General features: G+C 45.5%; 1 long non-coding RNA gene across 1 annotated transcript; it reads left to right on the top strand.

The window, feature by feature from the left end:
* The first annotated feature begins 37,625 nt into the window (after positions 1-37,625).
* On the top strand, positions 37,626-38,024 carry LOC147718715 (uncharacterized). Its single transcript, XR_015310003.1, has 3 exons — positions 37,626-37,671; positions 37,812-37,878; positions 37,974-38,024. It is a non-coding gene; the product is annotated as an uncharacterized LOC147718715 (long non-coding RNA).
* Positions 38,025-72,089: the final 34,065 nt, after the last annotated feature.

Genomic DNA, 72,089 nt, shown 5'->3' with positions numbered 1-72,089 from the left:
AGTACAAGTATTCACCATTAGATATTTCTTACACCAAGGGCCCAGTCAGAATGACCATAATAGGCTCTTGCATCTCCATTACTCCCCCACCTCCAATTCCAGCCTCAGGTTTCAAACGAGTCATTGCATTTGTGGCTCGTTTGTTACAGCAATTATGATTTCTAGTTGTATAATCAATTCTGCTTCAGAATAGAGCCCACGCAAAATTGCATTGCCGTACCTAGTGATGCTGTGTCCTATATGAAACCTCAAAACACTGTCTTAGACACCCCTAGTGATGTATTCAATGATGTCAGTAGTGAGGCAATAGGTAATGTCATTTAGGATGTCATCAACAAGTTATTGGTGATGTCATCTGTAACAGCATGGAGATCTGAAGCAATGTATAGGGTAACGAGTTATGTTTAGGTTGTTCAGCGTCTTAAGTGTCAAGTCTTAAATATAACATCCCTTCAATTAAAGTATTTTAACAGAATTTCTTGGAAAAACTAAATTTGAAGATAAGTTAAAGTCAAAAGTGATGAATGAAGGTCACCACCCGCAACAGGCTCCTCGCAGAAACTGGAGCAAGATCACCGCCGAGCAGCTCACTACCTCCCTCAGCCAGAACCCCCCCGCCAGCACAACGGACCCCACCGAAGCAGCACGCAACTTCACGAAGTGGCTGACCGCCCGCGCCGACGACCTCGCGCCACTGAAGAACCCTCCCAGCAGACCCAGAAGCAAGAAAGCCTCCTGGTTCACCGACGAACTCAAGGACTCCAAGAAAATCTGCCGCACCCTCGAGAAAGCCTGGCTCCTTGACCAGACCACAGACAACATGACCGCCCTCAAACACGCCACCCGCAAGCACCACCAGCTCACCCGTACCACCAAGAAGAAATCTCTGAAGGAACGACTGGACAACAACGCCCACGACAGCAAGGAACTCTTCAGCATCGTCAAGGAGTTCTCCAACCCCAGCACCGGCAACAACGACATCACCCCTTCACAAGATCTCTGCGACTCTCTCGCCTCGTTCTTCCACCGCAAGATCGCCGACATCCACAACAGCTTCAGCGCACCATCCACGCACCCAACCATTGAACCAACGCCCCCCCACCACCACCCTCCGCACCTGGACCACGGTGACCACCGAAGACACAGCCCGCACGATGAACACCATCCACTCTGGATCTCCTACCGACCTCTGCCCCCGCCACGTCTTTAACAAGGCCGACTCCATCATCGCACCCCAACTCCGGGACGTCATCAACACCTCCTTCAACACCGCCACCTTCCCGGAGAGCTGGAAGCATGCCGAGCTCAACACCCTACTGAAGAAACCAACACTGACCCCACCGACCTCAAGAACTTCCGACCCATCTCGCTCCTCCCTTTTCCAGCCAAAGTCATCAAGAAGACCGTCAACCGACAGCTTGCAGCCTTCCTCGAGACGAACGGATCCCTCGACCCCTCGCAGTCCGGCTTCCGAGCCAACCACAGCACCGAGACCGCCCTCATCGCAGCCACCGACGACATCAGAACCCTGCTCGACAACGGAGAAACAGCAGCCCTCATCCTCCTGGACCTCTCTGCAGCGTTCGACACTGTCTGCCACCGTACCCTAGTTCAACGCCTCAGCAACATCGGCATCCAAGAGAAGGCTCTAGAGTGGATCACATCGTTCCTCACCGGAAGAACACAGAGAGTCCGCCTCCCCCCGTTTCGATCCGAGGCAACCGAAGTCATCTGCGGAGTTCCGCAAGGATCATCACTCAGCCCCACCCTCTTCAACGTCTACATGAGACCTCTTGCAGCCATCGCACGCCAGCACAACCTCAACATCATCTCCTACGCCGACGACACCCAACTGATCCTCTCCCTCACCAGAGACCCGCCACCGCCAGAACGAGTCTACACGAAGAGATGAAAGACGTCGCCGAGTGGATGAAGAACAGCCGCCTGAAACTGAACTCAGACAAGACGGATGTCCTCGTCCTGGGACCATCGCCCTCCGCCTGGGACGACTCCTGGTGGCCCACCGCCCTGGGCGCCACTCCCAAGCCAACGGACCACGCACGCAACCTGGGCTTCATCCTGGACTCCTCCCTCTCAATGACTAGACAAGTCAACGCCGTCTCCTCGTCATGCTTCAACACCCTACGCATGCTCCGCAAGATCTTCCGATGGATCCTGACCGAAACCAGGAAGACGGTCACCCAGGCACTCGTCACCAGCCGACTGGACTACGGAAACACCCTCTATGCCGGAACCACAGCCAATCTACAGAAAAGACTCCAACGCATCCAGAACGCCTCCGCCCGACTCATCCTGGACATCCCCTGATGCAGCCACATCTCCGGCCACCTGAAGGACCTGCACTGGCTCCCCATCAGCAAGAGGATCACGTTCAGGCTCCTCACCCACGTACACAAGTCTCTCCACGACCTGGGCCCCAAGTACCTCAACGACCGCCTGACCTTCTACACGCCCAGCCGCCAGCTACGTTCCACAAGCCTCGCCCTCGCCGCCGTACCACGCATCCGAAGAGCCACCGCCGGTGGTAGATCCTTCTCCTACCTGGCGGCCAAGACTTGGGACTCCCTCCCTATCCATCTTCGGCTTCAGGAGACAACTCAAGACCTGGCTGTTCGAGCAATAGCGGACCCCTTCCCCCAAGAGCCTTGAGACCCTACCGGGTGAGTAGTGCGCTATACAAATGTTATGATTGATTGATTGATTGATTGATTAATATAACATCAATGGAAAACGAGTTGAAGGTAGTAACTTAACTTGTGAATTTCTAGTCTTTTTTAAGTTTTGTGCTGTAGCAAGTGTAAATCCCTTGTCAACCTTAACTTGCCCTCAACATCAGTTTTTTTCACAAAATGTCTTTGTTTTCTTATGGATACAAGTCTTTCATAGTAGTTCAGTAGCTGAAACTTACCTCCACAACATGTTCGCTATTGTGAACAATGTGCATAGGCTTTTGTCAGATGTTTCAGCCCTTTTTCAGCAACCTTTTTTGGTAGTTGACGGTGGCTTGGGATAGAAGAGATCTTGGCTGTGTGCTGTTTACAATTGTGAACACATTTGTGGGACAAGTGCAATGTGTCCCAAATTTGGCTGCAAAAAAGTACTGGCCAACGAGACCCAGGGTAGCTTACTCCTGTCCTGGAACTCTCCTTTTTATTGTGAATGTTGTGCCAATAGCTCTCCCGGTTCCTCTTCAGTCTCCTATGTTGAAATAAAGAAAGAGGCCTGGGAAGCTGACAGCTGGTCCATTGCCCAGTTTGCTCTTGCAAAAAGGGTACCTGGGCATCAGTCACTATTCTGGTGTCTGTGATATACTTGAGATTCAACGTGCTGTCTCAAACCAATTTTGATGGTATATATTTGGCGACTTAACATTTATGTTGTCAAATGGAGTGAATCACACACCGTCAAAGATCGGTGTTGTGTCAAGAGTCAAACAGCGGGCCTTAGAAAGATTGCGCAGATACATTATTTTTCATCTAGACCAACTTCTCAAGGGTCCACATCTTAATTTCATTTGAAAGGTCTTCAGTTCATATAAGAATCTCTTTGTCCTCAAGATGCTCAACTGAATGAATTACGTAAAAAGACCGAAACGTCGACATATTTAACCCGTTTTCAACAGAAAATTGTTATATAGGAATTAATGATTCCAATTCGAATGGTAGTTTCTATTTGCAAATGGACTATAGCAATGGGTTACTTACATAAGTGACAAGGAGATAACTATTTGTAAGATCATTGATCTCTGTCACTTGTGTATTTGTTAATTGTGTTTTGTACCCTGTAAATTATATATTTATAACAATTCTAACCAATGAAGTATACAGCCGCTTTATGCTCTTTTTGATATATTCAGTTTCTGATTATTGTAATTGATTTATTTCATACATATACTTGAGGCTACTAACTAGGGCCCTCAAAATCGATTGTGCTTAATTGAGATCGATTAGTTATTTGAAACAAAGTCCCTTGTAGGCACTGTTACCTGATAGAAATCTTTCAGTGCCCAAGCCACCAAGGGTGTATTGGGTTGCCCAATTTACTTTATTGAACTTTTGGAAAGTGGCTATTTTCCAGCTTTACCATGCTGTGCCTCTTCCTGCTTGTAGAATCAATGTCTGGTTTAGACTGGCAGGAGGTGTTTGTATTATTCACTCTAGACAGTCACACAAAAGCATCTGAGGTTGGCACTGTATACCCTGATGGCCCATCAGAAGGTGGAGTGGTGGGAGGAGTTGTCATTGACTCCTCAATCGGGCTGTGCCTGTCCTCTCACCATGCTGTCTCCACCCCCTTGTAGTGTGTCTGAAGCCACGCCAGGGCAATGCAGGATCCTGTGGACAACAAAGACTTTCCTTTGAAGTGTGCCTACTTCAAAGGCCAAAAGGAGTGTAAATAATGGAACTGTAATCCCACATTTTTAGAGCACTTCAGGACTGGGGACTCTGCCAGAAAGAGGAGCAGAAGAGCTGTCAGAAGGAGTACTGCCCCTTTGCTCTGTTGCTTAGCTGGGTTGGCCTGAAGTTGCTTCTTCTGTCTGTGGGCAGTGAAAGAACTGGACTTTTCTTTCTGGAATCCTGCTTTCCAAAGCTCTCCAAGGGCTTGAGTGTGTTTGCCTCCTTTTGGAGGTCTCAGTGCCATCAAAGACTTCGGGGCAGATTTACAACCACCCTGCGCCACCAGTACACCACTTTTTGTGACTTCCTAGATGCGCATTTCACTTCTCCATATTTACAGGGAGAGGAAAAGCCACCCTGCGTGACTGTTCCTCTCCTTGTAAATATGGCCCCTTCACACGCAGCACTTTGCATGGAAGGGGCATTTCATGGGTGCTGCTGTGGGTGTTCACACGCAACACCAATGGAACGAAAACCCATTTCCAGATTTACGAGCCATCGCAAATCTGGAAATGCGTGTCAATGTTACGCCTCCCCAGGGGTGGCGTAGCGAGGTGCAACAAGGAGAAATGTTTTCATTTCTCTTCGTTTTTTCCTCTTTCAATACATGCTGCATTCTACAGCACGCATTGAAAGAGGAAATTGCCTGTAGTGATTGTTTTTGTGCAGGAAACTGCTCCTTCCTGCACAAAAACAATCTACCCATGACGCAGGTATCCTTGCACCATGGTGCGAGGGTGCCTGTGCCGGTGCATGTGGCAGTTTGTGCGCCATCGCAGGGGAGAGCACAGGAATGCAACATATTATTGTAAATATGTCACATTCCTGAGCTTTGAAAGTGCCACACTGTGGCACTTCTTTGTAGATCTGCTCCTTCATCTGCAGCTCCCCTGAACTCCTGTGCTGGTGGTTTGGACCTGCCAAGTGGTGCCAATTGCAGTTCTGGGCCCTTGGGGTGGTTTTGCTGCTTCCAGGACTGGAAATCAATGCATCCCCTGCAGCACAGTTGCTCCTGTAGCAAGCTTGCTGTGCCATTGAAAAACCAACACATCGCCATGGCCAAAACTTGACACAGCACCTGTTCATTGCAGGAAAAAATGCCCCAACCAGAGTCCAGAGCACTGTGTTTCTGATGTCTCAGACCCCCACTCGGACTTCGATGCATCACCTATCTGTGGCTGTGAAAACCAACGCTGCGCCTGTTTCGCTGCTGCATCACCGCAGTGCGCCTCGATTTTTCCACACACCGCACCTGTCCGTCAAGTTTTTATCAACGGAGACCTGCAGTAAGAAACAAAGGTTGCGTGACTGAAATTTGACAGATCGCTACCCCTCGCAGTAAGGATTTGACGGAACACTTCTCCTGGGCGGAGGAAGAACTGATGCTTCCACTCCACTGAAGCTACAGAATCAATGCATCGCTTGTGTTTTCGATGTTTCCTCCCTCTGTGGTGATTTTTCGTTCCCGATTTTGACGTATCCATGGTACTTTGTGGAAAAATAGACACAAAAAATAACACTTACTTTAGGGGAGGGTCTAAGGCTAAATTTAGAGAGCAGCATGGATACACAGCCCTATAAATATCAATATACAACAACAAAAGTATTCACAGGTCTGAAAAAAACGTTATCTGATCTCTCACAAAACATGAAACAACCCACTCAGAATACAGAAATAGATCTTATATCTTCCTTGGATACCCATCAGTCACCGGACTTGATGATCTTTTTCTTCATCTGGGTTTCCTTGTCCACATCACTCAAAGCTGTACAAGGGGCTGCAAGCTTGTTATCAGCCCACGATACGCCCGAGTATGTGATCTCTAGTGAAAGGTAGGGTCTTACCAGATGTAAACAGATGGTGATCAAATGGGATTTTTTAGTGCAGTGCTCAAGTGAACAAAGTGAAAAGTATTAAAATTGATCTATGAGAAACCTAACTTTATGGATGTAACTCATAGTTCAAACTAAATCCCACAACGCTTCTTATGCACGCGGGGACAGCCCTCGGACAATTACGTGGGTAAATAGCGGTATAAGAAACGTTGTGAGATTTACGTTATGGAGAAATGAGCAGAGAGTGTAGTCGAGATTAAGATTACCATTTCCACCATTAGACAACCTACTGGCAATATACAGTGTTTAACAACTATGGGAAAATGCCAGGAACAGTGACTCTATAAACCAATGGCACTACACTTCAGCTGTCTGGTCGGCTGTCAGCAGGTGTTATTCCTAGATCATTGGAAAGGAATGACCGCTTATAGACTTGACATACGGGTGAGCCTGGGGTTCCTTACTCTCATTGATACTAACAGGAAGAGTAATCCGTGAAGGGATGGATGGTCTCACTCTTATTAGGATGATTAACAGCACATAACCAACAGAGAACATACCGGGGAGCCTAAGATACATAATAGATCTTTCCCTTCAGTTTCTCGGGGCAAATGTAATAAGGCATAGTTGCCTTAAAAAATAACTAAATATTACGTAACATGGTGGCAGCGATGGTGCTACTCAGATGTGTCTGTGTGGTAAGCTCGTACTTTTAAAGATGTGATGTTAGGAGGATGAACCTCAAAATATTGTTTGGTTCCTGTCTCCTTTTTAGAGCGGTGCCTCCTGTTTATCCTGAGCCGTTGCCAGGTAAGGTGAGGCAGCTTCCTTTGAACAATAAGGTGAGAAATTTAAGCTGGGACCCAATGTTTGGGGATGGTAGTAGGTGTACACTGATTAGGAATGCCACTAATGTGAATATTGTTTAGATTTATTATGATTATTGTACACCCCACACTGAGATATGATGTTCTTTTTTCTCATAGACACCGTCTGTCAAAGGATGTTGTATGAGGAAGGAATTTTGTTCACACCGCGAATCGTGTGACTATGGTGGTATTTTTTAGATCCATTATATTGTATATGTTTTTTGTATACACTATTTATTTCATTGCAGTAGCATTTCAATAGTAGGTTCTGAAGAAAGCCCGGTTAGAGTTAGTTAACCATTGGTGCTGAAACATGTTGACCATGTTAAGATTCTAGATAGATATTTGTTACACTATCTTTGCACTGTTTTTTAGTTTGAACTATGAGTTACATCAATAAGGTTAGGTTTCTCATAGATCAATTTTAATACTTTTCACTTTGTTCACTTGAGCACTGCACTAAAAAATCCCATTTGATCACCATCTGTTTACATCTGGTAAGACTCTACCTTTTAGCAGAGATCACATACTCGGGCGTATCGTGGGCTGATAACAAGCTTGCAGCCCCTTGTACAGCTTTGAGTGATGTGGACAAGGAAACCCAGATGAAGAAAAAGATCATCAAGTTCGGTGGCTGATGGGTATCCAAGGAAGATATAAGATCTCTTTCTGTATTCAGAGTGGGTTGTTTCATGTTTTGTGAGAGATCAGATAACGTTTTTTTCAGACCTGTGGATACTTTTGTTGTTGTAAAATAGACACATCCTTAGAGTTCTGTGGACATTCTTGATTAAATCTTTAAAAAGTGATATCTTTACTTATATATGTTGGATTTTTGTCATTTTGGTCTTGTTTGGTTTAATTAAAGATTGGATATTTTTCTAAAATGGGGTGATGTCCATTTGCAGTGTTTTCACTGTGTTACTGTGTGTTATAGGTACAAATGATAGGTCCGATCCCAAGTTCTCTCTTCTGGAGTTCCGCAAGGCTCTGTGCTGAGTCAAATTCTATTTAACATTTACATTCATCCACTAGCGGATGTGGTAGGAAGCAGCAGGTAAAAGACAATTAATAAAAGATAGATATTAAAAAATATTGACTCATGTCTCTCTGCACTGTCTCAGGTGATGAAGGATATGCACTCTGCACTTGGATGATGACACCCCTCCGAGCCCCGAACACACAGGCCCAGAGGCAGTACAATATGGCCCACAAACGCACCAGGGGCATCGTGGAACCCACATTTCAGGTACCTGGACATCACAGGTGGAAGGCTCCTGTACAGCCCAGGCATCATGTGCAAGATGATCGTTGCATGTTGTGCGTTGAACAACATATGTGTACCCACCAATGCCCCATGGATACAAGTGCCAGATACACCAGAAGATGATGAGGAAGGTGAGGCAGGTGGACCACACCCCACAGCAGCCGCAGCAGGATTAGCCTGTAGAGACACCATCATTGACAATTTCTTCACATGAGCATGTCACATTGTCACAGTCCTTAGCAATGATTGTACAGTAGAAAATGACCACAGGAACAGCAAACAAATGCATTCCAAGACACCTTCCCTGAGTGCATGTCACTCATCTGTACAAGCACATCATTCAGACAAGTGTAAGTGCAACATGTAGTGCTAACAGTTTCATAAATTGATAATAGATGGTGGGTGTGTCACCTCTGTACAGAGAGGCTGTTTAGGGTGTCACGTATTCGAAATGCCATTTCTGTGTGACCCACAAGTGTCAAAAAGGCTTCTTTTGGGGTCAAATATGTACCACCATGATGCAGGGATGCACGCTGTAACTCAAGTTCCAAAATATGAGCAACATGTACGTAAGGTGGAGTCACTGCCCCTTTATTTGTCCATGCTTTCATACTTGATTGATCATAGACATGACACATCTGTATGTATTAGTATGTATTGTTCACGTTCAGTGGAGTGTTGAAGCTGTCTTAGTAATGGACCATGCAGACAACACTTTACAATGTTGGCCCTTGGAGGGCCAGCCAGAGTCCTTTAGGGATTGACAAGTTACTCAGAAGGAAAGAAATCCAGTCTGCAGGCTGATTGCTGTGTCATTGTTAAGCAAACAAAATATGGCAGTCCATGGTGAGGTCCAAGGTTAGTGTTGCAGAATGTATCGGGGGACGGTGGAACGTGTTTTTCCAGGGCATGATGCAGAGGGCAGAACCAGGCAGAAACAAGCAGAAACAAGCAATATGGTGGAGATGAGTGCTACTGCTTCCTTCTTACTACTAAGGCAGATTCATCCTCATCTTTGTCCTCTGACGTCTCATGTGCCTCACATGTGGATGGTGGTGTTTGGTCTGCAGCACTGTGTGACACTGACACATCAGGGGCCGGAGATGTGGATGTAGAAGTAGCAGCAGCATTCATCTGCGCAATGTCTTGTGGCATCACTCCCATGATGAGGATCTGCAGGGCATGGAAGATCCCATCTACAGCTTTCTCATGTGCAGCTGTGATAGCCACTTTTTGCACCTGCATCCACTCCATGTTCTCCACGAGCCTCCTTAGGTTTCCCAAATGACGGATGACATTGCTGTGGCCATTTTGAGTAGACAGTTATTGTTGTCTCCGAGTCATGACTCCAGTGACACCAGCCATAGATTGTTGGAGGGCATGGGGCAGACTGTGGGTGTCCGTTAGGGAGTGTAAGTGATCCCTGATGTGACTTAGACACCCACGTATGGCATCTAGTTTGACTGCCATGGGGTCGAACCCCACCAACACCTGTTCAGCCAGCTCCTTCTGGAGGTCTAACACATGGCGTTGGAATGGGGCAATTATCAATTCATACGATTACATATATGCAATATAGTCATTGATCTATATATACAGAGTCTTTTCAATCAACTATACATATTCACATTGCAAATTTCAGTAGATGTAAAAAAAAGGGGGGAAGAGGAAGAGGGATTTTATTCATATTCATATATCTCTCATGGCTAATGATATATTTTCTGTGCGGAGGTTGTACATGAACCATTGGAGTTCATCGTAGTTGTTGTCCTGGGGGGCGTCTCCATCATCACTGACGTGATGTAGGGTCTGCTCTGCAGGAGGTGTTGATGTTCACTCTGCAACTTGAAGGGGAGATGCGGTTTCACAGTCTCTTCTATGTATGTTTACGCATTGGCACAGTTTACATACAGACTGCCTGACAATGTGACTGTTTGTGAGGAGATGCCTATTTGATGCGGACAATGAACATTTGTTCTACATCACAGATGTGAGGTTGTACTCGTACATTGTCATCTCACAGTTTTTTTTTTCTCTGCTGTTACAATACACTTTTACCTATGATGCGTGGGAATTGCAGGCCTGTTGCTTGTTATCACTGACTTTTGTATCGCGGTTTGGGACATCGCCGCTTTTTTTCGCATTAGTGTTTCGCATTTTTGCGGTGTCGTGTTGATTTTAACACGGTAATTTGACGCGTTATCGTGAGACTATCGCATGGTACCGCCGTATTGAGAATACAATGTTAACACAGTGTTATTTTCCCGCGATAGACTTTGATGTGAAGAGTTGCGTAAATCCAATTTTGCGATAATTATAACACGTTCTTGAGAAAATCCCCCTTAGCTCTTCTGATTTGTTTAACTTGACTCTCTGCATCCCCTCTTCTTGCCATGTGCCGGGAAACCCCTTTTTGGTAGTTGTTGTGCACTATAAATTTATCATAATAATAATAAATGCTTTACACATTACCTCTGAGACAGGCCAGATTGCTCGTGCCAAGCTAAGCTACAAAGGGGGTGAGCAGGGGTTATCTTGGGTGCGTAACTCCCTTACTCTGACTAGAAGGAAGGGCACCTACTTGGACAGGGTGTAAGCCACTGCCAACTAGAGACCCCCATTTCTAACAGTGGTATGCTGGGTGATGGTATTGCCCTGCAGAGTCTGGGGAGCCTTATCCTTGCCCATCACACAGTTCTATAAATGTGGAGGAGTAAACAAACATCCGTCATAAAACTGACAGGTATTTATGCTTCAGTCTACCATATCCTTTCCCCTGAAAGTTCACTTCTCTGATAGGCTGTTATCTTCACAGAGTGCACCTTGAACCCAAGTGAAGGCCGAGGAGCCAGTTAATTCAATTAATGATCACTAATGAAATGACAGCAGGCCTACTGAATAGTTATATGTGCCTTTTGAAAATTTCCATGCTAAGCCTCGTCAAAACTAGAAGGTGCACGGTAGTATTGTAGGAGTCCTGCGGTTTCCATCCATCTCTCCCTGTAGACCGGGATCTGTCTCTTATGTGCTGGTTTCAAAGGGGCCACAAGGACCATGAAACATCGTCCTTCTGTACTGTGGTCAGCGCTGCAGTAAAAACCTGCCTAGATTCGTGCCACCTTCCACTTTTAAATGCCACCAGCACAACCATCAAGGCTGAGCAGGTCGAGCACATTGGCCGAAGTATCGTACTAGCAGTCCTGCTACAGCTGTGTTCAGTCACAGAGAGTCACTCACTCTCAGCAGTTTGGGCTCTCTGCTGCTCCCATCCCAACTCCCTTGCACTGGCTGCCCATGGATCGAGGAACTCTACCCAGTGTTCGCAGCAGAAGCTCAACCCACTGGAAGGGCCGTTGGCCCCTCATTCATGTAGGCCTCTGCCGCTCAGCCATTCCCAAAGACTCTCTTCTTCAAGGGGAGCTCCAATTCTTTCCGATCTCACACTGAGAGTGTGACCAACCTTTAAACCGTCCTGCTTTGTGTAGTTCTCTTAGTTTCTTGCCAGGAATTTGCAAGATTCTGGCATGGGGGATCCGGAGTGCTCTAGCTGTGTGTCCGATTGGCCATATTGATGGCCATGCTCCCCAATGCCAGATGCTGTTAGTACCATGTACAATAAGGCATTTCCAAGTGATGGGTGCATCACAATGCATTTGTTCTCCTAATCTTGGTCATGTTCATTATTCCTATGCTATAAAGTTTATCCCCGGTTTTTGCTCCTTGCAGTTAGAAAGTTCTTCTGGATTCTAAATCTTGCTAATCCCTTCAGTACTAATCTTTATCTTCAGCCAATACTTACTAAATTGCTAAAAATGTTTTTCACCTTTTGTATTTTTTTCCTCCTAACTGGGACCATTTTAAGAAGACACTTGTTAGTGTTCACATATGCTAATATGTGCAACTGGCACCCTGGCCACTGGCAGGAGTCACCTTTTCTTTGCACAATAAAAAAGGGACTTAACACACCTTTTTAAAGGCCAGTCTTTATCAGCTGTTTTGCTACACACAGTCTTGTGTAGAGAGATTGCAAATCTGTGGTGGGTTTTGTGTATGTCTCTTTGATAGTATGTGGACATTTGATGATATGTCTTTATGTGAGCCTTGGATTCGATTGTGTAGGAATCTGATTGTGAGTGTGGGATGTTTGATGGCGGAGTTGTGCGCATCTAATGGTGTGTTGGTAGGTGTCTGATGGTTTGTGATGGAGTTTCTGGGAGTCTGATTGTCCACAGGCCCCTGATGATCAACATGAGTTTATACTTGTCTGGATGTCTCATGCATGTGTGTGGGTATCCGATTGTGTGTATATCAACAGCTAAATAATGTGTGTGGTGTCTGATTATGGTGTGTGGATGATGGATGGTAGAGTTTGTCATATTGGACAGGGTTGGTAAGATGTGAAGGCAGGACATGGATAAAAAGTGGACAGATTGCTGGCTAGAAGAGAATTATAAGAACATGCCAGGAGACTACATCCTGCGAGAAGAACCTGTGACTTCCAAATGATGTCTGTTTTTATCTGTGCCAATTCCAGGGAATGGGCCACTGGTGTAGGGACCGAAGGGGTAACCTCCCTCACTGTGATACTGCCTTGGCACCTCGCCTTCGATATTGACTTACCCTGCTATGTACCTGATCATAAACTAAGCCTCCAGATTTTTGACTCTGCGGCTGTCATGCCATTTCTCTGCTACCTGGCTGTGCCCTGCCAAGACTATAATTGAGTAGTTCTATCAAAGCACTCATGTCTTGCAGTACCAGGAACTAACCACTGAGTGGTTCCCTGAAGACCCGAGTGAGGCTGGAAATGACTTTGTGAAATAAGTACTTACCTTGGCAGCACCCTAATGGTGAAAACCTTTTGTGGTATATTCACAAGAACGTGTGCTAAACATCACCCAAAAATGCTAACACACCTTTTCACATCGCAGCCTATGGTGGGAAAATAACCCTGTGTTAACGTGGAATTGACAAAAAGGCGGTACCATGCAATAGTCTGCCAAATCGCGGCCAATGTCCGCGATACAACCACCTCGACCGAAATAGACACACAAACCTCAACGTGAAGAAACATGCACAGAATCCATTCGCGATGAGGAAAGCAGGGATAAGCACCGACAGGCCCGCAACACACATGGCAGGCTGGAATAAACACAAAAAAAGCCTGAAAAAAAGACAAAGCAAACAGAAAACACCAGCCAAGCACAATGGAGGCAACCCGAGCCAGTATACAACCCCACAATCCCCATTGGCAACAAAACATTGTACATGGCAGGCCATCTTGGACAAGGTGAATGCAGCCTGAGAGTGGAGGAGGACCATGGAAGAAAACCAGAACATCCGGAATGATGCGAAACGCACAAACAATCATAAACACGCTGACAACAAGAAGGCAGCAATGAACACCAGAGGTGGGAGGCCAGCGCTACACCAGGAGCTGAATGACATGGAGGAAATGGTGTCCACCACATCAGTATGGAGACTGTGGCAGGACTCGGGGACCGGAAACAGCCCAAAACAACAGACACAACAGCAACAGGGAGAGGAACCAGCATGGAATGGGGGGACTGGGTGGAGATGGGCACAATGTAATGCAATGTAAATTTATTCAGCGCAACAGCTACCCGTAGGTTTCCCGGCGCTATAAAACGTCAATGGCACGCATGCACAATTAAGCAGACAAACCATGCCCAAGAGTAACAACACCAACCAAGAGCACAAGTCACACAACCCGGCAACATCACACCACTGAACAAGCACAGAAGTGACAACCACACTGCCTGAAGGGAGAAGGGTGAGCCAAATGAGAGCTGAAAGGACATATCACACACAATTAACCCTGGGTGTAGTTTGCGTAGTAGTGCTACACGTAGCTATGCGAAGTGCACTTCGCACTACTCGTAGCATACGTGAACTGCGTAGTGCAGTAGGGAAATGCTGTTCGCACTGATTGCACAGTGCCGGATGCTTGTCCGCACTGTGCAATCATTGCAAAAAGCATCTTGCACAGTGCAAGCAGTCGTTTTCTGCCGCTCGAGTAGATTTGTACTCAAGGGGCAACTTTTTCAATGCGGACTGGTAGTTTCTCATTGTGAGCGGTTGCTAGCATACGCGACCATTCGGAATGAGAAACCTGAGAATCTCACAGGGAGGTTTATTACCCACTCTCACGTTCGGCAACTTGATGTTGCTGATCACAAATGAGGAAAAAGTTGATTTTGCTCACTCGTGATTTCCAACTTGACGTTGAGGACAGCGAGCAAGCAAAAAATGCCTGCTACGCATTTTTGCACTGTGCTGCATGCAATTTGCGTAGTCCGCGAGCGTAGCCTAGTACTATGTCCAGGGTTACACACAATGCAGCACACACACATAGGAAGCAGAGCACCCCAACATCAAACACAATGTGATATAAACACCAACATTTGCCCAACCAAACACAGGACACAGGTGCACCCACCTGTTGCCCATAAACGGCCATACGCATCTGGCTGAGCACAAAACAGGGACATGACAATGCACAAGTACAAACCCACAGTCTTGATGGGGTAACAATGCACATATGGCAGGGAGCCAGAGAGTCTGTGACACACACTTTGGCATACAAATCAAGACACAACACAGTTGGAGACAAGTGAAAGTGCAGAAGCTTTATCAACAAGTGAGTGTCAATACGGCCAAGAGAAGTGCCACAATATGCAGACCAATGCAGCAGCATGTCCAATTGAGGAATGTAGTAAAGCGTCCATTTCCACCTCGGTGGAATCCATCACCATCACAAGTCAGTGCCAACCCACGTAGATTGTCCGCGCATTGATCATGAGTCCAGGCCAATGCAGCCATGTCCCCTGTCATCTCGGGACATATGACCAGATTCACAACATGCAACCAGGCGTCAGGAAATGTGCAATGGGTCATATCCAGTTGTGGCTGCAGGTACCTTGTCACTCGTCCATGAACGCGAGTGCAGCTGCGTAGGCAAACAGCTGCAATGATCGTCCGTCGTCCACCACATCTGACATGTCGTCGACGTAATCCATCAGCTGACCTGAACAGATGTGCTGACTCCAACCATTGAACCCAATGTGCACCAAAGCCCAATCGGGTAGTGGCTCAATGTGCTCACTGCACACGAGGACTCTTGCAATATCCCAGGTCCAGTTTCCAGCCTGCATGCCAAACATCCATGCATGCCATGAACAGGCATCATGGTGCAATCCAGGTCGTGGACTAATAGGGGTGTGGTGGGATGTCTGCGGCCCTGGCAGAGTGGGCTAAAGAACGGTGATGGATTAAACCCAGATCTTTTGACTGGGTGTGAGTGTTTGATTGATTCAGATGCTCCGTCCATCACCACCCCTTTTGTACCGCTTTTGGCCGCCATAAGTGTGGCAGGGTATGCTCAGACGTGAGTCCCTTGCTCACTTTGCCACTGGATTCAAGCAAGCCGGGCTGAAGACGGCTGGAATGCCAGAAACCAGTCCTCGGAAGCTTGTTTCCGTTCCAGGGAAGACATGGCTTGGCAATTCGGGCTCGACTGTTCCCATGAGGAACAGGGTCAGACTGATTTGCATATAGCCATGTCTGAACTGGGGTGGCAGAGTAGGCTAAAGAACGGTGATGGATTAAACCCAGATCCTTTGACTGGGTGTGAGTGTTTGATTGATTCAGATGCTCCGTCCATCACCATCCCCTTTTGTACTGCTTTTGGCCGCCATAAGTGTGGCAGGATATGCTCAGATGTGAGTCCCTTGCTCACTTTGCCACTGGATTCAAGCAAGCTGGACTGAAGACGGCTGGAATGCCAGAAACCGGTCCTCGGAAGCTTGTTTCCGGTCCAGGGAAGGCATGGCTTGGCAGTTCGGGCTCGACTGTTCCCATGATTAACAGGGTCAGACTGATTTGCATATAGCCATGTCTGAACTGGGGTGGCAGAGTGGGCTAAAGAACGGTGATGGATTAAACCCAGATCCTTTGACTGGGTGTGAGTGTTTGATTGATTCAGATGCTCCGTCCATCACCATCCCCTTTTGTACAACAGGGTTAGTGGCACCACGTGTCACCGGCGTGCATTGAACAGGGTTAGTGGCACCACATGTGGCCGGCTGACGTTGAACGGGGTTAATGGCACCACGTGTCGCAGGCCTGCCATATGGAAATATGCCTCACTGATCGAAGGGAGTCTGGTGCTGTGGCCGCTACCACGGACTTGGGGTCACTGCCACTCAGGACTCAGGACACTGTTCCACATGTGGGACCTACTGGGCCGAAGAGGACGCCGATGGAGTATGTAAATGTGAAAGGAGTAATGTGGGCCAGCATCGGGGGCCATCGATGGTCTGCGAAGGCTGCAGGGGTTGCAGGACTGGTACTTGGAGCTAGCACCAGCACGTGGTGGGCCCTCTTTGACACAAACCGGTGTAGGCAGGTGAGCTTAGCCTCATTGGTGCGGTGGGGCAGGCATGCCAGGTCTGGGGACCAGAAGCCTGGGGTGCCGCAGGCGCACAGGTCGCAGGCCCCACCACGCTCTGCGCAGGACTCATGGCGGGCTGAAAGGCACTGCCCTGGCAGACGCGTTGTCCATTCTGAATGAGAACCATGACCAGTGCGAGGGCTTTTTGTGCACACACCTACGCAGGCCTGGCATACGCAAGTCCAACCCACAACGCATGCGCATGCAGGGGGGATGTAACATGCAACATTTCCGCGTTCTACCCCACTGCCTGTGGGGACATTGTAGCGTCCACTGGCCACTCCACTCCATGCACCAGCAGTTGATCTCCAATTCCTTGCTTTGCACTCTGTGGCCTGTCCGGCACCTCCACACCACACCTGGCATTGTATAGGTTCACATTCATTAGTCACTTGCCGCTCTCGCACATGCCTGCTCCATGCATCTCCTCACATCCTGCCACGGATTTGGGGTCACTGCCATTCAGGACTCAGGACAGAGTTCCACATGTGGGATCTACTGGGCGGAAGAGGATGCCGCTGGAGTATGTAAATGAGAAAGGAGTAATGTGGGCCAGCATCGGGGGCCAGCGATGGTCTGCAGAAGCTGCAGAGGTCACAGGACTGGTGCTTGGAGCTTGCACAAGCACGTGCTGGGCCCTCTTTGACGCACGCCGGTGTAGGCAGGTGAGCGGAGCCTCGTTGGTGCACTGGGGCAGGCATGGCGAGTCTGGGGACCAGCGGCCCGGGGTGCAGCAGGCGCACAGGGAAGCAGGCCCTGCCTTGCTAGGCGCAGGTCTCTTTGCGGGCTGAGAGGTGCCGCCTTGGCAGACGCGTTGTACATTCCGAATGAGAACCATGACCAGTGCGAGGGCTTTTTGTTCACACCCTTACGCAGGCCTGGCATACGCAGGTCCAACCCATTACGCACACGCACGCAAGGGGGATGTAACATGCAACATTTCTGCGTTCTACCCCACAGCCTGTGGGGACATTGTAGCGTCCAATGGCCACTGCACTCCATGCACCAGCAGTTGATGTCTACATGGCCATTTCCGTGGTTTGCACTCTGTGGTCTGTACGGCACCTCCACACCACACCTGGCATTGGTTAGGTTCACATTCATTAGTCACTTGCCACTCTCGCACATGCCTCCTCCATGCCCCTCCTCACATCCTGCTATTGTGTGTCTGTGGTGCAATGCATGGCTGGCTTGTGGGCAAGGTAAGGCCGGATTCCCAATGGAGTTGTGTTGTCGAGTCTGGTCGATTGGCATGTGCTGTATGCCCATTGGCAGTGTTGTGAGTTGCATGACTGTGGGCTGGAGGTGTGTGGTCTGTTTATTTTAGACTTACCAACGGGCACAGCATTTCCATGTGTGCCATCCTGGGAGCGCTAGGTGATGATGGACTGTCGGGAGATGTGATTATCATGCACTCTGCCTGGGGAGTTGGCGACAATATTGTTGAGGAGTCCCGGGTGGTACACTATTGCCTGCACATTCATGGTATGCAATTGCTTTCTGTTGTGGTAATTGTGTGCAGTGTGTGCAGTGTGTGCAGTGTGTACGGGGGTACATGTGTACAGTTGTTTGTCCCTGACACGTGAGGGAATCCAGCTATAGCGTAGGGGTATCGGCATTTCATGATCATTGGCTTCATGGCATCTGTGGGTCTTCAGGTGTGGCTCTTGGCTGTGCTCCCTTTTATGCTGCAGGTAGTCGTCTAACTTAACACCAGCAAAAGGCAGGTGTTAATTCCCTGCTGCTAACGCAGCTTAGTGCCTGTTTTTGGTTTGCATCGCAGATCTGGCAGTTCGTTGTGAAAGTGGTGTTGTGGTTTTTTCATGTGTTTTTGCTCGGGAACGACTACTCTGCATCTCATTAGGGTTAGTTGGTGGTGTCCATCGTGGAGATAAATTTTGGGGCCATTATCGGGGGAATGCAGGCAATGTCTGTAGTTTGCACCAGCTTGTGAATGGGGTGTTAAAACTATCTCCACTTTTGATGCGTTAAAGTGGGGATAAATCGGAGATGAGTCCATGTGAATATCCCCCTTTGTTTTTCACAAATGTTATATAACAAGCACTCAACACCCGGAAATAGACTCCAGTATTCCTGTTAATGGCTTTCAATGAAAGCCGAACATAACAAAATAAATATTTATGCTTAACAAATATGATATATTAAATAAGATCTACCAGCAAGTCCTCCACCTCCATATCACATTTAGGTACTGTAGGAGGTGCCCTGCCTGTGCAATGATACCCATTTAGTGGAGTTGCCCATGGATCTCAGAGCGTGACTAGCTGATTAGCCGGAGAATGCTGTGCTGTAAACTCCCCTAGCAAACAAGCCTCTCTGGGAGGAAGTAGCTCTTCAAAGGTCTGCCTCCTGGCACTAACATAGTGTGGAGGTGTTTGCACACTGAAAAAACAGTATTGTCACTAAAATCCATATAGAACAAGTACTGCATAGCCTAGAACAGCAACAGCAGGTGCTGTCCCTCCAATTGCTCTGCCAATGCTGCAAGAATATAGAAACAAATAAAAAGGAGAAATTCACAACAGCTGCCACACAAAAAACAGCAGTCAAGTAAAGCACAAATTAGGTAACCTATAAAAGCAGAAAACAATTGAATGAGAAGGCAGGTACTCACTCTCCTCACATTTCCAAAAGTTCACGAAATGATATCAAAACAGCTGCCTCGCAATTTTGATGTTGTAGCACTATTTTGCCTAGTGCATGTTAGTATACCTACTTACCAGTCCCTAACCTTCCCTTTTCTTACATGTGAATCACACCTAAGGTAGGCCCAAGGTACCCCTCAGGGCAGGGTGCAGTGTAAGTGAAAGGTAGGACATGTCCTGGTGTGTATGACATGTCCTGATAGTGAAATACTGCCAATTTAGTTTTTCACTATTGTTCTGGAGGGAAAATGATGCTTAATTTGCATGGACATAATGTTTTAGAGTTTGGTGAATGCAAGACATTTGACAAAAAAGCAGTGAATGTCCGTCTGCTCCATGTGGAGTGCCTAGATATTCATGCAGTCTAACAAGGGAGAACTGGACACTTGTCACCTTTTGGCATAGTTCCAGCATCTTCCAAGCTCTAAATCCATCACAGTGTGCTATTTCAAAATCCTACCCCAATGCCTTTAACTGGATATTGAGCTTAGGTTGTTCAGGAATGTTATTGGAAAGACGCCTTTACTCTGAGCTTGGGCACCCCCTCAGACTAAGGAGTAATCCCCAGCCACACTTCTGTATGCATGTTAGACCTGGCAACCTTGATGTGGTTTCCCCTGTTTTTTTGCTTCTGCCTCCAGTATTTTTGCTGTGTGATGGATTTAGTTTTTGTTGGTCTAGATGCTTTGAGCACTTTGCCACTTCTGATCAGAGTCAAAGTGCAAGTGCTACCTATGTAAATTGTGTTTATGGAGAGGTGTTTCAATGATTGGCTTATTTTACTTACTAGTAAATCCCTAGTACAGTGCACTGTGTGTGCCCAGGGCCTGTAAATCAAATGCTGTTAGTGAGCCTGCAGCAATGATTGTGCGACCCACACAAGCAGCCTTTCAAATGTGTCTCAGACCTACCTCTGCAGTGATTGTGTGCACTTTATAACTGTCAAGTCGACCTGGCAAGTATACCTACGTGCCAGGCCCTAACCTTCCCTTTTCTTACATGTGAATCACACCTAAGGTAGGCCCAAGGTAGCCCTCTGGGCAGGGTGCAGTGTGAGTGAAAGGTAGGACATGCCCTGGTGTGTGACATGTCCTGATAGTGAAATTCTGCCACTTTTGTTTTTCACTATTGAGAGGCTATCTGTCCCATAGGGTAGTATACAAGATACTTTGTAACATCTTACAAGTATAACTTCCCATTGGGACAGGATTGAGGAATGCAGTTTGGGCTATCTGAACTCAGAATTTTATAAGACATCTTTTAGTAAAGGTGTTTTTAAAATTATGTGTTTGAAAATGTCACTTTTAGAAAGTAGGCATTTTCTTGCTTAACGAACCAGTGTGCCTCTGCTGGGTTGTGGATTGACTGTCTAGCTTTGGAGTGACAGGGGCTGGGTATGTGCATTCACTGTAGACAGCCACTGGGGGTGGGTTGAGGTGTGCTCTTCCTTTCCAAGATGAGTTGGGCTGGGCTGAATAGACTGGGGCTACATTTAGAGTAGAGGGAGAAGATTTCTTTGTTCCCTAATAGGCCGGGTCCTCCTCCTGTCAGGAAGCTGGATAAGAGAGGACAACACTGGTTTAGACTAAGCTAAGAGACTCTCTGCCACAAAAGAACAAAGGAAAATGTGGTATAAATATTAGAACCCAGACCCCAGGACTTCAGATTACACCTGGACTAAAGAGGAACCTCTGACAAGGGAAAAAGCTGGCAAAGCTGAAGGAGAAGTTCTGCCCCTGTGCTGTGTGGGGTTTGCCTGCAGTGGCTGCTTCTGTCAGGGAGATCTCCAAGGGCTTGGTGTAGAGCTTGCCTCATGTTCTGAACTCTCAGGGACACAAAAACTTCATTTTCTCTCTCCTCCTGCACCTGGAGCTGCGTTTTAGCTACAACAGAGGGAAATAGCAACACTGCCATAACCTGTAACAAAGCCATGGGCACTGCTCGTGAAGTGCACAGCACACCACCCTGACTTGCACCACAACCCCAATGCCTGTAACATCGCACTGTACCAACTCCGATGCCATCACCAAGGCCTGTCTACACCTCCAAGGGCACCACTCATGATGCTCACAACACAATGCCTCGACTCGCACTGCAGCCCCTCATCGACGCTGGTGCCTCATCATCACAGAGCTGATAGCTGATAGCTGATGTGGCTGTCCTCCCAAATCCACCTACCCTGCATCATTGTAAGGAACCAATGCTTTGATGCCAAGTCAAGTCAAGTCAAGTCATGAAATTTGTATAGCGCACTACATACCCAGAGGGTTTCAAGGCGCTTAGGAATGGGAGGAGGATTATTTGTCAAATATCCATGTTTTAAGCTGCTTTCTGAACGCTAGGTGGTTCTGGGTGAGACGAAGGTAAGCGGGGAGTGAGTTCCATGTTTTAGTAGCCAGGTAAGAAAAGGATCTGCCTCCCATGGTGGTCTTGTTGATGCGAGGTACAGTGGCGAAGGCTTGGCTGGAAGAGCGTAGTTGGCGGGAGGGGGTGTAGAAGGATAGTCGAGAGTTGAGGCAATCTGGTCCGATGTCGTAGAGTGATTTGTGTGCGTGGGTAAGCAGTCGGAAAGTGATCCTTTTATTGACGGGTAGCCAGTGGAGGTCTTTAAGGTGACCAGAGATGTGTTCGTTGCGTGGGATGTCTAATATGAGCCTGGCTGAGGCGTTTTGGATTCGTTGGAGTTTCTTCTGGAGTTTAGCGGTGGTACCTGCGTAGAGGGTGTTTCCGTAGTCCAGTCGGCTCGTGACCAGAGCGTGGGTGACTGTTTTCCTTGTTTCGGAGGGGATCCAGCGAAATGTTTTTCTGAGCATGCGAAGAATGTTGAAGCAGGAAGAGGATACGGCGCTGACTTGTCTGTTCATTGAGAGTGAAGAATCCAGGATGACGCCAAGGTTCTGTGCGTGGTCTGTCGGGATGGGTGCTTTTCCGAGGGCTTCCGGCCACCAGGAGTCGTCCCAAGCAGAGGGGGATGTACCTAAGATGAGGACTTCTGTTTTGTCTGAGTTCAGTTTCAGACGGTTTTGTTTCATCTATTCGGCAACTTCTTTCATTCCTTCGTGTAGGTTAGTTTTGGCGGTGCTGGGGTCATTGGTGAGAGAAAGGATCAGTTGAGTGTCGTCCGCGTAAGAGATGATGTTGAGGTTGTGTTGGCGTGCGATGGCCGCGAGGGGGCTCATGTATACATTGAAAAGGGTGGGGCTGAGTGAGGATCCTTGAGGTACGCCGCAGATGACTTCAGAGGCCTCGGACTTGAATGGAGGAAGGCGGACTCTCTGGGTTCTTCCGGTGAGGAACGAGGTGATCCATTCAAGTGCTTTTCCTTGGATTCCGATGTTACTGAGGCGTTGTAGAAGGGTGCTGTGGCAGACTGTATCGAATGCTGCAGAGAGGTCGAGGAGGATGAGGGCGACTGTGTCTCCATTGTCCAGTAGAGTTCGAATGTCGTCTGTTGCTGCGATGAGGGCGGTCTCAGTGCTGTGTTTTGCTCGGAAGCCAGATTGTGAGGGGTCGAGGGATTTGTTGGCTTCGAGGAAGGCGGCGAGCTGGTTGTTGACGGCTTTCTCGATGACTTTGGCCGGGAATGGAAGAAGCGAGATGGGGCGGTAATTTTTGAGTTCGGTGGGGTCGGCTGTTGGTTTTTTCAGAAGGGCGGTGAGTTCAGCGTGTTTCCAGTCTTCTGGGAAGGTAGCGGAGTTGAAGGAACAGTTGATGACGTCTCGGAGGTGCGGTGCTATGACGGAGTCTGCTTTGTTGAAGATGTGGTGAGGGCATGGGTCTGTGGGGGATCCTGAGTGGATAGAGTTCATCAGGCGGATGGTGTCCTCAGTGGAGATTGGGTTCCAGTCGTTAAGGGTGTTCAAGGGGGGTGACGGTGTGGCAGAAGGTTGGGTGGGTTGGTCTCCGGGTTGGTTGTCAAAGCTGTTGTGGATGTCTGCAATCTTGTTGTGGAAGAATGAGGCTAGGGAGTCGCAGAGGGTTTGAGAGGGGGTGATGTCATTGGAGTTGGCCGAGGGATTGGAAAATTCCTTGACGATGTTGAAAAGTTCCTTGCTGTTGTGGGCGTTGTTGTCAAGTCGATCCTTGAATGCTGTTTTCTTGGCTTTTCGGATCAGTTGGTGGTGAGTGCGGGTGGCGCTTTTGAAGGCGTCCTTGGTGTTGGTGGTTGGGTCTTTTTTCCAGGCCTTTTCAAGGGAGCGGCAGAGTTTCTTGGACTTCTTGAGATCATCGTTGAACCATGAGGCTTTCTTGCTGCCAGGTTTGCTTTGACGTTTTTTCAGTGGGGCTAATGAGTCGGCGGTGTTGGATAACCATAGGGTGAGGTTGGCAGCGGCTTCGTTGGCGTTAGAAGAGAGGGCTGGGGAGTTTCGAAGGAGCGATGCGGAGATTTGGTCCGTGGTGATTTTGTTCCAGTTTCTTTGCAGGGTAGGTTGGGAGTGGTTGATGGGTTTCGGCTTGTTGTAGGTGAAGTGAACGCAGCTGTGGTCGGTCCATAGGAGATCCGTAGTGTGGCTGAAGGAGACATGATTGCTAGATGTGAAGATGGGGTCGAGTGTGTGACCTGCGATGTGGGTGGGGGAAGTGACCAGTTGTTTAAGTCCGAGGTTGGCGAGGTTGTCCAAGAGGGTGGTGGTGTTGCGGTCGTTGTTCTTTTCAAGGTGAAAGTTGAGGTCTCCCAGAAGAATATAGTCTTTGGAGGGGAGTGCGTGTGGAGTGATGAAGTCCGTGATGTCTTCACTGAATTTTGCGCGGGGTCCTGGTGGTCTGTAGAGGAGAGTGCCTCTGAGTGTTGTTTTGGGGTCGATGTGGATCTGGAAGTGGAGGTGTTCGGAGTTGGCGAGGTTGGCGTCAGAGCTAGTTGAGATGCGGATAGATTTCTTATGAACGATAGCGATTCCTCCTCCTGTGTGACTGGTACGGTCTTTGCGGGTGATCTTATAGTCTTCAGGGATGGCAATGGTGATGTCTGGTGCGGAGGAAGCATTCATCCATGTTTCTGTTAGGAAGGCGACGTCTGGAGAGAAGGAGTCTAGTAGGTTCCATAGGTCAATGGCGTGCCTGTGCACCGATCGGGTGTTGAGAAGGATGCATTGTAGGTGGTTGGGGTCGGGAATCTGTGGTGTGGTCGTAGCGGAGATGTTGTTGGTGCCGCGAAATTTGCAGGAGTAGCAGGAGAAAGGTCCATGGGTGTGTCCAGGAGCCGCTTGGACGCAGTTGGGGGAGCGGCCGGGGTTAAGGGCTAGGAGGGTGGCGGCATCATAGGTAATGCGGGAGGGCTGGGGAACGCGAGGGACAGGGGGTCTGGCGCTGGGCGCGGTCCAGGCGCGGACGGGCGTAGACGGGCTTACCTTTGGCGCACCTTCGGCGCGGGTTGGGCGCGGTCGCTGCGCGTGAACGCTGCGCGCGGGAGCTACTGTCATAAATGGATAGTGGAGGGGGAGGGGCGAGGGCGTCACAGCTGGGAGGCGGGGCGGGCACACGAGGACAACAACAAACAAAATGGAGGCGGAGGGGGGTCACAGCGTAGCGCTACAGACAAACGCGCTAACAGGACTGAAAGCAGTGGGGAAATAATTAATAAAGCGCTAACGAAGCAAAGCGGCAAAATGCAACACAGCAGATGAAGTGTATCCAAATGAAATTGCACAATTAAAGCAGTTCAGGCAAGGCAGCGCTACGGAATAGTTAACACAGCAGGCGAAATGTAACAAAGCAGAACAAGCAAGGCAGCGCTAAGAAATAACTAATACAGCAGGCGAAATGTCACCAAATGGAAAGGCGCTTTTTAAAATCAAAATTCTAGCAATGCAGCGCGATAATACCAGATGCCTGCAGGAGACACTGGGAGCGACCACTCAGCCTGTAAGCGAGGAGCGAGTCACGGCGCATGTAGGGAGTGGAGCGCTCTTTCTAATCTGTGGGAGGGCGTCACAGCTGGGAGGCGGGGCGGGCACACGAGGACAACAACAAACAAAATGGAGGCGGAGGGGGGGGCACAGCGTAGCGCTACAGACAAACGCGCTAACAGGACTGAAAGCAGTGGGGAAATAATTAATAAAGCGCTAACGAAGCAAAGCGGCAAAATGCAACACAGCAGATGAAGTGTATCCAAATGAAATTGCACAATTAAAGCAGTTCAGGCAAGGCAGCGAGTCACCTCCCCGACATCAGTAAAGAACCAATGCCTCCCCTCCCATGTATCACTGTAAGGAACTGACACCACGCCTCCCCTGAGGTTGTAAGGAACTGACGCCACCAGGCATCAATGAAGCAGCACCTCCTGGATGCCGTGCACCATCTTTGTTTTCATCGATTGCCGAGGTACTGTTCTGTGGGGTCCATGTGACTCTGGGCCCGACGAAGCACACCTCACAGTTGGCACCGTACTTTGGGATTTTAATCTGTGACAATGTCGTAATAGCCCCAGGTGGATCTATTTGTTGCTACAGGTTTTTTTTGTGAACAACCTATTTTTGATGATCTCTTGACACATTTATGGTGGATTTTTGTCTTTTGGTCTTGTTTTGGTTTAGATAAAGATTTCCGTTTCTTCTAAACTAGTGTGGTGTCCATTTGTAGTGTTTTTTACTCTGTTACTGTATGTATTCACAAATGTTTTACATACTGCCTCTGAGAGAAGACAGTCTGCTTATGCCAAGAAACTAAGAGGATGAGCAGGGGTTGTCTAAGGGTGTAACTCCCTTTCCCTGACTAGAAGCAAGGGTCCCTACTTGGACAAAGGTGCAAACCATTGCCAAGTAGAGACCCCATTTCTAACATTGGTGGAGGAAACCCTAACTCAGATTAACTGAGATTACTGTTAAGTAATTCAGACATTGTGGAACACCTGTTCTGCCAAGCATGGGCAGTCCTCAACATTTTGAACAGATACATCTTGCTTTTAGGAAAATCCTCAAAACACACCTGTATGCAAAAGCACACTGATCTGCCCTGCGCATGCGATAATAAAGAGTAAGTCATGAGCGCTACGAGGCCTCCGGGTAGATAGCGCTATACAAGTGTAATTTAATAATAATAATAATAATAATACAGCACCAAACATGGGATTGCACAATGCTTGGTGTGTGCATTTAAAGTCTTTTCAAAGAGGTTTGTACCTCTCTGACTGTCTAGAGCATAGTTAGTTATGCTGTGGTGAGGCTGGTCCGAATAACAAACATTGACTCACTAGGTATTAGCCTCTTCTCAATACATGAAACACCAAAGAATCTAAACTGCAGATCTCCAAGTGACAGCAAAATGATTTTACAGATGAATACTTGAAATAGTGACTTAAGTAACCACCTTAGAGCTCTGTCTGCAACCCATATGTCACTCATGCCTTAACTGTTCATTATCTGGGAGAGATGAAAGCTGGTACTAGTCTACCCTGCTGGATCTGTTCTGCGAGAGATGGAATTGCTCACTGTGAGAGAAGGAAGCTTTCACTGATACTGCCATCCTGTACCAATTCTGTGAAGAAGCAAAACTTCCACTGCTCCTGCCCAATTTGTACCTGTCTTGTGATAGGAAAAATGTGGGCTGGTGATACCCTTGCTGTACCAGTCCACTTAAATTGGGAAACTGCCACTGTCACTGCCCAAGGTGTCCCTGTTCTGTGAAGTTGTGTTGCACCTATCATATATATGTGTAAAGAAAACATGTAATATCCCTCCTGCTACTGCCATTTCTCCATAACATATTTGTGTTAGGGAAGGTTGCGCCTTTGATTTCCATGTTATACCTTTATTGTGTTGTGAAGCTCTGTATAAAACTTTCCACAATACAAAAGGACGATTTGCATTGTCAATGCTTGTTTTCATGCATGATGTGAGCAAGAGAGTGAACCATTGGATTCTACAGAGAAAACAAGCAGTTTTTAAAATGAATAGCTGACTAGTGGCTCCATATCATGAATAACACCTCCAGCCGATTCTGGAATTTTAGTCAAAAACACTTTGTATGCTGGGATTAGAGATGGGCGAGACAACAAATTACCAGGGAAAGCTGAGTCAGTGCTGAGTCATAGGTCTGGCTGGGCTCTATCAGCAAACCAAACCCTGAAAATAGGTGACATCTAAATTATGCAACAAACATCATGTAAATATATGAGTCCTTTTAATATTAAAAAAAGTATTTTTTTTAACATGTAGAAGTATTTCACCTTAATACATCAGATTATATTTGTACAAAGCACACCCTGAAGTCATGTGTTGGGAGGTTCTATCCTATGTGATAGCGAAGAAAAGAGAGGCTCTGTAAAATTAAATATTTGCTTAGGATCATAAAATTTGGTGAAGCGGGGAAGCCAGAATTGGTCCCAGGTTTTTCATGATGTAATTCACCCAATGGATGGCTATCTTCTTTATGTGTCTTTTAACACCAAAGCTTTATACCTTGTCTTTAATTGTTGGTGCATGATGGTAGAGTGAGGTGGCAGGCACAAGCCACATTAAAGTTCGGCTCATTTTGGGGTTCGAAGGTACAAGAGGACCTTGAGCTGATCCAGAGTCAGGCCTCGGGTTTTAGCCTTAACTGGCTCCCCCAACTCTAGTTGGGATTTTGAGCCTGCTATGAAACGTTTAAAATCACATCTACATACCCCTATAATGCAAAATGCTGTTGGTCCCAAAAACTAAAATAGATGATTGTAGCTTGTGTCATGATGCCAAAGAGAAGAGTTGTGAAACATGAAATAAAATGTAGGTCCTCGCTCTCTGCCTTTTCTTCTTGAAGGCAAACATGGGTTAGCAGCATGGTGGATGAGTAGTCAGTGGTAACCATTAAGATGTGAATGCCAGCATCTTACTGTTAATGGGTTAACAGTAACACTGTAGTTGTCTGTGAGTTAGAGATGATGTGACCCTTTTAGTTCCTGGCAGACTCCATAGAATCCATGATGTAGAATGTTAAGCTAACGGTTACACGCTAAACAATTAAGACGTGTAATACCAAGCTCAGTGTGTGGTGTGATCCTTTGCACGTACCAGAATTGGTTAGGACGCTAAGCTGGTAACAAGATAGGGGATTACATATACCTGAAAGTGCTCTCCCAAAGAGGTTGTGGTGTTCCAGAAAACTGCTCATGCGTGACATGTGAGCTTCAGTAAAAGTGCAAATCGATGGTTGGCGAATGTGGAGTCAAAGCGCCAATCCAGACAGTGCAAGACCTATGATGAAAGTGAAGAACTTACAAAAAGTTTGTTTGCCGTCGGCCAGAAAGGTGCTGGTAAAGTCATGACAAGTGATACCTTCTCACAGCCTAACACAGATCTGGCATTCATACAACTAGGTACAAAGAAGCGCTAAAGGCAGTAATAGCTGAGTGCAAGAAAGGTCTAAAAGCAGAAATACTTCTGTTGCAAAAAACGCTAAAGGCAGTAGAAACCAGGTACAAGGCAAAGAGGTCAGAAGGGTGCAAGAAACAAAACCTATACCCAACATAATGAAGATAGCGCATCACAGCCAGACTGCGGGCACAACGACCCAAATGTCAGTATGCAGATAGAGTTGGACGAAGGTGCCGGTCCAAGCAGGCAGCAGACGCTGCCAGAGTGAGCTCCGAACCTTACATCTGAAAATTCCACAGGTTATGATGCTACTGCATTTCTAAAACCACAGTCTCCCTTACATACTGCCAGTAAGCAAAATATTGGCGACAGATAGACTGCCAGGATCGAAACCTTCAATGATTTCATTGATTGTACTGAAAGAAAGAAATGACAAAAAGATCATTAAATAGTAAAAAAAAATTAACTGGTGAAGGAGTAAAAGAAGTGATCAAGACAATACCACATGGTGGTGAGGTGACGTACCGTTAAATCAATGTGTTGCTGAACACCAAGGTCAATCCATTTACAAGTGTTAACTAAGAAAGGTAAATTTTCAACCAAGAAAGGCAGAAAGCTGGTGAAACAATGGATGGGTTTGTAGAAAGACTTGATTTGCTCATCAAGCATTACAAATTCAACAAGTTCAATGATGAAGAGGCCATGCGTCTCAGAGTAATAGATGGTTGCCTCTCCGATTCCTTCAGACGATAAATGCTGAAAGAGACAATCAGCTTGGAGCGAGTACTCAAGGCTGCTAGAGCAGAATAAAGAGTTGACAGAAAAGCAGCTAACCTGGAGGCCGGAATTGCCCAAAATGAATCAGCGCTGATTGTAAAAATTAAGGTGAAATACAATGTTGAAGGCCCTAAAGTATAGTCTCCAAGAAGAATAAGTTGTGTTTTTGATGTGGATTTTCCTCTCCAAATGAAGCTAAATCTCCAGCCATTGTACAGATATGGAAAGGGTGCAGAAAAGAGAACCATTTTATAACGGTTTGCAAAGCAAGGCAGGGATCAAGTGTATCAAATTGAGAAAACAAAATGGGGGAAAGATCAAATGTGTCACATTGAGAAAATAAAATGAATGCCAGAAAGTTCTAGACACATTCCAACCATGCCCACAAAGCCAAGCGGCAACATCAGTTGAGGCAAGTAGAAACAGAACGAAGTCAATTGTCATCAAATTCATTGTCTAAATGTTTTCCACCGTCATTGCCAAGCGACAGTGAGGAAGATGCGTGTATGATGTCAATGTTGACCACTGGACACTGTGCACATGTAGGATTAGCTTTGTGCAAGGAAGAATGCCAGTCAAAGTTAGACCTAAAAGTGAAAGTGCGAAATTCATTCGGACTCTGTGCCTATATAGCTGAATAGAGCTAAAGTATTTCCCTATCTTGATTTGAACAAAGGGTATCATCAACTTGAACTGGAACAAAATTTCAAGTGCATTACTACCTTTTTGACTTTGGTTTATTTACATATAAAAGGCTAAGTTTCAGAGTGTCATCAGCTGCAGAACTCTTTCAGGATGCCATTTGTCACATAATACATCCAGTCCCAAATGCTTTCTGTAACAGTGATGACATACTAGTTTTTGTGGCCATACGAAAGGAACATGATAAAGCTCTTACACAAGTGTGTTGTATACCTGCTGATGCAGGTCTCACTTTAAATGCGGAAAAGCATGTTTCATAAAATCAAACACAAGTTCTTTGGTCATATCCTTTCTGATGGGGAAGACTCTGGATCCAAAAAAAGTAAAAGCCTTTGTCATCCACTTTTCCACAAGATATAACTATGCTGAAATCCTTCCTTGGTTTTGCCAGTTACTGTTCAAGGCATATACATGTTAAAATGTTATTTGTGAAACATATTTATGGAGTGCACTATCATCACACAGGCATCCAGGAGCTAGTGTACATTTACTCAAACTATACACCCATAATGCAGTTGAGATCCTACCCAAGGAGGGGCCTAGACAGCATCATTAGGGTAGAGCCAGGTCTTTAATTTCTTTCTAAACTGCAGTAGATCTTCCACCTATTGGAGACTGGTTGGAAGTGCATTCCTCAGTCGGGGGGCTGCAGAGCTAAATGCTCTTCCTCTCAGTTTCACTCTCTTAAATCAGGGCAGCTTTACAAGTCTGGCTGAGGATGATTGCAGGCTTCTGATGGGGGCACATGAAATGTACTCTGCAGTGGTTTGGTCCCCAGACCGTGTAAGGCCTTAAAAACAATACAGAGAGATTTAAAATGAATCCGCTGTAATACTGGGAGCCAATTCAGTTCCTTAAGGGCTAGGGAGGCTGATGATCGTCGAGGTTTCATAAGTGCTAATTTGGCCGCAATTGTCTGACTTCTCTGGAGTCTCACGATCAGGTATTTTGGGGCCCCCAGAAGAAGGGCATTACAGTAATCAAGCCGGCTCAGAGCAACGATTCTTACTATTTGTGCCCTAGTTGGAATTGGCAACATTTGGATGATATTCCTTAGTACTCTTAAGAGGGAGAAACAGGTCCCCACTGTCTTATTTAAATGAGTCTCTAAACTCAGCCTCTTATTAATTGCTACTCCCAGGTTTCGTACCACCTCAGATGGTATCAGTGGCGTATCCACTGGGATTGGCCAGAACTTGTCCGGAAGCCTGCGTGGAATTTGCTGGGCTGCATAGCATAAGGTCTCTGTCTAATCACTGTTAAATTGTAGAGAGTTATTTTTAGGCCAGCGTGAAACATCCTGCATGCATGTGTGAAAATTATCCAATGGTAGTGATTGGTCCTCTTCCAAGGATAGAATAAGCTGATTGTCATCTGCGTAATTCACCTTGCTGACATTATGGGACTTGATGAAGAGATCAGGGGACTCACGTAAATATTGATTAGTTTTGGACTAATTGCCGAGCCCTGAGGTACATCATGCCTAATGTTAGTGAAGTCTGATTGAAAACTGGGTAGTGCTACTGCTTGTTGTCTATTTGACAGATATGATTGGAACCATTTTAAGGCCATATATGATACCCTGACATCGTTAAACCTTGCTAGAAGAATGTTATGGTTCCCCTTATCAAATGCAGTGGACAGAACTAAAAGGACCAGTGTAACCGACTGTCCCTTGTCCGCTCGCAGCCGAAGTTTATCCAACACTGTCACTAGGGCGGTCTCTGTTCCATGTCCCGACCAAAAGCCGAACTGTACATCCTCTAACTTGTTATTATTTTCCAGGAACAGTAATAGTGTTTTGCTGACCAATCATTCAAGTATCTTAACGGGGTATGGTAAAAAGGAGATAGGTCTATAATTTTTTGGGTCCTGAGTAGTTTTTAAAAAAAGAGTTGTTACTGTCGCTTGTTTCCAACAGGTTGGTACTGTCCCATTGCTCAGTGATTGTCCGCAAAACTGTCGGAGTAGTGGAAAGAGCTCTGTACCTAATTCTTTCCAGATCCTGTGTGGTAAAGGATTCATTGAGGAACTTTGAGCTAATCTTCCTCATGAAGTATCACAAAGTGGTCAAGAGTTACCGATTTAGCCCTGCCAGCTCTTTCCTCTTTCTGAGTTGGCGGTAGTGGCTTTTGGCTCACAATGCCAATGTCCTCCCTTTTGTCGAAATCGACCACTTTTAGGCCCTCTATAATTTTATTGAGCTTTTCCTCAAAGAAGATCGCTAGACTGTCACAGAGATCCTGTGTGGTGTCAATCCTATTTTTTGTGCAGTCGGGGTTGGTAAGATCCTTCACTATTTTTAATACACTTTTGGTGCTGTTCAATGCTTTTAGGATCGCGTTTGCATAATATTCAGCTTTTGCTGTGTATATTTCTTTCTTATAGTTGCTTCTGGCTATTTTCAAGGCGATTTGTCCTCATCTTCATATTTGTTTCTCCACTTTCGCTCAGCCTGCTTGCAGCCCATTTTAAGGTTTTTTTTAATTTTCATTGTACCATGGAGCAGCCCATCTGCAAATTTTGTTGTGGTTTTTCATAGGGGCGATCTGATCTAACGTGTTACATATTTGTTCACAAAGTAACGTATCATTTTTGTCCACTGGTAGACTTAAATCAAAATGACTTTGCGCAGGAAATATCAGCGATATCTTGGCTTTACTCAAAAGTCCTTTCCAGTTTCTGCCCTGATGATTGTTTCCCTTAGCGGTGAAGGGGTTATTCTTTCTAGCATTGAATACCCTAAACTTGATCAAATAATGATTAGACCAGTCTATGGGTAGAATATCCTCCATTCCAATATCATTTCCCCCAGCAAAGATTAGGTCCAGTGTCTGCCCTTGCCCTATGTGTTGGTCCTGTTACCCACTGTTGCAAATTCAGGTTCTCACAAGATTGGAGGAATTTTTTAAAGGCTTAGTTTAGATTCCCATTAGGCCATAAATTAAAACCCCCTGGGATAAGTAATCTGGTATGAGTAAGTGCCATATTACAGAAGATGTCAATGAGTGCCTGCTGCTGGAAGCTGGCAGAACCTGGCGGTCTGTAGCATAGTATTCCAGTCAGTAAATGCCCTTCATGATCTTTCAATGGAAAACCCAGAAGTTCTATGCCCTCTGCATCCTCAATTTCCATTGCGAAAAAGTTCCAGTACTCTTGAAAAATTCCCCCTACCCCATCCCCTTTGCCACTCTTTCTTGGCTTATGAAAGGCGCTGTATTTCGGTGGGCAAGCTAGTCCTAATTCAAAATCTGAGTTCGGGTGCATCCAAGTTTTTGTCAGGAATATTACATCTAAATCATGTGTTTCTAACCTAAATGGAATTTCCAGGTGGTGTTTCACCACAGATCTAGCCTTTAATAACCCACATTTGAGCCCATTCCCTTTGGTGACTTCAGAAGTCGTTTTCTCAGACCCTTCATACTTAGAGTCGCCAACATTACCCCTCTGCTCACCTATAGCTCGAAGCTGATCACTTGAGTAGCAGATACGTCTGGTCCCAGTGACATTTCCCTCCAATCTGGCAGCATGACTGGCACTGAGCACGGCTTTAGCGTGAATGGGCGCAGAAGGGCTTGCCTTTGGCGCACCCGCTGCTTGCATCCACTGTGGGGCCACGCAGCAGCCATGCTTATGAAGCCCCCGGAAGTCAGCATATAGACCTCTGACTACGTTTCCAAGCTTGGTGTAATTCCCGTACTCCCGGAAATAATGCGGGCTCAGCGGGAAAAGATCATACGATGGATTACATTACAATTGTGAGTAGGCGAATAAGCCAATGTGGTAAAATCAATGCACAGGAGTGTGGGACGTCAACATGGGCAGGTATATGAAAAAGGAGAAACAGTACGATCTACAAACCCATTAAGCTGACGCCAGCAAGATCCGTCCACCCACGATTCAGGATAATTAAGACCAGAGTAGACACCCAGATATGTGCCAGAAGCAGACCACCCCTAAATATAGTAAAAACATTGTGAAGCAGCAATTACAAAACAGCCGGGGGAGTTTGTGGAAACCGCCCGATTCCCGCATCATTATAGGCTACAAGTCCCGTATCAAATGAAGCCTTTTAATAAAACCCAGACAATCAAACTCAACCCTGGCCACTCCGATTTTTCATGCGAGCTCTCTCCGCTCGAACCGCCATCTCGACAGGAGAATAAAAACGTTCAAGAAAGTCAAAGTCAGTACGGTAGGATCGAATCCAAAGTATTAGTTCTCGAAATCCACAAATCAAACGGAGATATCTGTCCACCAACAGAAAGTCACGAGAATGTAATTGAACCAACTGGGAGGAAAAGAATGATAAATCAATCTGATAGTCACTGAGGAAATTGTCCAGGAGTATAAGGTCGGCTGTGTCCATCTTGGGCGGTATCGGCATTAAATATGAAGAGTTTTTGGTAATTCCAGGCTCGCAAGCTGTTGTTCGGATCCGACAAAAAACACCAGATCTGGTTTCCGCACTGGGCCCTCTGTCTCGGGCATGAGCTGCTACGCGGGAAACACAACGTGTTTCCAATCTATCGAAGGGTCGTAGTCCGGTCCCAGACACATATTTTCAGCTGTTACGACCATTTTCTGGATGATGGCGGTGACCTGCGAGTGAAGCGTCCCAATGGCGGCCATTACAGTATGCAGCAACGGCGTACCTTCCACCCGCTCCATATACTCTTGCAAAGCGACAGATCAGATCTTTGACCCCGGAGGTCAACTACTCTGGGGTAGCAGGCACAAGCGGGGCCGATGTTAACAGTGGGCACCCGTCATTATCGCGGTCTAAACACCATCACCGCCAGCGAGGATCCAGGCCCGTTGACCCCGGGGGATCAGCAGGGTCTTTGGGCAACGGACTCCCGTCCCCAGCAACCGGTGCGTCTTGCCGCCGTATCCTTGGAATCAACCTGACCACAGTACCTCCATCCAAACCGGTCTGGATATTCTCCACTTCGGGAGACCGGATGCCGCCCAAGTCCCGCGACCGATGTTGTTCAACTCCGGATGGGTTAGAAATCGAGGCCCTGGCTTCCACGCTGGGTAAGGCCAGGAATGAAAACACGGCGTAACTTCATCATTCGAGAGGATGGAGATCTCGGGTTTACACCTTTAAGCTCAGCAACACTTCAGCCACACTGGAGTCTGGTGTGAATTCAGGATAAATATCAGGATTTATGAGCGACTGTCGGAGGTCGGCGGAGCCGGGAGCTTACACTGCCATCTTGGTTGCTATCGTAGCTCCTCCCCCCGGTAAGCATTTGTTAAGATTCAATCCAAATTCATTCAGTGCAGTACAGGTTTCTAAAAACAAAATAGCGAAACTAAAACTGAACACATTGAAAGTGGTAAAAACAGCAAAAAAGGGAGGCTAAAACGGCGATGGATCAGGATTAGTCAGAGTCCAAATGTGCAGCAGAACATACAATTTTTAAATTTCATAAAAACAAGTCGAGAATAAGTAAAAACAGTTTAGCAGGGTAGCTCAACGTGGAAGTGTGATCAATGGCAGGAGTATTTGTCACTAGGTTCGCGCTGCGACCATGCTTATGAAGCCTCCGGAAGTCAGCATCTAGACCGCTGACCAAGATTCCAAGCCTGGTGTGATTCCAGTATTCCTGGAAATAATGCGGGCTCAGAGCAAAAAGATCACGCCCCAGCAAGGCGCAAGTGTGTAGCCAACCAGCCGGCATGCGTCTGCCAAGATACAATTCAAATTCATTCAGCGCAGCACAGGTTTCCAAAAACAAAATAGCCAAACCAAAACTGAACACATTGAAAGTGTCAAAAACAGCAAAAAAAGGGTAGCTAAAATGGCGACGGATCAGGACCAGCTAGCGTTCAAATGTGCAGCTTAACACACAATCCCTACATTTCTTAGAAACAAGTCGAGAACAAGCAAAAATAGTCTAGCAGGGCAGCTCAACGTGTAAGTGTAATCAATGGCAGGAGTATTTGCTCCATTGAGAGACTTAACGAAACAAAATGTTCCATTTCGATGATGATGTGAATGTGAAAAAAACATAAAGAAAATTAAATACACAATTGAGAATGCTACTGAAATGGCCTACTGTGATCCAAAATTGCAGACGGCGGTTGATGTTGATGCAAGCCCAGTGGAGTTGGGTGCCATCCTTGCCCACTGCACTGGGCATCCCAATGCCCAAAAACACATTATGGATTATACTAGTTGAAGTTTGCCATCAGCGGAACGTACCTATTCATAAGTTGAAAAAGATAGACTTGCTGTGGGCTTGTGAAAAATGTTATGTGTCCCTAAAAGTGTGGCAAACCACATAGTTAGAGCAGCAATGCCAAAACAAAAACTTCCAACATTGAGAGATTATATGAACCCACCACCTGGACACCATCAATGTGGGACATGCGTTTGTTGCCCGTTAACCATGGAAGGAGATACATTCCAACACAATGGGATTTCATGGAAACATCAAAAATGTACAAACTGTAAAATGAAGTGGGTTATATATGGAATTATATGCCCCTGTAATAGGCTCTATATAGGTAAAACCAGCCAAGAGGTGAGACAGCGAATCAACCAACATAAATCGCGCATAAAGAAAAATGTCTTGACTGCACCACTAGTGCAACACTGGAGTGACCACTCACATACTAATAGTGATCTCAAATGGACTGTGATCTCTAAGGTTGACCCCGACCCCAGAGGAGGTAACCTGGAAGAGAAATTATCCCTGCGAGAAGCAACGCTGATTTTGAAATACAACTCCGCAGTCCCTGGATTAAACGAACGGTCCGAATTATATCATCTTTAATGGTGAGAACGCTTCTTTTATAACTCATAGAAACCAGCCATAATGAGCAAGTCAATCACTCATGAAGCCCAACACGATCTGTCACCACCCAGTAAACCACCACCTGAACAGATCTTTTATAGAAGAGCAAATCTTGTAGAGCATATAGAACCCGTTCATTTGAGCCTGGACACAAATACCCATCCGCCGTACGCCATTTTGATGAAAGAAGTTGAGGACATATCCCGGGACCATTCTAAACCATATACCTGTATTACGACTCCCACGCACCACAGAGAGGGAAACACCATAATAACACGCCGAGATTAAAAGCGTACATTCAAAATTGTGTTAACATATACAATCCCTTTCTTTAACTTTCTTCATGTTCCACTATAAGCTAGCATTATTAGAGGGATGACTTCTACATCGGATAGCTTGCAAATACACAAATCCAGTTTAGAAATAGACCAACCCGGACTACAACTCCCAGACTAAGTAGAGAGAGTACGCGAGGTTTTAGACGCAAGGGAACGCGAATACGGAAGTGCGCCGGTGGACTGAGAGACGCCGTGCAAGGGAGAGAAGACCAAGTCCACAATCACGGTATGTCGGGTCCCAGAGATTAGCGATTTATAGCTTCCCCACGAGGGGATACACTACAAGAGAGACGTGAAAGGGACATGACGAGCGCTCACTTTACAATCCAGGATATAGAGTGATACGTTCTCTTTTTGTTCGTACAGGATTTGGGTGCTTACACTAATCTACGACCCAGTGCGTTCCCCATTTGAATACCAGCTCAAGAAAAAGGTATTTTGTTTTTATGATATTCATCGAGTACTGATGAGATTCGATTGAAGTGTTACTGAAGACTACAGGTTTCCCACTATTTTTTTTTAATACAGTTGACTGATTGAAACCTCACTTGATGAGACCTGTTGATATTCTGAAGTGGGACACTGCAATAAGAAGACAAGGTAAAGACGCTGACACGCTAGTCCGTTTTAGAGTAGAAGGTTCTCAAGAAATAGAGGAGTAAGATTTGCCATATCTTTTCACAGGACTGAACCCTTGAGGTCCTGAGGAGAACCCCCAAAATAAGGGGCTTCGAAACGCGTCGACCCTCCCAAATTTTCCACGGCCATTCCTGAGAGAACACTGTATTGTTAAAAAATATATAAAATTGTTAACTGGTTCGGATGGCTTGGTAGATGACGGTGCCCCTGTCATCTCTAGTAAAATATATCTAAGTAAATTAGTACCCCACAACTGAATAGTGTAGGTTCTGCTGAACCCGTGTGTTGGTACTTCATCTTGTTTCTTGTGTCTCTGCACCTAGTTTTCCCTTATGTTTTGTATTTGTTTGTTACGTTTTGAATAGAGGCATCCCTCACTTTGAATGCTAGACAAAGATGTGTGAAAGTTTCACTGCGTGTATGGGAATGAATAAATGAATTCACATCTGCACATGATCCCTTCCAGAAATTCCGCCTTATTGTGTCACTTGTTTTGTTTTACACAGTGGTTTTAACACTAATTCTTTCCTCTCTTGCTCACGTTTGTAAGAACAAAATATTTAAAATATAGTGCGAGAAAAAAATTATCTATGAATTCAAAAAATAAAAATAAAAAGATTTAATCGGTCACTACTTCTACTGTGGTCATGTAACAAATGTTTAACTTCTTTGTTCATTTAAAATCAGTCAAATTAATTGGCAGTACTGGCAACTTTTTTGTTGAGAATTCCTATAAGGAAAGCATTTTCACAGTTGTCCCCGACCACCAAGCACTGCTCCCCATTTTCGGCAATCCTAAAGCCAAGATGCCTCCTCATATTGAGAGATGGGGTTGCAATTTGAGGAGTATGGTTATACGATTGTGCATTGTCCAGGGAAAGATCAAAACCCTGCTGACTACTTCTCACGTGTACCAATACAGATTCCTGGCACTACTTCTAAAGCAGCTGATGCTTATTTTAACTTCATTGTGAAATCCATTACCCCTGCTGTCCCATTGGTGTAACAAGTCATTGCTGCCATGAGCACTGACAGAGATTTCCTAATGCTCAAAGACATTATTGCACATCAATAGTGGCAAAAACATGCTCGACCTCTTCATGATGACCTTGAATACCAGTAATTCAAAATTGTGCAGGAAGAACTTTCAGTTATCCAAGAAGACATCATCTTACGAGGGTTTAGAATTGTCATACTCGGGAGTCTGAGACAACATATTATTGAACCTGCCCATGAGGGACGTTGTGAAGTTGTTGCTACTTAACGACTCTACGAGACCGAGTGTGGTTCCCTTGTCAATTAAAGGGTTGCAAATGAGTTAAGGGCATGTCATTTGTGCAACTGCTTATCATCCAAAATAACCCTGCATCTGTTAATCATGTCTGATTTTCCAAGGCATACATGGGAGAAGATTCAATTGATTTCTCTGAACCCCTTGACAATGGACATCTCTTCTAGTAATTGTTGATGAATATTCCTGTTTTACCTTGTGGAAGATCTGTCATCAACTACTCATGACAGAGCCATTGAGATATTAGAAAGTATTTTTGCAACATGGCTTCAACAATAGTTGATAATTTAAAGAATTTTTCATTCATCTTAATGTCATGCATCAGAAAAGTACACCTCTCTGGCCACAGGTGAATTGTGTTATCTAGAGATTCATGAGCACCCTCAAGAAGACTGTTCAGCGCGCTGCACTGGAAAAGCTTGAATTCAAATCCGTTCTTCAGTCTACGCTTCGTGCATGCAGGTTAGCTTCCCATTCTACCACGGGTGAAAACCCTGCCATCTTAATGTTTTGGAGAGCCATAGAACCAAATTACCACAATGGACCACTGAGCGATCTATTGACATTGATAAACTTTGCACCACTGATTCATCCCACTAACGCAAAATGAAGACCTATGCAGACAGGCGCCGTTGTGCTCGGAGCCTTGTGTTCAAAGAATGAGACAAAGTTAACGTCAGACAGAAATGGTAACACAAGTCTGATGCTCCTTTTGAAGCTGAACTACTGAAGATTGTGACTAGTAAAGGACACATGGTGACTGCCCAACGTGATGGAAAGTCCATTATGTGAGATTCTTCACCTCTCAAGCACCTGCCTCGACATTCACCAGCTTCAGATGTCATAAATAAGGCTTGTCCACCTGAGAATACAGAAAACCCAACGACTGTACCTGCCTCGGTCACCATAGGAGATCTGGGCGATTGATTTGAGCACCAAAAAGACTTATTGAAGAGTTGTGATGCATATGTATTATTTGTACTTTTAAATTAACAAAGGGGAGATGTAGTGTCTTGTGAGTTAGAGATGACGGGACCCTTTTGGTTCCTGACTGACTCCGTGGAACAGTGGGGTAAGTAAGTGCATGGGTGTGGGTGATAGCATCTATGATGTAGAATGTTCAGTTAATGGTTACAAGTTGAGGAAAGAAGACGTATAATATCAAGCTCCATGTCTTGTGTGATCTTTTGCATGTGCCCAGGCTGGGTAGGACACTATACACTCCCTGGAAAACAAGAAATTATTTACCAGCAATGCGAGAAGCAGAAGTTGTATGTATTTATAGACACAGAGCAAGGAAACACAATAACGTGTAACCCCCTCTTTTCAAGCACATTCTGAGCCTGGTAGTTTGTGTGATTTGGTGAGTGAGCTTATAAAACCACTGTAAAGTACCCGTTGTTAACCTCATAGATGCTCGTAAACATCCCTCCCCAGTGCTGCGCTGTCCATTGGAACTAGTGCTGAATGGACGTCCAATGGTCGTGCGCAGCACTGGGGAGGTAGTGCTGCCGTCGGCCAACGCCCCGACGCAGCACTTAAGGGGATAAACAAGTGCTGCACATGATGCAGGTACTGCCCTTCAAGGGCCACCAGTGTTATCAAGTGTTTCAGGTCCATGTGTGACCAGGTGCTCCAGTTAGCAGTGACTGCTACCTGACGGGGATGGTGAGGAGGGGAGAATGGAAAATAATAAAAAAGAACTTACCTGAAATGGACAGACGGACTGCAGCCTCTCCTCCATTCTCTTCATCTTCTGGTCTCTAGTCCTGGTCAGCCGCAGGAAGCAACCGGGCACACAGGCTCTCCTGAGCCAATCACAACGATGCAATGCAGCGCTGTGATTGGTCTGAGTGCCATAGTTTAACGCTCAGACGAGGACAGGGGGGCATTGAATTTTCCTCACCAGGCTGTGTAATGCAGCATGGTGGGGTATATGCAAAGTGCGCATGAATACTTGGCCGACCCAAGTGTGTCGGCCAAGCAGTCATGCGCAATTAGGGACTGCAAACCACTCCTTTCCCTGTGGTTCCCTGCTCCGCCACATGAGCCTCTGACCTCCGTACGAAAAATACAAAGATAATAATGATACATTATTATCATTGTAATTTTCTTTTTGAGCAGTGGGGCGATGCTCATTGGCCTTAGCGCAGGAGCCGCCACTGGCTCCAGTCCAGTTTTTTTTCTTTGTATTCTGAGGCTTGTAGTCTTTTTCATGCGAATATAAAAGTAAGACTACAACTCCCACCATGCACAGGAAAAGACCTTGACTGGAGCTGCTAGTCGTGCATGGACCTAGGAAGCTTTGCACAGTGCCACAGTGAACTTCCCCAATCCAGCAGCCTGAACTCTCCTCACCAGTAACTTTTATTTTGGCCTATCCCTTGAATAGGTGCCATTTGCAGCTTTTTTTTTATTTCAGTAAATTTTTTATTGAAATTATATATACACAGTGCATTACACTTACATGGGTAGCAATATTTTAGGACGTATAGAAAAGTGTTCAGGATAATAAATCTTTGTTTCCCTTCCTTTACTTTTTACCCACATAGTCTAAAAAAAAACTTAAAAAAAACAAAACTCAGATTTGTCTAGAATGCTCTCTCACCGCGAAAAAAAAAGACGCTGTGTGGGAACCCATAATTCTGTGGTTTCAAGATGTCTCACGCCCGATCCTTTAAAATTGCTTCCATGTATTCCCCCTCCGCTGAGGTCAGTCCTAGTGGCCTGCTGGGGCCGGCCACCGCCCTCCTCCAGACTTTGGTTGAGTGGTAGGCATTGCTGTTAAGGGCGCGGGGCTTAGCGTTTATTTTCCATGTCTGAAATTCTAAATCAAAATCATTTGATCAACTACGAGTTGCAGTTCCAAGTAACAACTATTTTCTTTATTTGTTTTCGCTAATTATTGGCCTGTGTACTATCAACAAATACGTATGTCTCACGGAGCCATGTCGCGTGCAGCCATGACGTTATTGATGTACCTAATCAATCTCTAGACTTGCTTCACAAGATGGAGTCAGCGAACCCAACCTACGTTGAGCCTCTGGAGATCAGCGGAGGGGCCACACCCAGCGAAGCTGCTTACTGCAAGTACTGTAAGTTTGGAGAGATGCGTTGCCAAGGAGATTACATCACAGGGAAGTGTTTTGAAGAGCTTAGAGTCAGAGATGTATTATTTACTGAGAGTTTGCAGCTGTTTTCAACCACAAAATGACATGCTATTTCACAAACCATCCGCGATTCTTCTTGGCTGACTTGTCTACTATGGCTGTTTTCAGAACAAAGACCAAAAAACTTGTGTTACGGCTGCTGATACTCCCTTACGAATGGTCCCGCGCTAACTTTTCAGACGTGCAAAACTGAATAACAACTTCTCATCACTTTCAACAATTCAGTTCACAAAACAGGCCGTGAAAATCACTGCTGTTTGATATCCGCGCGTTCATTATGTGAGCAAGTAGAGACGTCATCAAAATGCTGTGCTTGTAAACTAAAGTTCTTTGTTGATGTGTCTTTATTAGACAAGCAGGAACACGTCGTTTTACTGACAGACATTTAGAATGTTACAAGGTTTGAGTGAGTCTCACAAACAATCTTTATATGCTGAAAAATAGACCCATCTTGACATATTTATCATACGTCAAGGGCTGTGAGTCAAGCGTCTCTGTAAAATTATGTCGGACCATATTTAATAATTTTTCAAGCAATGCCATTGTGGACGCGCTATCGGACGACCAGAAGGAGGGTGGAACAAGGGCAGAGTTAACCTTGAATCACGGGGCAATGAGCTCAGAGACAAAGCTCAAAAGATCATGTCGAAATACAGTCAAAGAAAGAAAGGACTGACTCAAAAAGTGACTCCTAGAGCAGAATTTATGAAAACCATGAAGGTTTATTAGTAATTCAAAAGGAATACAACACAAAAATAGTGGTGTTGATGCAACAAATCTTATTTAAATGCTCAAAGTCATTGTCATTAAGGGCACTCAGTAATAAGAACAGTGCAAAATCAGAAATAGCCTGCATATCAAAATGTGCAGCAAAATCAGTAAAAAAAAAATCAGGCAGCATCCCTAGTAGAGCTCAAAAAGATCTGGCTCACCCTCAAATTTAAGCCATGTTCTCTATAAGAAAGCATTAGAACTGCAAACCCATCATGGTGTGAGCAAAAGAATTATATTTTCAACAAATCAAAATACAGAATTTTAAATCGTCACATAACACTTCCACCATCGCACTAACCTACTACGAGTATTTTGATTCAGACTCTCTGACCTAATGTTGTCCGGAGATGTTAGAACAAACCAGTTACACAACAGTGAACCATTAAGAATGAATGCAATACTGCATACATACAAAGGGCCTTTAAAATGTGCAACAAAGCAAGAGGCACTCTTCATGAACTGCGTCATTCAGAAATAAACAAAGCCACATCATGCTTTGGCATCGAGGACTGACTGAGGCCTAGTTAGTATCAGCCAGGAAAACACATTTCAGCAGATCGTAGCAAAGCAGTTTCGACTGCAGTAGTTCCATGTCAATTTAAATATGGATTAATTACAATGCACACTATTTATAATGCACATTTTGATTTAAACACACAAAAGCTCTGTCACCATGCAGCAACTACATTTTCTGTGCTGGGTTGCAAGAACTGGGAAAACACAGTTCAGGAGTCATATCTAACAAGTATTTGCAATGCAATCGATCTAGCCTTTGGGACCTTGTATGTATTTAGCTATGCAGCACATTAGTCTGGGTGCTGAAACAGCTACTGTTCTTTGACATGGAGGGAAAATAAGCCCCAAACTGCGTGACACGTCAGGTATGGGAACGCATTGACATGGAGAGAAATATTGCCTTTCAGCAGGAAATGGTATAGTCCAAAGCTCTGTTTTTAATATAATATCTGGGCCTACGGTGGTCATATCACTGAAAATATAATATTTGAAAAAAATAATATATTCTAGGGGTGCTCATCGAAGACAATTTCTATGGACCAGAATCTAGACAATGCTAAAGTGATTTTGGTATTTTACTGACCTCTGCTGGTCATTTTCTATCTAGAAAGTTAAATAGAGGCAGTTGCCAGAAAGAAAAAATAAGAAAGTCCGTAAGCAGAAAGCCAACCTGGTATTTTACTGATTTCTGCTGGTCGTTTTCTATCAAGACAGTTAAATAGAGGCAGTTGAACAGAAAAAAAAGTCCCTAAGCGAAGCAGACAAGTCCTAGGGCTGATCTCTTGAGCCCCAAAGTACATACACATATAAGTATATACTGAAGTATATACAAGAGGTCTCGAATGCTCAACCTAAAAATTGGCCTTCTGCTGCTTCCATCTCCTCTGCTGGTGCACAACAAGACTTCCTTGCCTTATGAGCAGCTCGGATTATGGTTCAGAGGTGAGTATGCACTGTCTAGTAGAGATTTTATAGTGGAAGCATACTCTTTCAGTACAAATTCCTATTGCTAAACAAACTAAGAAGGATCTCACATTTTCGATGTGTGCTGTGCACTGTAGCACAAACACACAATGGGCGGGGTTTTCAACAAATAAACACATTTCCCCTTGTTATTGCCAGCTTCAAGGAGGCTTTAGTTTTGACACAAAGCCAAGTCTGTTTATCCTCGTTGAAAGGGCAGGACAGGGCTTTTATTCCAATTGGCATTTCCCCAGTGGGCTGGAGACCTTGGAGGCCAATTCTGAAAGCCCAAGGCTACTCCTGGTGCCTTTGTCACCTTCCTCAGCTGGTGCCTTTGTCAGCTTCTTCAGCTAGTGCCTTTGTCAGCTTCTTCAGCTAGTTGCAGCAGGCACGGGGATGATTCAAGAGAGGGAGAAAGAGAGAGAGAGAGAGAGAGAGAGAGAGAGAGAGAGAGAGAGAGAGAGAGAGAGAGAGAGAGGTAGAAGAATCTGATGAGTGAAAGTGAGAGAGTGTCTGGAAAGAAAGAGAGCGATAGCGCAAGGAGGGGCTGTCACTTTTCTGTGTGTTTTGCTATGTTGGCCTGCTGTCTGCTACTTCATGCCTGGGAGTGGGAGGACTGGACTTTACTCTCTGCATCCTGCATTCTACAGTTTCCCAAAGGGCTTGAGTTGAGCTTACCTCCGGTTGGAAGTCTCAGGGTCATCAAAGACTTCGCCTGCATCTTGCTAAAAGCACATGGGCTCCTCTGCTGTGATTCCTGACCTGGCAAGTGGGGCAAAACTCAGTCTTGGACCCCTGGAGCTGATTCTGGAGCTGCAAACAAGAAATTGATGCATTGATTCTATGCATCACTTCAGGACTGGGGCATCCCTGCGAAATCAAAGCATCACTGCTGCCTGCACCAAACCTGTGGTCCCCACTCACTGACTGAATAACACAACGGCCACGACTTACAACACAAGCCCCAATAAGGTGCACCTCCAAATTACCACCACTGAGTGAGTCTTGAGCACCGCTTCACCAATGTCCGTGCTGCACTGCTCTGATGCAGCGCCTGTGGCCTGGTGGTTCGACATCGACGCTGAGAAATCAATGTACTGCGCTGTGACATTGAGGCATCATCGACACTGCATTGCCTTTGGGACCCGAGGTCTTGCACCTGCAACTGATGCATCACCTCTCAAGCACCCGCATCGTCCCTGGGCTTTTGTGGTTCAACAACCCAACACCACCTCCTGGAACTGATGCATCTCTTTGCAACAGTGACATCTCACCTCCTTTGCACAACACAACATCTCCAAGCGCCAACGTGTCAATGACCTGCATAGCAGTAAGGAACCGTCGCATCACCTGCCTTCACAACGCCTCACCTCCTTGGTGCCTCACATCGTCTTTGACTTTGTGACTCATCCAAGGTACTGTACCGGAGTGCGTGTGTCTCCTGTAGCCGGCCCGGGCTCCATTGAGGTCGGACTGAAATTGTGAATTTGTCTCGGTTGGTGCTATTGTTTTCTAAATGGTATGGCACATTTAATATTAAAGGATTCATATCTTGACTTGTGTATGTTGGATTTTTATCATTCTGGTTTTGGTTTACATGAATAAATATTTGATATTTTTCTTCTAAACTGGAGTACTTTTGTGGTGTTCTCACTGTGTTACTGTGTATGTGTGTGTGCACAAATACTTTACAGACTGCATATTTAGTTTAGCCTGACTGCTCAGTGCCAAGCTACCAGAGAATGAGCACAGGCAAATTAGTGTGTACTACACTTACCCTGAATAGAATGTGGGTCCCCACTTGGACAGAGTGCAAATCACTGCCAACTAGATACCCTATGTCTAACACTGAGGATCAATGGTGACGATTAAGACTTTTATTTGTGCAATATATACAGTGATTGGTGTACACTGCTTCCATATTGCAGACTATTATGTACCAGAATACTATTTCCCTTTTGCTTTTTTGACAACCGTTTGAGGTTTTGCAATCATACTCAGTCTGGGGAGCCATGAGCTGTACCTACAGATTTGGAGTTTGAGCAGGAGTGGTTGGAAACCTATACTGTGTCACAGCTCAAAAAGTTCTACAGGGCTATAACGTGTTCTTTTAAAGGCCTCACTAAAAGGAGTATCTGCATATTGCGCTCAGGGCCTTGTTAGCAGCCAGGGACGCAGCTGGGCACCCGGAGGTTAAGTATGTTGTTGCAGAGTAAGTGGAACTGAACTTGCATCTGGAAGGGCTTGAAGAGTCAGCATTGCATGTAGGGTGGAGGGCGAGCCTGAATGATGAAAGAGCTTCATCCAGAGCTAGTAGTAGTGTTTCAACTCAGCTGCAGACAGGCAGGAAGAAAGGAAGCTCCAGTTAGAGCTGGCAAAATTCAATGTGGACACGGTAAAGCAGAAATTGGCTGAGGGGAAAAGGAAGATGCTTTTAGCTCAAGAGCTGAGCTTGAAGGAGCTGGATTTGAAAGCAAAGTCCAGCACATATGGTGACAGCATTTCGTCAGTACACTCAGAAGGAAAGGTGCACATGCCCAAAAGTCTGGCGCCTGATTATGGAGAAGGAGACAGCCTATGAGATTGTTTTGCAGATGCACAGGACTCCGGAGAGGGATTGAGGTGCAGGTTTATAGAAAAATTTCACAGTAGAGGTGAGGGACACATTATGTGTACAAGGAGTTGAGGACCAGCCAAGCTACCCTGCCATGAAGGCAGCCCTGGTCAGGAGATATGGTCTGAACCCAGAAAACTACATGAAAATGCTTAGGGAAACTGTGAAACTTTATCCTCAGACTTGAGTAGAGTGTGTGGATTCTTTCTGCAGAACATTGGATGGTTGGATGAAGGTCAGTGAGGTAACAGACTATCAGTGACTGTAACATTTGATTGCATGGGAGCACATGTTTAGTCTTTGTTTTCCAGATCTGTGCCAGCACTTGGTTTATAGTAAGCTGACTGACCCCAGGAAGCTTGCTAGGGAGGTGGGCCTCTGGCTCAGGCACCAGGGTCCAAAAGAAGATGTATGTGGGAGACTCCACAAAGGGTGGGCAGGCTCCTCAACTGAAGAAGGAGGGGGGCACCAAAGTAAAAAAAAATTCTAAAAGGGCCCCAAACTAGTTTACAGGGTAAGAATTCCCAACCCCTTGTTGAGAAGAAGAGTTGGCTCCCTTCAGGAAAGCCTGCAGGGAAGGTACCCCTGCAGTGTTTCAACTGTAGTCAGGAAGGGCACTTCAAAGGGGATCCCAAGTGTCCCAAGTGGGCATAGCCCCCCATCAGTGAGCAGTCACTAGGGATGGCAAGTGTAATGCTTGGGGAGGAGTTGGTCCCAGCTAGTGGTGGCCAGCAAGTGGAGATGACCCCAGTTTCTCTTGGTGAAAGTGAGATGGTCCTGAGAACCCTCATGCCTGACAACATTAGGAACTACAGGCAGTGGGTGACCATCAATAGAAGGAGGTTGGAGGCTCTGAGAGACACACTTGCCAGCATGATAACTGTCCAGTGTCATTGGGTATCCTCATAACAGGTAGTCCCTAATGTGGTTCACCAACTAGTTGCTGTAGACAACAGTGATTGCCAAGTTTTTGTAGCTCAGGTTCCCTTTGAATGAGGAGGAGAGTCTCAAGGCCCTTGAGGTTAGCGGTGAGTCCATCCATGCCTGCGGATTGTCTGCTGAGCAATGACCTGGAGCTTCCGCCTGCAAGGAATTGAAGCTTAGGTCACACTTGGAGATGTTGGGATTGCCTGAGCGGGTGTGCCTGACCACACAGTCCATGGTAGGATGTGAGGGTGGAGCCTGAAAGAATGGCCCAGGTCTCTACCAGGAAGAGGAAAGGCAAGGGGCGGAAACCCACCCTTGAACTTCCCACAGTCTGGGAGGAGGCCGAACCTGAGATGGAAGCCCTGGAGCCCCCAGTGGAAGATGTGGCCAAACTGTGGAACCTGCCTGAGCTGTCCAAGAGGCAACAGGATAGAGGTCCCTCCATGGTAGGCGTGGGCGGAAAATCCGTTCCGCTCGCGGATTTTGCGGATTTTCGGGAAATCCGCAATCCGCGAGATTTGCGAATTTCCCGCAAAATCCGCAAATCCGCGAGCAGCGGATTTTGCTCGCACTGCTCGCACTGTTCGCGTGAGTTCGCGCCCCGCGAATAAGTGCAAAATTGCAGAAATACGATTTTAGCAAAACTGAAAGTAACTACTTACCAGGTTCAAAAGTTCAGGCTCATCATTAGTAGCCATTTCCTGGAGTGCTTCCTGAGGGGCCCCTCCAGAGTTCAGTTGCCAGTTGAAACTAGTATGTGACCCTGCTCTGAACCTCAGAATAGTTACACATATGCCACAAAGGTCCTGAATTACAGCTAAGGGAGACAAGCAGGAGCCAGGCTGGAAGTTAAAATCCATTAATCAGCCCCTAATTCATTATTGTCAGTTGGGGCAGGGCAGGTGTTGTAACTAATTTTGCAACAATGAAAGCACTTAGCAAGTGCAAAAGATCACTAATCAGGGCGCACTAAGGAAGCAGGTGCCAGCTAAAAAAATATTCTGTGACACATGAATCAGCCCCAAATTAATTCAGGTCACTTGAGGCAGGGAAGGTGTGCTTTGCTTTGCCGAAAATAATGTACACTGGACAACCAGAGGGTGTGGTGATGAAACAGAGGGTGGCATGGGTGGGCCAGAGGGTGGCATGAGTAGTCAGAGAGTGGCAGTGGTGACAGAGAGTGGCAGTGATGAAGAAGAGTGTCCCAAACAGGCTGGACACGTAGAAACAACAAGTTCGCGAAACTTGCGACCCGACAGGTAAGTTCGCAATTTGCGAAAGTGTACAAAACCCTCGCGAACTGGCAGAAACACGGGCGAACACAAAAAAAAAAAAAATCCGCAAATTCGCGGGAATTCGCGGATTTTGCGGATTGCGAATCCGCAAATCCGCAAAATTCGCGAACGCGAGATCCGCAAAATTCGCTCATGCTTACTCCATGGAAGAGTTCTGCACAGAAGGAGTGCCCGTTTGATTGATTCAGATGCTCCGTCCATCACCACCCCCTTTTGTAACGCTTTTGGCCGCCATAAGTGTGGCAGGGTATGCTTAGACGTGAGTCCCTTGCTCACTTTGCCACTGGATTCAAGCAAGCCAGGCTGAAGACGGCTGGAATGCCAGAAACCGGTCCTCGGAAGCTTGTTTCCGGTCCAGGGAAGACATGGCTTGGCAGTTCGGGCTGGACTGTTACCATAAGGAACAGGGTCAGACTGATTTGCATATAGCCATGTCTGAACTGGGGTGGCAGAGTGGGCTAAAGAACGGTGATGGATTAAACCCAGATCCTTTGACTGGGTGTGAGTGTTTGATTGATTCAGATGCTCCGTCCATCACCACCCCCTTTTGTACCGTGAGCTGTCCAAGAGGCAACAGGATAGAGGTCCCTCCATGGAAGAGTTCTGCACAGAAGGAGTGCCCTTCTCTTGAGGGTTTTAGGAAGCAGGCCAAGGCCCAGGCAGCTGGAGATACCTCTGGAACTCAACTGATTTATTGGGAGAATGTCCTCCTGTATAGTGAGCCTAAGATTGCTGAGACTGAGGCAACCCATGTGTTGATGGTACCCCAGTTACCCCAGTTCTTCAGAGCCTTCCTACTGGGTCTAGCTCGTGATATGCCTCTGGCAAGTCATTTGGTGTAAGACAAGACCTTTGACAAGCATGTCACCTACTTTTATTGGCCCCAAAATAGGAAGGCCTCAAATGCATTCTGTAGGTCTTGCCCTACCTGCCAAGGGAGTGGCAACAAAGAAGGGAGATGCAGGGCTCTCCTTCAACCGTTTCCTGTTGTGAGCACCCCATTTGACCGGGTGGGCATTGACATTCTGGGCATCTGGATCCCAAAACAGCAATGGGCAACACAGCTATCTTGGTCTTGGTGGACCATGCCACCAGGTACGCGGGAGCTATCTATCTGAGGATGGTGACTGTGCCCACCATGGCCAGGACACTGATGGTGATCTTTACTCTTGTGGGTTTCTCCAAGGTGATGGTATCTGACCGTAGTACCAACTTCATGTCTTTGTACATGACGACCATGTGGAAGGCATGGTGAGTTACCTATAAGTTCTCCACCCTTTATTACCCCAGGCCAATGGGTTGGTTGAAAGGTTCAACTGAACCCTGAAATGCATGATTATGGGTCTCTCAGAACCCATGATGCTTAAGTGGGATGTCCTCTTGCCATGCCTTCTGTGTGCTTACAATGAGGTACCTCAGAAGGGGGTTGGTTTCAGCCCTTTTAAACTTCTATATTAGCACCCTGTCTGAGGACCTCTCAGCTTGGTGAAGGGGGCTGGGAGCAAGCTCCAAAGAAGCCACCCCAGCATGTATTACGTTACATTCTGGACTTCAGAAACCAGACAGCCCGCTTCCGGAAACTGGCCTAGGAGAAATTGGAAGCTAGTCTGGATGACATGAAACATTAGTAGGACCAGCATGCCACTCTGGTTGAGTTTCCGCCTGGTCAAAAGGTATGGGGGATTGCGCTAGAAGAGCCCCATGCCCTACAAGACTACAGGTCTGGCCCATTTGAGGTGAAGGAGCGCAGGAGTGACTTTACCAACCTGGTGGACTACCTGACTTCAAGGAACCCCTTTGATGGTCCCACCTGTGAACCGCCTCAAACCAAATTTTGAGAGGCCTGAGTTGGCCATGCTCTTGGCCACTGATGATGTGGTGGAAGAGGAGAGTTAAAAACTCCCCCACCTCCTGTCATCCAAAGAGCAGGATGGGTCAGTGGAGGGTGTGATCCTCTCCCTAAAACTGACACTCGAGCAGCAAAGAGACTGTCACCCGGTGTTGGGAAAGTTTACTCTGCTGTTTTCAATCACCCCAGGAGTTACCCATTGGTGCACTCTTTACATAGCCTTCCCTTTATGCACAAAAACTCCTTGGGTTGTTTGACCAAGTGAGGAACAGCATCAAAGAGGAAGCCTCTAAGCTGCTGGAGTTAGGGGTTATGGAGCCCTCAGACAGCCCTTGGTTGAGTCCTATGGTTCTGATCCCCAAGGTGACTTCATCTGGTGTCTCACTTGAATTCCGATTCTGAGTTGATTACTGTGGGCTCAATGCAGTCATGAAGACTGATGCGTACCCCATCCCCAGAGCGCATGAGCTCCGTGATAGACTTGGAGCTGCCACTTTCCTCAGCATGTTTGACTTAACTTCTGAGTAGTTGCAGATTACCTTGACCGGAGGGGCACAAGAGAGGTCATCATTCTCAATGCCAGAAGGGCACTTCGAACTCTGTGTCATGCTCTTAGAGTTGAAGAGCACCCCTGCCACCCTCCAGAGGTTGGTCAACCAGGTCCTGGCTGGGTTGAAGAACTTCAATGTTGCCTATCTAGATGAGATTGAGTTCTTCCGTTCTGGTTGAAAGGACCATTAGCACCACCTGAGGGAAGTGTTGAGGTCACTGCAGAGCACAGGCCTCATTATCAAGGACAGTAAGTGCCAGATACTTGGAACGCCAAGTAGGGGGCGGCAAAGTACAGACCCTGCAACCAAAGATCGATACCATTCTGACTTGGGCACCACACAGTACCCAGACTGAGGTGAGAGTCTTCTGAGGTCTCACTGGTTATTGCAGGAGATTTGTCAAGGGATATGATGGAGCGAGGGTGAAAACAACATTTTTTGTATACCCCTCGTGAAATCTCTTTTCCATAACTGTAATATTTATTAATATGTGGTTTTGAAATTAACCAACATAGAATAGAAAGCACATACACAAATACATGTGGGATACTAATTTGCTTGTGTTGCGAATCATAATATACTAACTAAGTGAAATCGACATACTAACATAGAACGCAAATGTCATAATCTGACAAAAACCAATGCATGCAAGCTTCCTATATGTATTATTGTGGCAGAATTGATGGAGAATGGTAAGAAAACATTGCTTGATCATGGCTTAAATGCTAGGTAATAATCAACAGGGTTATCTTAGAATGGGGGGGGGAGGTAAACTGAAGGGCTATACTTTGAAATCTAACATATAATTGTGTTTGTTTCTATAATAGTTCCCTTTATGGTCCATGCGGCCTAATCAAAAATGGAAGGTTTGCGAGACTCCGAAACAGTGGTTATCTACGCATGCGCGACTAAGCCTGAGAGAGGTGCTAGCAGTCTGTGCCTGTGCAGCGTGGGTCAAGGTCAGCGTGGCCTGGAGTGCAAAAGGGTGAGAAGATTTGTATGACCGCATCGTGAGCCTGAGAAAGTTGCTCCAAGTGACAAGTTAAAGGACACGAGTGAAAAAAAAATACAATAATGAACAATCGGAACCTTATTTTGGTTATAACGATAACTTGGCGGAATTATGGACAATGAGGAGATGAGGTGATGCTCATCCACCCCTTAAATGGACCAATGAAATTGAGCGAGGACCCTAAAAGTTTCAAATTTTAGATAGGTAGTTAGGGAAAAAGGGTATAAAAGAGGACGTTTGAAAGTGAAGAGTGAGCTTGCTTTTGAATTTATTTTCGCACCACGACATGCTGTCGGACTAAACGATTTTTCCATGGTGCAAAGACTTTGAAATATTCTTGACTTTAACTTTTGATGGGTGCAGAGTCCGGATGGGAGATGAACATCAAATAAGAATAGAGAGGTGGTTTTTGGGAACTTTCCTGCGCTAACCCTGATGTCCATTTACTGAAACTTGGTAATATAGTTTTTACTTATTTTCTAAACTATTCTGCTAATAAATGTAAACTGTTTAAATTTTAACTTTCTTTTCTTCAGGTTAATTAAATGTCCAATGATTATTGAATTAAGGCTAAAGAAAACAAGGTCATGCTAGGAGATTATTCAAAATTAAATAAATGGAGAATTAAGCAGGTCTTGTTGTCCATTAGTTAACCTTTACTAGCTGATCCATTGACCAAATGGCGGGATGTTTTTAATGTTTCTTAAAGGTAAAACCATGCTAAATCTGATAAACTGCAGATGTATATAGTGTATATCATTTTAGTCAAATTAGAATGAAATAAGACACTCCGCTAAAATCCAGCATCTCCTCCTCTAGTTTTCACTGATCTTGGGAGCAGGGTGATTTTTGTGTATAAATGGCTTGCGGTGTCATTGGCCCCATCGACGGGTAAAGTGTGATAGCTCCTAGGAAATATAGTGATGGTTTGGAAGTTTGGTTTGGAGCAGTGCTGGATCAGTTTTTCTTGGTAGCAGGAGTCTGGTTGCTATAGGTTAACTTGGACAAAATAATGTATAGAATAAGTAGGGCAATGTATATAGAATTTTGATGTACAGAAATTATGAATAACACCATATGTTGAGTCTGCATTATGTTATGTGTAGTCTGGAATTTTGAGGCTTCTGGGAAGAAGGAAGCTGGTTACTCTGCTTAGGAAGAGGAACATGTGGCATGTAAGTCACACATCACATAGTCTGTGTCAAAGTGGTAACATCGTCGTATGTTACAAGTTAGGGACATTTACGTGTAAAAGGGGTGAATGTATAGCGAAGGGCACCTGTAAAATCTTGGCTCTAAGCACAGGAGTCAGATGTACTCTTCATAAAACTTAGCCCTAAGAGAGTAACAGAGTTGATTCCGGAGTTTGAGAGAAGGATAAGGTAGAGGGATGTGCTAGTTTATCGGCAAAACTAAAATTCTGTGGTAGAGAAGAGGTAAGCGATGTCTACCGGAAATACAGAATACTTGTGAGTTTGAGGAAACTATCACTTTGGTTTTAGCGAAACAGACGAATGGATGTGTTTTATGTGGTTACTAACCGATTTTAGTTTTATAAAGGACTAAATACAGTGTGCTGATAATTTTTTTAAAGGAGGGGTCAGTCGAAGCTGCAGAAACCGGAGCAGGACTGACGTATGAAGGGTCGCGCCAGGATTGGTCCGCGTGACTAGAACGGAGTGAGCGCTGATTGGTGCGCTAGCAAAGGCAGTGCAAGCATTAGTTGAGAGTGATTGGAACGTATCTTGTTCTGATTGTTGCGTTAGTGTGAACAGAGCTGTGATAGGTTGGTGCAGCGAAGCAATTTGCGGAAGAGTGTGCAATTGTTTGAAAGTCAGGAAACCCTCAGAATTTTTTTTTTATTATGGAGAAGAAAAAGAAAAACCTACATGGTTTAAGAAATTAAAGAATGTGTTCAAAAAGGATAAGGAAATAGTGACGAGAGAGGGAAAATTGCTTCCTCCACCTAAAACGCCTGCATCATAAATGATGACAAAATATGGCTACTATACATGTATATGGTTAGAAAATTGAGCTAGATATACTAAGAATGATGGTGTATTAGCATTTCCAGAAGTAGGTTATTTTAGTACTGTGGTATTACGACATTTGAGAGAAAAGTTGACTAAGCTTAAACCAAGACCTAGAACAACTCAATTTGAGGCATTGGCTGAGTGGGAAGGGGAGATGCATGAATTGGAGAGAGAAAGGCTTGAAGAGTTCAGAGGACCTAGAGGCAGATTGCGAGGTTTATGGGGAACGACCCATGAGAGTAGAATGCGGAGATAGAGAAATGCTGATATGTGTATTGGAATGTATCCGGTGAGGACAGTTGATGAAATAGTAGGACGGAAGTGTACGGAAAAGAGAAATAATGTGGAACCCGAAAGAAAGAGTTATGGGGATTGTGAGACAGAGGATGAGGTACTGGAGGAGATATTAAATAGAAGACCCAATCCATATCTACCGAGTTCTGTAACAGTGACTCCAAATGCTCCGCCAATGGAGACAAGATTTACTGGTACCCCAAGACGATTTTCAGAAATTAAAGATAGTACAGAGAGAGAGGAAGTTAGATATGATTTTAATGCCCCATTAATGGAAACCAGACTTACCGGTACTCCCAGACAAAATCATGAAATTATAGGTAGTGTGGCTAGAGCAGAGAGGAGATTTGAAAAAAAACAGAGTACGTCCGAATATGTACGGTCTACTAATGAATTGACTGAAAAGATACAGGAACTCACCAAAAATATAGAAGCTGTGATTGTCCCAGTAACAATAGGTCCTGTGATTCCAGTTTTCGAAAACCAGAAAATAAAACAACCATCGTTAACTATCCCTTTAAACCAAAGTTTACAAAAAGTAAGAGAAAAGGTTTATCTAGATTTGTCCGAGGTTAGGCGTACTAGTCAGATGACTCCGCCCGACTTGACCTTTAATCAAAGTCTCCCATATAAGTTTCCAACAGGTGCGGAATCAGATTCTGTCTGCAACACCCGAAAGAAGTATAGAGAAAATCGATTTGTCACAAACTCCCGTAGGACCAACAGAGCAGGAATTAAGTGATTGGCTTAAAACATTAAAAGTAAAAGATCAGAAACCTAAAGTATTAGATGTGGTCAGATTGAAAATTGACATGGAAGAATTGATAATTGGAACAATTGGAACAGATAGGTTAAAAGCATACCAAGATGATGAACTAATGTTCATGTGTAAAAGCATTAAATGGAGAGAAAAAAACCCTGCATGATCGACTAGAAGGGTTGGCAAATGAACTCAATATAGACTTTGCAAATAATAAATTATTACAAAAACCTTACAGAGTAGATTTTACTGAAAAGGATATTGACAATATGAATACTGCTGGAAGATTAACCCAGATAAAAGAATTAATTGTGTTGCTGAGAATATGGGGAGATGTAGAACGGTGGAAGAATAAATTAGCATTTCCAGTTAGAGAAAAGGAGCCTGTAGCAAATGAATTTCTTATGAGAGTAATAGCGGGAGGAGGGTATGTGCATGTTCCTTGGACTAGACAGGATATATCAGAGGTATTCACACTTTTCCAGGTTGAGCCCCCCCAGCTGAATTCCCCCAGATGTTGGGCCCCCCCACCACCCGACTGAAACCTCGGGAATCCGGCAAACCACATGATCGACTGCAACGCGCACACCATGGGCCATATCCGGCAAACAATGCTCAACACAACAAGAGTGCCTAGCAAACTGCAGGCCTGTGAGTGGGTGTGGTGAAACGACAGAGGCGTACCACACAGCTCAAAACACAATCCTCTAAGGCAAAGGAAGTCATCCCAACCCTCCCCATCCATCATGTATACCTTTTCATCCACCAACTCCCCCACCATTCATTCCTTCCCTCCATCTGTGCCTAATCCACATCCAAACCCCTTCAACCACTTGCAAACCCATCCACCATCCATCCCTCCATCCATCATCTCACCCATCCATCCCTCCATCCACCCCCTCACCCATCCATCCATCATCCATCCATCCCTTCACCCAATCCATCCCCTCACCAATCCATCCACTCTTCCACCCATCCATCCACCCACTCATCCATCCAACCACTCAGCCCTTCACCCAAGCTATCCTCCCATTCATCCATCCACTCCTCCATTCATTCATCCATCCACTCCTCCATTCATCCATCCACTCCTCCATTCATCCATCCACTCTTCCACCCATCCATCCACTCCTCCACCCATCCATCCACTCACTCATCCATCCAACCACCCACCCTCTCACCCATCCAGCCATCCCCCCACCCACTCATCCATCCACCCAGTCACTCATCCATCCACCCACTCAACCCCCCACTGATCCATCCATCCACCCACCCATCCATCCCTCCCGCTCTCCACCCTCCCCCCACTCATGCATGCACTCTCTGACCCATCCATCTCCATGCTCCTCTCCTCACCCATCTATGCACACACCTGCCCATCCACTCTGCCAATCATTCATCCATGTCCTCACTCATCCATCCATTCATCCTCCCCCTCTCTCTCCATTCCCCCCTCACCCAGCCACCCATCCCTCTATCCACCCTTCACCCATCCACCCACTCATCCATCCACTCATCCACTCATGAATCCATCCATTGACCTCTCACCCACCCCTTCACTCCTCCATCCATCCCCTCGTCCATCCACCCTCCTCAATCACCCATCCATCCCCACATCCACCCCTTCATTCATCCATCCATTCATTCACCCCTTCACCCATCAATACATCAATCCATCCATCCATCACCTCTCTCATCCATCCACCCACCGACTCGTCCACCATCCACCCCCCCATCGATCCATCCACCATTTCACTGATCCATCCATCCCTCCACCCATCCATCTACACTTCCAACCATACACACATCCATCCACTCCCATCCATCCCTCCACTCATGCATCCATCCTCTCTCCCACCATCCATCCACCCCTTCACCCATCCATCCATCCCCTCACTCATCCATCCACCCCCCCACCCATACATCTACCATGTCACCCACACATCCACCATTCCACCCATCACTCCACCCATACATTCACCACTCCACCCATACATCTATTCACCCACATGGCAACATAACGGACGTCTGGTGGCCGGCTCCACCCGACATCCCTCGCTCTCCTTATGTCTCCCTCACTATGCCTCCCTCGCTCTCCCTCTGTCTCTCTCGCTCTCCCTCTGTCTCCCTCGCTCTCTCTCACTATGCCTCCCTCGCTCTCCCTCTGTCTCCCTCGCTCTCCCTCTGTCTCCCTCCCTATCCCTCATTCTGCCTCCCTCGCTCTCCCTCTGCCTGCCTGTCTCCCTCCCTCGCTCTCCCTCTGTCTGCATGTCTCCCTCTCTCACTCTCCCTGTCTGCCTCTGTCTCCCTCGCTCTCCCTCTGTCTGCCTCTGTCTCCCTCCCTCGCTCTCCCTCTGTCTGCCTGTCTCCCTCCCTCGCTCTCCCTCTGTCTGCCTGTCTCCCTCCCTCGCTCTCCCTCGCTCTCCCTCCAGCTGCCTCTGTCTCCCTCGCACTCCCTATGTCTCCCTCGCTATGCCTCCCTCGCTCTCCCTGTCTCCCTCGCTCTCCCTCTGTCTCCCTCGCTCTCTCACTCTGCCTCCCTCGCTCTTCCTCTGTCTCCCTCGCTCTCCCTCTGTCTCCCTCGCTTTCCCTCACTCTGCCTCCCTCGCTCTCCCTCTGTCTGCCTGTCTCCCTCCCTCGCTCTCCCTCTGTCTGCATGTCTCGCTCCCTCACTCTCCCTCACTCTCCCTGTCTGCCTCAGTCTCCCTCGTGCTGCCTCCCTCGCTCTTGCTCTGTCAGCCTCTGTCTCCCTCCCTCGCTCCCCCTCTGTCTGCCTGTCTCCCTCCCTCGCTCTCCCTCTGTCTATCTGTCTCTGTCTCCTTCCTCCCTCCCTCTCCCTCTTCATCTCACCATGCTTGTGTGTGCCCGGGCTGACACAGCTTCTGGGCACACACACACTCAGCCAGCCAGCCGCACCCGAGCCCTTCACACCTCTTTAAGAGACCATTCGCATGCTAATGAGCTTTGTTCAGCTCTTAGGCCCCTGCAGCCCCACTCTGATGGAAATCGCCCGGCCCTCACAGAGAGTCTCTGCATCGCGCTGCCGCAGGGACAAAGGAACGGGCACAAAGGGAAGTTCGGAGTAGAGCGCGCGCCCCCCATGGGATGGTGCCGCCCCCCCCCAGGGGGGCGCGCCCCACAGTTTGAAGAACCCTGGGATATATTGTCATTCACAAATGATTTCCCCAGGTTGCAAGAGAAACCAGTGGAATGGTACCGACCAGTGGATCGATTCGTAAAAGTCTCAAAAGTATGCAGAGACAGGATTCTTCGGAGGAGAACAGGTAACAAGATCACCTAGAGTGAATGTGAGTTCACAGTATTGGCTGAAGGAAGATGGGAGTGAGTCTGATGATAGCTTCTGACAGTGCCTTAGAGTGGGAGAAGAGTGCGTACTTGGCGCAACTCTAGAGGTAGATCAATCTGGTCCTTTTGTGAATGGAAAGGTGAATGGTGTACATGTGACTTTCCTAGTGGACACAGACGCCACCCATTCTACTGTTCGATCAGTAGAAGTTCAAAATCTTCCTCTCTCTGGAGACAGTATCCAAGTAGTAGGTGTAGCAAATAGACAGATTAGAACATCCCTGACAGAACCAGTGAAGTGGAAATTGGAAATGTCAAAGATATGCATCGATTTGTAGTGTGTGACAGTAGCCCTGTTGACCTTCTTGGTAGGGACATGCTGTGTAAAATGAATTGTGCCATTTACTGTTCACCAGATGGCATTGAGCTTCAAACCCCAGATGAAGATAGATTGTATAAAATGACAATGTCACTGATAGACTCAGAACGAAATAGTATGTTTCCTTTATTTATTTAATTGTATTTATTGAAATTTTATATAGCGCTGGCTTCCCCAAGGGTATCAGAGCGCTTTACCTTGTAGATATGATAGTCAAAAGAATAAAGGACAAATGTATCAAAAAGAAAAGCAAATAAGTAAAGTACACAAAAATGACATAATTAACGGAATTGGTATTGGAGAGATCAGATAAGGAAAGATCAGCAAGAAGATATAACTTTAAGAGGATGTCGTAACTTTATTATACTATACGCATTCAGCTAGGTTAATTTAACAGACTCAGGCTGGCAGGTAGGGTGCATGAATAAGGTGAGATGAGAGTTGAATTGATTTGCGAAGATCAGGGTAAGGGTTATAAGGGAGAGAGTTGGGATGTGTGGAGAGAGGTAGAGATGGGAGGGGTTTTCTCGTAAATTTATTTATCCGTATATGATTTGGGGAGAGGGATTAGGGGTTGAAGGGGGAGGAAGGAGGGGTATGAGGTGAGAGGAGAAAAGAGAAAATTGGGGAGGGGGTAGGTGTAGTAAGTGCAGTACACAAGGACTTGCAAGCTCCAGAATTTGTAGAGCATGTACCTTTTGAGGTCTTTTTGAAGTTGAGATAGGAGGGGTTTTCTCAGAGATTTTTAGGAAGGGCATTCCAGATGCTGGGGGCCTTTCCAGAGAAGGAGCGGGATTTTGAGGTTTGTTTTTTCAAAAGAGGGGGATGAGGAGAAGAGAGTTGGTGCTTCTTAGCTGGCGGATGCAACCCGCTTTGTTGAGTTTACTGGAGAGGTAAGGTGGGGTTTTTTAGTAGAGGGCTTTATGCATAATGCAGGCTATTTTATAGGAGGAACGTCCTTCAATAGGAAGCCATTTAAGGGCCTTCAGGGCAGGCGATATGTAATCAAAGCGTTTGCAGTCCATTGTGAGCCTAGCTGCTAAGTTGAGGACGGATTTGAGGGGGGTAAGGTGATTTTGGGAGTTCCGGCAATTAAAGCATTTCCGCAGTTGATTTTAGAGAGGACTAAAGATTGGACAATCAATTTGAAAACGGTTTGATTTTTTTTAGATGCCAAAGAAGTGCTCCCTTAGCCGAGTTTTTTATATGGGAATTGAGCGTTAGCGCTTTGTTAATGGTGATCCCAAGAGATTTAACTGATTCAGCGAGGGATAGAGAGCAGTTGAGGGCCTTTAGGTTAGTGATCCGAGATTGAATGGGGAGAGGATTGTTTTTAGGAGTGAAGAGGATGATTTCAGTCTTGCTGGGGTTGAGTTTAGGTGATTGGAGTAGAACCAAACTTGAATCTTGATTAGGGCAGAGTTGAAGTGGAGAATATCGGCGTGTGATTTAATTTTGTAGTACAGTTGGATGTCATCAGCACACAGGTGGTAATTTATTATGGCTTGTTTGAGTATGAGGATCAGGGGTTCCATAAAGAGGTTGAAAAGTGTGGGAGAGATAATTGATCCTTGGGGGACACCAAGGAAGACCGGTGTGGGGCAGGAGAGGTGGTTTTGTATTTTAACTTGTTGGGTTCTGTGTTGGAAGTAGGAGGTAAACCAGTTAAGGACAGCGCCATTTATGCCGAACCGATCTGGAGCACCTTAAGTAAGGTTGAGTGGTTTACTGTGTCAAATGCAGCAGAAAGATTGAGAAGAATGAGTAGGCAAGACTCTCCCTTATCCAGGGCAAGGTGGATATCATCTACTATATTAAGCAATGCTGTTTCTGTGCTGCAGCCTTTGCGGAAACCGGATTGAAGAGTGTCGAGTAGGTTGAAGGAGTCAATGTTTTTATCTAATTGGAGAAGGGCACATTTTTCTAGGGCTTTGGAGAGAAAGGGAAGGTTAGAGATGGGGCAGAGGTTATTAGGGTCATTAGGGTGGGCTTTGGGGTTTTTAGGGATGGGTGTGATTTGTCCAAGTTTGAGGGAAACTGGGACGCACCCCGTGGAAAGTGAGGAATTGATGATATTGGTCCAGTAAGGGGCGATGATATGTGTTAGTTCATTGACGAGGGAAGATGGAAGTGGGAGTTTTGTATGAGAAGATGGTTTAAGTTTGGATACGATGTTAAAGACTTCAAGTTCTTTTACGGGATTGAAATTATGCCAAGAGGCATTGTTTTTTAGCTGGGGTTTAGTGGGGCTAGCTTCAGGTGTAGTGGGTGAGGGGAGAAAAAGGGATGATGTGAAGGGTGGGGGTGGGAGGGAGGGTGGAGTTAGGGTCGCATCAGGAGGACATTGGGAGGTTGGGAGGGCTGAGTAATCAGGAAGGATTTATCAATTTTGGCAATTAAGGTTTGGGGGGCAATGGATGTTTGGTTTCTAACAATGTTGAATAGTTCTCTGGGTCGACTCTTAGCCCGGGAGAGGTGTGCGTGGAACAAAGAAGCTTTTTCAGAGAAAATTTGTTTTTTGTAGGAAGCTCTAGCGTTTCTAAGGAGGATTAGATGGACAGGGGAGGGGTGATGTCTCCATGTTCTTTCAGCGAGTCTAAGTCAGCGTATTTCATTGTTGAGGTCAGAGGTAAGCCAGGATTTGGACAACATTTTTTTCAGTGTTTTTGTTGTGGGAGGGGTGAGTTGGTCTAAGACCTGAGAGGCTGATAAGTTGTAGAGCTCTGTGAGATTGTGGGGTGAGGCGGAATTGTGCTTGGTGTTTAGACTCAAGTGTACCTGGAGGGATTTGCTTAAAATTTCTAGCAAGTCGTAATCATGGTTTTGTTGTTTCTAGACGGGGTGGGTGGGTTAGGTGGGGAGATTTTAAACAATATGAGGTGGTGGTCAGACCAATCAGTGGGGATGATGTTGGATAGGGAGGCTAAGTCCTCATTTGTGGTGATAGCATTGAGGGTAGTCCCTTTGGTGTGTGTCGGGGAGTGGCAGAGTTGCTTGAGGTCACTAATCTCCAGAATATTAGAGAGAAGGTTGATTGTGGGACCATCAGGTTCATTCCAGTGAAGGTTAAAGTCACCAAGAAATAGATTTTTGGAGTTAGAAAGTAGAGATTGCATAAGGAGGTCAGATAGTTCTTCAGCGAAGGGCAGAGGTTCACCAGGAGGATGGTAGATATTGTGTAGTTGTATGGGGGGGGGAGCCCTTTAAAATAAGTTCTGTTCAAAGATATTCAAAGGTTGTGTAGTCAGTAATCTTGGATTGGGAGATTTGGAGTTCTTTAAAAAAAAAAATTGCTAGACCACCTCCTATTTGCTCAGATCTGACTTTTCATATAATGGAGTAACCAGGGGGGTGAGTAAGTCTAGGATAGGGATTAAGTGGTTCTTGAGCCACATTTCTGCGAGGAAGGCGCTGTTGACATCTTCACAAAGGATGATTTCGGATATTTCGGTTGCATGTCTAACAGCTGAGCGGCAATTCACGAGTATGCAGGACAGGGGGTTAGATTTGGGGGGAGGGCAAGGAGGGATGGTGGGACATTGGGGGGGTCTAGGCAATTTGGAGGCTGAGTGGGTTCTGCTGATCCCCATAATAACAGGGATGTTACATTGAGGTAAGGTAGGATCCTTGCAAGAGGACTTATTAGGGTAAGGGACACAAATGTCAGCTAGGTTGGATTCAGGAGAGGAGTGGATTCTGCTAATCCCTATAATAACAGGGATGTTTGATTGAGGGAAGGAAGAATCCTTGGGGGTGGGATTATTACGGTATGTGTCGCAGATTTCAGTTAGGTTGGAGGCAGAGTAAATGTAAATTGTAAATGTAAATGTAAATGTAAATTGATACTTGTATAGCGCACTACTCACCCGCAAGGGTCTCAAGGCGCTTGTACGAATACCGCTGTGGAACACATCCTGGCTTTCCCTGTGAGGCGTCCACTCCTGGGCACCCCCAAGGTGGAGGCCACACATCCTTAGCATTGTGGGGGCCATTGTGGAGAATAAGCAAGCTATTGCCCAGAGTTGCAGAGTGGGACTCCATGATTGGAATAGGCACTGAGGCGAGAATTATCAGGTCCGTGGAATTTTGAGCCCAAGACCCGCCGAGGCGGGGAATTGTACCCTTGTCCCGGGCTAGACCTCTGCATCAGGGTCTGCCGCTCTAATCATTGAGCCACACTACTCCACAGAGTAGTTATTTAAGGTACGAAGAGGTCTGTGTGAGCGGTTGAGAAGAGGGGGTGGATTTTCATCATTTGGGGTACAGGTATTAGCTAGGGCCATAGTATAAAGAGGCCCATGAGGGGGTTTCCTATTTATGGGACTTGAAGTTTTGGAACTCTTCCCTAAATCGGATAAATTCGGTAGTCAAGGTGGAGATATGGTGTTCAATGTTGCAAAAAGTCTGGGTTAAGAAAGAGAAGTGAGATGAGGTAGGGGCCGGGGGAGTGGGGGAGAATGGTCATAATTATTTGGGGTGGTAAGTTTGTGATCGGGGAGGGTGAGGGAACAGGGGGATGGTGAAGGGGGAAGAGAAAGGGAAGGGGTGAGGTGAGAGTTGTCTGTGGGAGGAGGAATGGAGGTCAGAGAGGGCAAAGGGCTATGGGTTGGGGATATGGGTGATATTGAGCCTGAGGAGGTGGAGGCTTGACGAGGGGCAGTGGAGGACTGTGAGAGAGGGGAAATAGTAAGAGTGTTGGGGGTTGGAATGGGGTTCTGTGAGGAGGAAGAAGGGGAAGGAGGGGGTGTAGAAGCTAGGGGGGTGAGCGAGATGGTGTAAGTTGGGATGGAGGAAGGACTGAGATGGGGATCATAGTTGGGGCTAGGGGTGGAGTTGGGGGAGAGTGTGAGATCCTGTGTGTTGAGATGGAGGAAGGGTTGAAGTGGGGGTCAAGGTTGGAGCTAGGGGCAGAGCTGGGGGGTGAGAGGGAAAGGTTGGGATATGAACAGGGGTTACGGGGAGATGAGTCTTAGTGGACAAGGTCATGTGAGGAGTGGTGACTGATTTAGGCGAGATGTGGGGGTGAGGACAGGAGAGGAGGTAGCATGGCGCACAGGGGGAGGGGTATGTCATTGAGGTTTGGAGTGGTTATGTGGGGGTTTGGAGTAGTTGTTTGGTGGGGGGTTGACGTTGGGAAGTCAGGGGAGAGCCATGAGGGGTCTTGGGGTTGGGCAGGTGTGGGAAGCGGAGTAGGTATGGATATCTGGTGAGAAAGGGAGTTGAAATAATGTTAAAAAATAGTGAGGTGGTGTTCGGAGACTTGTATCAAGATGTTACCTGTTTTGAAAATGGAAATGTCAATTTCACCAAGGAAAAGTGGAGAAGGGGTGGTGGATAGTTTAAAATGATAAGGAATCTTACACTATTTTGATATAGGGAGGTGGTGTAGGAAGGTGCTTTTCCATTTGGAGGGAGGTTTGGAGTAGAAGATATAATTTGTGTTAATGGGGAAGTGAGGCTGTGGTAGTTGTCAACAATAAGGGTTTCAGGGTGCTGGATAAGTAGTTTATGTTTAAGCTTTTTTTGCTATTTTTGTTAAGATTGGGGGTTAAGGAATGGTCCAAGAGTTGAGGCCGTGTTTGGTGAGGGAGGGGTGTTTAGATGAGAGAGAGGGAAGGAGGGGGAAAGCAGGAGCCTGATTGTGGGAGGACATGATAGGTCAAGTAGTTGAAGGAGGAGTCTAAGTAAAGAGGGGTAGGTGTGGTGGCGTAGTGAGATTTAAGGGCACTGCAAGGGGGGTGGGGAGGGAGATAAAGGATGGTGGGGACTTGGACTGAGTAGGGAGAGATTAGTTGATGTGAGGTAGCATGGGGAGTGCAATAAAGAAGGAGAGTGACATAACTACTGTGGAGATTAGCAACAAAGGAAAGTATGAGTGTGATAAAGTAAGAATATGAGTGTGCTTGGGCGCAGGTGGGTGTGGTGGGAGAGGTCAGAAGGGGGTCTTGGGGAAGTAAGAATAGTAGGTCTAGTTGTGAGAGTAGTTGAACTAAAGTATAGTTAGAGTGAAAGCATTTAGGCAACAGAACAAAGCAGTACAGGATTATACAAAGTGCATAACAGCTAAGTTAAATAGCATTTAGGAGGTAAGATAAATATCAGTTGTAGTGTATTTTAGTTAGAGGTTGTGGCAAAGTAGTGAGAGCAGTAGAGCTCGAATATAATTAAAGTGAAAGCATTCAGGCATTAAAAAGAATAGTACAGGTTATTCGAAGTGCAAGCAGGTCAAATTAAACATTCAAGTAAAAAGTATTCAGGCAACAGAACGAAAACATTACTGGAAATACACAAAGTGCATAAAGACCAAATTATATCAAATAGCATTTAGGAGGTAACATACATATCAATCGTAGTGTATTTTAGTGAAAGGTTTAGGTCTAGGAATGTGAGCAGTAGAGCTAAAATATAATTAAAGCGGAAGCATTCAGGCATCAATATGAACAGTACAGGTTATTCGAAGTGCAAGCAGGTAAAATTGAAAGCAGTTAATTAGTGACTTAAAATAAACAATAATAGCGTATTTTAATTAAAGGTCTAAGTATAAAGGCAGCAGATAGGTGGCATTAGAATAGCCATAGTTGCGAATTAAAGCTAAAAATAAGGCGATTTGAGGAGTCAGAGGCGGTGCAGTGACGGCCACCAGATCGGAAGGTTGAAACTGGGCGTGATTTACATAGATTTTTTAAAATTTATTAATTTTTTATTAGTTCTAGAGGAGGTACAAAATGGGCGCCAGCCTCAGGAACAAAACGAAATGGGGGTGAGTCATGCAACAAACATTTTCAAAAATGCGAGAAACAGCCCAGTATACCTCATTGATGGGAGGTTGGGAGTGTGTCTCCATTGGTGATTAGCCCTGACTCACCTTGCTAACTTTGTGCTGAGAGGGGAAGGTGGTATCGCCAGGAACAATTTCAGGGAGTTCTTAAGTTAATTGGTTGATCCAGAGCAAAGATACCTAGTGAATTAGAAGAGTCAGTCAAAGAAAACGTGTGGGATTTCACAGGAGAGGATATTGGACTAATGATAGGTGTGGATCCTGTGAAAGTTTCCGTAAAGGAAGGAGTGAGTTACCCAAACATTCCCCAATATAAAATGACAGCAGAAATAATTGAAGAAATAACTCCATTGATAAACAAAATGATTGAACAAGGAATTTTGAGAGAAATAATAAGCAGTCCATGTAATTCACCTATAATGGGATTGAAGAAGCCTAATGGAACATTTAGGATAGTGCAGGATTTATGAAGAATTAATAACATTGTTGTCCTATGCTGTCCAGTTGTACCAAACCCAGCAGTTATCCTGTACCAAATTCCACATTATGCAGAATGGTATACAGTCAGTGATCTATGTAATGTGTACTTTACAGTTCCATTACACCCAGATACCAAGCCAATATTTGCTTTTCGGTTTGGAGACCGTATTTTGGCATGGTGCCGAATTCCTAAGGGGTATACTGAGAGTCCCACCATCTTTAATCAGCTGCTAAAGAAATCATTGGAGAGTTTGAACATGCCTGGAAAGTCAGTATTGGTTCAATATATTGATGACCTGTTAGTGCCATCAAGAACCAAGGATGCATGTGTTTCTGATACCATTGCATTACTGAACCATTTTGCAGACGGAGGACATAAGGTGTCACCATCAAAGTTACAGTTCTGTCAGAAAGAAGTACAATATTTAGGTCACAAGATTGCCCAAGGAATCAGACAAGTTACCATAGAAAAAATCAGAATGATAAAGGGAATGCGACCTCCTAAAACTCAGAGACAAGTGAGAATGTTCCTAGCAATGGTAGGTTACTGTCGACATTGGATCAGTGGATTTTCGCTGATAGCAAAACCATTGCATAGGCTGACAAGAATAGATGTAAAAGATCCCATAGTGCTAAATAAAACAGAAATTGAGGCTTTTAAACAACTAAAAACCAGTCTGTGTGAAGCACCAGCATTGGGAAAGCCCGATTATGAGAAAGAGTTTGAACTGTATTGCAGTGAACGAGAAGGATGTGCATTATCAGTGCTAATTCAAAGACATGGAAAACTGAGAAAGCCAATTGCATATTTCTCAGCTGTTTTGGATCCAGTTGCTAAAGCCTTGCCAGGATGCTTAAAGCAGTAGCTGCTACAATTGTGAGTTTGGAACAAAGTGAAGATATAGTGATAGGATATCCTTTGAGGGTATATGTACCTCATTCAGTGGAAATTCTCCTCACTAGGACAAAAACACAGTTCCTTACCAATAACAGGATGACAAAATATGATAAAGTAATTCTAGGTGGAGATAATGTGACAATTGCACGATGTGTGAATGTAAATCCATCTACATGGTTACCTGATGATGAGGTGAGAAATGAAGTTAATCAGAAGTGTTTGGATGTTCTTGAAAATTGTACCAAACCAAGACCTAACATTAAAGATGGGACATTACCTGAATCTGATTATGTAATGTTTGTAGATGGTTCATGTTTGAGAGCGGAGGAGGGAGCTCTAAGTACTGCATATGCTGTATGTACAGTTGCAGACGTTCTGGAAGCATCTTGTCTGAAAGGAATTTGTTCTGCTCAAAAAGTGGAATTGATTGCTTTGATTCGAGCATGTGAACTGGGAAAAGAAATATGAGTCACCATAGTGACTGACAGTCAATACGGTTTCGGGGTTTTCCATGATTATTGTCAACTGTGGTCCCAAAGAGGTTATTTAACTTCTGCAGGATCCCCCATCCGAAGTGCTGAGTTTGTGAAAATGTTGATTGATGCAATCCAATTACCAGAGCAAATTGCTGTTGTAAAATGTGCAGCTCACAAGAAAGGCGATGATTATGTCACCAGAGGCCACCGCTTTGTTGATTCTATTGCTAAGTATTTTGCCAAAAATCTTACATCTATAAATCGGGATAGAAAAGCTGAACATGTTTCAAGTCCTTTAATGCTAACCACAGTAGTTGAGACTTGGCAGGAATTAAGACAGATGCAGGAAGAAGCAAGTGAGGAAGAGAAGGACATCTGCTTAAAATCAGGATGTAGACAAAGAGAAGAGGATGAATTTGGGTTTAAAAAGATGAAAGACCAGTAATGCCTGATAACATGATTTCTAATATGGCCCGAATGTACCGTGGCCAAGCCCATATTGGGAGGGATGCCATGATCAGGATGTTCAGACAGACATGGTATAATCCAAAGTTCAGGATGATCATTGAGAGCCTTTGTCAGTGATGTCTTGTTTGTCAGCAGTTGAATCCAAGAAGAAAAACAGTTGTGAGTTTGGGAACCATAGGACGGGAGGGAGGTCCATTTACACGAATGCAATTAGATTTTATCGAGTTGCCACCCTGTAACCGGCTTCGATATGTACTTGTGATCATCTGCCTATTTTCTCGATAGGTGGAGGCCTTCCCTACCAGAAGGAATGATGGTGTGACTGTTGCAAAACTGTTGTTGAGAGAAATAATTCTGCGTTTTGGTTTCCCAGTAACAATTGAGTCTGATCGTGGAACACATTTTCACAACGAGTTAATGCAAATGATTTGTGAAGCACTGGACATTCGTCAGAAATTACATTGTGCTTACTGACCAGAGGCTTCTGGGGTAGTTGGGCAAGTGAATGGAACCATAAAGAACAGATTTGCTAAAATGTGTTTGGCCACTGGACTGAAATGGCCTGATGCTTTGCCACTTGTTCTGATGACCCTAAGGAGCATACCTGATAAAAAGACAGGATTAAGTCCACATGAGATTCTGATGGGAAGAGTGATGAGACAAGCATTTGTGCCAGTTGATAAACTATTGACTATTAATGATGATATCATACTGGATTACTGCAAAAACCTGTCTGATGTGGTAACTTCTGTGTTCCATCAGGTGGGAACTGAGGCAAAATCATTAGAAAAACATCCAGCTCATGATCTAGTCCCTGGAGATTGGGTTCGGATAAAGGTACACAGTAGAAGAAACTGCTTAGTTCCTTGTTGGGAGAAGCCCAGACAAGTCATTCTGGTTAGCAAGACTGCAGTTAAATGTGCTGGTGTAAAGAGATGGGTGTACGTAAGCCATACTATCCGTGTGCCTGAACCTGAAAATCCACAGGACGAAGCAGAAAGCACAACTGACTCAGATTCTGAAGGTGAACCAGATAAAAATTCAGATACTGAAGCTCAACCTGTTCGTCGACATCTGGAAGTATCAGATGCAAGCTCTGCGTCTGAAGGTTAAACAGCCTGATTCATCATTGTTAAATCCGGTTGCAAAGGCCCAGATTCTGAGAATCTGGCCCTTTGCGAGCGGTATTTTTGCATTTGGGATTCATCATCCCAAATGCAAAAATCGCTATTTAAGAATTCGCATATTTGCGAGGAATAGCATTTAAGGAATCTCTATTAGAGATTCCTTAAATGCTATTTTTGAAACATTTTTAAATTGCGAATTCGCAAAAATTTCCCGCTATTTACCGCGAGGTCAAACCTCGTGGTAAATAGCGGAAACTTAGAAAAATGCAATTAAATGCATTTTTCTAAGTTTCATGTAAGGACATGTATGTGCACAACACCAATGTAGCATACATTTCAGTGGTGCTACAGGGTGTCCTTTGGACACCCCTGCACCCTTGAAATCGCAATTTCAATATGCGAATCGCTAATTGCGATTCGCACATTGAAATGTCTTCCCATTCATTCGTATGGGCCTTTGGGCCCATAGGAATGAATGGGGAGATATTCCTTAATTGCGATTAGCAATTTGCTAATCACAATTAAGGAATAATTAGAAATCGCAATTTATTTAGCGATTTCTTGGTGAATAGCATTTTGCTATTCCTTAATAGCGATTCCTTAATAATCGCTATTAAGGAATAGCAAATACTCACCTTGATGAATCAGGCTGAAAGTGAAGTAATTGAAGTACCAAATTCTGAAAATCGACCTGAAGGTCGAGATTTGGTAAGAACTGATACCAGTGTGAACACAGAACAAAGTAAAGATAAAACTGGTAGTCAGATAACTACTGAAGGACAGTCTGAAAGCTCTGAAAGCAGGAACAGGAATCTTGAAACTGGTGAAAAGGAAATAACTCATGATAAGGATGAGCTTCCAAGTACCAGCTACGGAGAAGTTCCTAACAGAGTGAAAGAACTGACCAACGAGAAAACAGATTCAGTGAAGGAAACAGACATTATAAAGTTCACCATAAATTAAACTAAGGAGAAATCTGAAACTGAGTCTGATGACAGTGAGGATGAAACTAGATTCAGGAGAAGCTCAAGAAAAAGATCTTGGAGAATGGAACGTAACACTGTCTGACCTGAAACCAATAAACCATGTAAAGGAGATAATTGGCCTAAAGAAAATGATGGTCTAAGATTCAAACTGGTTCATAAAGCAAAAATTCAAGAGGATCAAGTAAATGAAATAACAAGTCAAAAGGAGTTCTTGGGTAAAAAGATAGAAATTGTGCAAAGGCCAAAAAGAGTAAGAAGACCAAATCAAAAATACAAGTCAGCTGAATGGTCATATATTGTTTTGCCTCCAATTAATGAAGAAAATAGTCAAGAAAATTTGAGTTTTCAGAGTGCAGAACAAGAAAGCGAGTGAACTGAAACTCAAAAGAGAGAAAAAGAAGTACCGAAAAAAACTGGGAAACCAAAGAAAAGAAAAGGTGAAGGAACAAGATTGTTGAAATTTTTGGTGGTAAGGACACTTTTAAGTACAAAGAGATTTTAAAGAGACAATAGAAGGACAGAAAAGATTGTGGAAAGCGCTGTGTAAAAAAGAAATGGCGGCTAATGATGTAACAAGATCGAAGTGCTCAATTTTTAGAAAATGGTGTAGAATGTGGCTAATATATACAGGATTATTAATGTTGGTGTGGTTGATTTTAGCTATTATAAATCCTTTTAGGCCGAATTTAGAAAAAGCAAAGGCAAATAAGAATATGAAAGAAAAGGCCTATGAGTCAAAGGGTGAAATGATGCATGTATATAGACCTGAAATACATCAAGATAACTAGTAAGTGATTTTTCAAAGAACATGTTTTTAAAGTTATTGTCTGAATATGTGAGAACGATGGATGTGAGTGACTGTTACGTCTGTGTGAAATTACCAGCATCTGTATCAGAGGGTGTGACGTACATTCACCTTCCATTAACATATGGGTTTCATGTAGTGTATTAGCTAGTTTGTTTTATAGAACAGGTAAATTAGAGTATTATTATTCTAATTCTGATGATATTTTTTGCGAAATTTAAAATTGTAGCTGAATTGAATCAAATCAAACCTG

The sequence above is a fragment of the Lissotriton vulgaris genome, chromosome 4_1, assembly GCF_964263255.1.
Source record: "Lissotriton vulgaris chromosome 4_1, aLisVul1.2, whole genome shotgun sequence".
Taxonomy (NCBI): domain Eukaryota; kingdom Metazoa; phylum Chordata; class Amphibia; order Caudata; family Salamandridae; genus Lissotriton; species Lissotriton vulgaris.
The sequence above is the reverse complement of the archived record's forward strand: the minus strand, read 5'-3'. Positions and strand labels throughout refer to the sequence as shown.